Source organism: Stylophora pistillata, chromosome 13, assembly GCF_964205215.1.
Source record: "Stylophora pistillata chromosome 13, jaStyPist1.2, whole genome shotgun sequence".
In the NCBI taxonomy this organism is placed as follows: Eukaryota; Metazoa; Cnidaria; class Anthozoa; order Scleractinia; family Pocilloporidae; genus Stylophora; species Stylophora pistillata.
In genome coordinates, this window is record NC_142531.1 from 16,722,591 (window position 1) to 16,794,679 (window position 72,089).

At 39.0% G+C, this 72,089-nt stretch overlaps 3 protein-coding genes and 2 pseudogenes across 4 annotated transcripts in view; 4 read left to right on the forward strand and 1 right to left on the reverse strand.

Moving 5' to 3' along the window:
• The window catches only part of LOC148717876 (uncharacterized), a 7,209-nt gene extending 1,565 nt beyond the window's left edge, over nt 1-5,644 (forward strand). The window contains exons 2-5 of the mRNA XM_088742429.1: nt 1-16; nt 131-333; nt 1,539-2,395; nt 3,041-5,644. The exon at nt 1-16 is cut by the window's left edge and continues 144 nt beyond it. Coding sequence (XP_088598555.1) covers nt 1-16; nt 131-333; nt 1,539-2,395; nt 3,041-3,280 — 1,316 coding nt within the window. The 3' untranslated portion in view covers nt 3,281-5,644. The remainder of the gene's footprint in view (nt 17-130; nt 334-1,538; nt 2,396-3,040) is intronic.
• Nucleotides 5,645-11,136: 5,492 nt separating this feature from the next.
• LOC148717877 (uncharacterized) lies at nt 11,137-15,665 on the forward strand (annotated as a pseudogene).
• A 16,462-nt stretch (nt 15,666-32,127) lies between these two features.
• Nucleotides 32,128-37,865, forward strand: LOC148717878 (uncharacterized). 2 transcript variants are annotated; one of them, XM_088742308.1, is made up of 2 exons: nt 32,128-36,457; nt 36,749-37,865. In XM_088742308.1, the coding sequence occupies exons 1-2, from the start codon at nt 32,145-32,147 to the stop codon at nt 36,768-36,770; spliced, it is 4,335 nt and encodes a 1,444-aa protein (XP_088598434.1). In that variant the 5' UTR covers nt 32,128-32,144; the 3' UTR covers nt 36,771-37,865. The 2 variants fall into 2 exon arrangements, with proteins under 2 accessions (XP_088598434.1, XP_088598435.1); XM_088742309.1 differs by lacking the exon at nt 36,749-37,865 and having other exon boundaries at nt 32,128-36,461.
• A 9,377-nt stretch (nt 37,866-47,242) lies between these two features.
• Nucleotides 47,243-50,504, forward strand: LOC148717879 (hepatocyte nuclear factor 1-beta-A-like; annotated as a pseudogene).
• A 4,435-nt stretch (nt 50,505-54,939) lies between these two features.
• Nucleotides 54,940-59,286, reverse strand: LOC148717880 (2-Hydroxyacid oxidase 1-like). The gene is made up of 6 exons (XM_088742315.1): nt 58,954-59,286; nt 58,696-58,847; nt 57,510-58,021; nt 56,998-57,159; nt 56,177-56,246; nt 54,940-55,549 (listed from the first exon to the last, which is right to left on the reverse strand). Exons 1-6 carry the CDS (start codon nt 59,094-59,096, stop codon nt 55,485-55,487), a joined length of 1,104 nt encoding a protein of 367 aa, XP_088598441.1. The 5' UTR covers nt 59,097-59,286; the 3' UTR covers nt 54,940-55,484.
• Between the last annotated feature and the right edge of the window lie 12,803 nt (nt 59,287-72,089).

A 72,089-nucleotide genomic window follows, 5' to 3' on the forward strand; every position in this document is an offset into this window, starting at 1 on the left:
CTTCAAAGGAAGAACGGTAACATGATTATAAAATTATTTGCCTGTGTTAATGTGTGTATTCTCTCACTTCTCATTTATTAGAAAAATTCAGAGCCCATTTTCGATTTAACCATTAAATATTTTCCTTCAGGGAAGCATTGGTGGAAGCTTGCAACAGGGCAGAGTGCAGTCAGAGAGGTGTACCATATGATAATGTGGAGGGCCTTGGTCCAAATCTGGTAACTGAGAGCCGTGTTTATAACTGGTTTGCCAATAGACGCAAAGAAGAAACATTTAGACTTAAATTGGCAATTGATGCCTCAAACTACCCAGATGCTCCAGTTACAGCACCAGGTAGGAGTCACTATGGAAAAAAGACGCCAATCCACCTCAATGTGTCATGAAACACCTCATATCAGTTGACATTTTTAAACCAAAATTTGGACCCTAAAATGGATTGACCTCTGTATTATTTTAAATCATAATAACAGTTATTATTTTCTATCTTGTGAATATAATCTCTTGTTTCTATTTAATATATTGCTAAAAATTGATTGCCAATTAAACCAAAAAAAAACATTATTACATTAGGAAAATGAATTTCTAAGGGTAGATCTTGGAAATTGAATACGGACACTAAAAAAACTGTCTTGTTTATAACTAATAATATCAATTTTCATTTCTAAAATTCTACTAAACAATTAGTCAGTTTTTGATAGTAATAATAATTAAAGTAGTATGATTAAAATATTAAAATATATTTTATTTAAAATCCCTAAGAATATTTACAAAATTACGATAAAAAAAACTGAAAAGATCTGAGAAATAAAAGAAAAATAAACCCTGTATTCATTTTGATCTCTGTATTCTTTTCTTCTTGTGTTTATGATGGCTAGTTCCAGATACTTTGGATCAAGAGGTCCAGGTGTTATCTAAGGCTAGATCACTATACACTAGTGTATCCCTCCCTCCCTAGGAGTTATAGAAATGGTCACCACAGGATAAAAAATTGTTAAAAGTTCACCCCTAACAGTGACTAGCATCTAATTTTTTCCTTACAATGTCCCCCCTGAATCACATATTATAGTCATGAGAACAAAAGAATTGATCACCAACTAAAGAAGTTTTTGGATGCAAAACAAATTCTCCTTGTCAGCTCCTTAGAACTTATTATAAGATTTGTTCAAGAATCAATTCTGTTCAACTGAGAACTTTTTATGTAATATTATGTTTTTAACAAGGAGTAAAATTTGTGGTACACTTGACTATTTCTCTTCCAATATAATATGTTGGTTAATTCACCCCTCTAACTTCCACATATTCCCTTGTATACTGTCTATGAGAATTTGGTGTGAGATCAAGATAACAACTTCTACCTGATAAGTTTTAGTACTCAGTTGCTACCTGTTTGCTGGATAATGTATGGATATTGTCGAGAGAAGTTCCATGTAAATCACTTCTGGGAGTTAAGGGTCAATAGTGTGCCAACCATCTTCCCTATTGACTGTTAAAATTATCTCCTTCATCATACATATGTCGGTGTATTTTATATGATACAGGCCAACTGGCATCCCCCACTCCAAACACAGTAGTGTCACCAGTGATCCCGCACCCGAGCATAACCACTTCAGTTCCTGCTGGTCCCAAGGCAACACCACTTCAGGCAGGGCTCTCCAATCCTCCTGGACTGACCAATCCTGTAGTAACAACTCAACATGTGCAGCAGATGCCTCTGCCTCGCAGTCAAATAAGCCAGGTGCAGCAAATGGTTCCTGAGCAACAAGGAGGGGTTCCACTTAGTCAACAACAGGGAATAGCGTTAATGGGAAACTTTGTTCCAGGTGTGTCTCCACAAGGGTTGCCTATCAATCTAGCCATGATGCCACCACCACCAGCTTCACACACTCCTACCTGTCAAGTAGCAGCACAGCCTCAGATGATGCCTGTTAGTAGCATTGCACACCAGCAACATCCAATACAGGTATCAGGGATGAGCCAAATGCCTGTCATTGTGTCTATACCACCAGGAATGGATGGATTGCAGCCTGGAATGCCACATCTGCCAGAAAATATTGCACAAATGGCTGGGGGTGCCTCAATGATGCAAATGCATCCCATTCCCATGACAACACTACCAATGCCACCACCCTTACAGCTAATTACATGTGGAGATATGTCATTACCTTCTCCTCTACAGCCTTTGTCTGTAATGTCGGCTGCAGTGCCAATACCCAGTCAGGCTCCAGTTCAAGTCAGCATTCCACCATCTATTAATACAAGCTTGAACAACAATGATAGAATGCCACAGAGTGACCCAACATCCCCTATATATGAAGTGAAACTTGAAACTGCAGTGAAAGATGTAACTGTGGAAAAAAGCCATTCAACAAACACCTCTCCAGATAAGGGTATTAAAGTGCACCTACATCCAAAAAATTTTTTTCGCTTAACGAAGTAAGCTTATTTTTTTGAGTATTTCTGCGCAAAAATTTTTTTTATTTGCTCAAATCTTCAATTTTCTATGCCCGGTCAAAATACGGAAAATCGGCCGCCATCTTGCCCCACGACCGAGTTTAAAGAGGAATGGCTCTAGTGGGTAATGTGACGTCAAATCGAGAACACAAAAGTCTGCATTTCACACATTTTCACTTGTTTGGGAAGGTCGTAGTCGATAATTGTCCGAAAATATGCCGACTAAGTGTGTTGTAGAAGGATGTAGCAACGTGCGAAATTTGCAAGAGGGTATCGCGCTTCATACATTCTTCATACAACACACCTAGTCGGCATATTTCGGACAATATCGACGACAATCTTCCCAAACAAGTGAAAATGTGTGAGATGCAGACTTTCGTGTTCTCGATTTGACGTCACATTACCCGCTAGAGCCATTCTTTTTTAAACTCGGTCGTGGGGCAAGATGGCGGCCGATTTTCCGTATTTTGACTGGGCATAGAAAATTAAAGATTTGAGCAAATTAAAAAATTTTTGCAAAGAAATACTCCAAAAAATAAGCTTATTTCGTTAAGCGAAAAAAAAATTTTGGGTTTAGGTGCACTTTAAGGCAGAATTGAAGTGTGACAGAGTCAAAGTTGAAAATGGTGACGATGAGACAATCATTGCTGAAAATGTAACAGTTATGACTGAAACAGAGGAGCAAAGCAGTGAAAATTCAAAGCCACCAACTAAAGATACAAGGAAAAATGGAAAATGTTCTGGCCTCGGAGAGACAGCTAGTCAGTCAACATCAAAGTGCAAGTCCATACAACAAAGCACTCACCATTTCAATGGGGAAAGCTCATGATGCACATCTGTCTTCCATGATTAGGCTGGCAGGGAATTAGGGAAGATAACTACAAACCAAAAACAGATTGACCAACAGACATTTAATTTCAAATGTTCAAAAAGAAACAAGTGGTTTCAACAACTTAATGCAAGACAACTTAAACACATTTGGATTTCTGATTTGTTCTGTTATGGAAAAAGTCTGCAGTTATTTTCTTAGCAGCCAAATGTTTAAGTTGTTGTTCTGAAACCCAAGAAGTCTGTGAGGTATGGGAATAATTGCCTTAGATATCACATGTCAATTTGCTAAGTTCCCAGCTTGGGATTAAGCCTGAAATTAAAACTTTTGATGACCTAACAGTTGTATTCTTAAGTAATATCAGTCATGCTTTTTAGCCAAGGTTTGATCCGTTGCTAGAAATTATCTTGGTTTATCCGATTATTTAACGGCAGTAATCAAGTGATATATTATATTTTCCAACTGTATCAAAGCTCATTTTTCAAATCTACATCATAGTTCATTTTCCAAAATTATTTTTGATTATAACTTTATTTTATCTACATAAATATAATTGTAAGTCATTGTGAAGGCTGTGGCTGGCACGCAGTAATTTCCTTTGATTATCCATTGCACTGATTTTGAGGAATTGAATAATAATGCATCATGCCATTGTCATGAATTCAATTTATTTTTTAAATGACTTTATATTATTTACCCATATATTAGGGGGAGTGAACATGAATTGTTCACTTGAACAATCGTAACCATTACAATTTTCTCAAATGTGATTTGGACGTTAGCTGCTTTATTTTTTTTTTACTGTTTAGTCCAGAGAGTTGTAGTAGGAAATGTAATCAGACAGTTGGCTTTAACTGAACACCTGTAGTGGGATAGTTAAAGCAGCTAATCATACAATCCCCACTCAGTTAACCACCAATCACAGATTTGTTCATAATAACCATAGCAACAACCACTTGCCCTTTAAAAGTGGGGAATTTCCAAAATCGAAGAATTTTTTTACTTAAGACATAATTTTTTTTCCAGAAATTGTAATGGTTATGATTGATCGATAAGAGGACTTTCTGTCATCCAGTTTGGTCTGTAATCGTACTTGTGATTGACAAATCAGACTCCTGCTTTGTAGTCATTGGATTTTGCAATCACTTGTATAATTTTAAATCAAATCAACTCCACTTGCAGAGGCGGATCCAGGATTAAGTCAAGGGGGGTTTGAAGAATTGTCCGAGTGCACGCTCCCCCGGGGAGATTTTGAAAAATTAGGTTTTCAAAAACATGATTTCCGGCATTTTGAAAGAGAACTTCGGGGGTGCGACCAAACCACCTGAACCACGCCTGGATCCGCCCCAGACTTGGTCCCACTACCATCCTTAATTAGGCAGGGTGGTCTGATTTTATGATAGAAATTCAAATATGAAGTTGTGTGGGAACTTTAACTTGAAGGTTAAATGTGACTGGCTACAGAGGTGTTCTTTGATTATTCATTGCACTGTTTTTCTATTTATAAAATGCTTATGTACTATATTGTGGTCATAAGTGTCCACAATTTGTAGTTTGCAAATAGTTTATTCAATCATACTTTAAATGGCATGGAAAATTAATAATTTAGTTGAATGAAGGTAAGGTGATATGATTTACTTTTTGAAGAATGGAATATTTCACACACGTCATTTGAATACATGCATCCCATCTATTTTAATTAAGATTTAAATATGTAATTAAATAAGTAATGAATTATTTGAAGTGAAAAGTAGAAAGAAATATTTTTGTAACTGTAGTATTGATTGAAAACAATGGAATAGCCAGTAGTTTTAGGAAATATTAAGAGAATGGCAAATTTTATTTTGAAAAACTGGTTTTATCTTAAACAGTTACAATTCTAAGTGTACATATGATTAGAGATTTATATTATATTTCTTTATTTAATTGTTGTATTTTAGTGTATGGAGACACTGTGCAGATCGTGCATCAGATCTTTCAAAATCCCTTTGCACTGAAAAAGAGCTATGAATACTGGGGATCAATGTTAGTATCTGAACACCTAGGCACCCACCCCTTACCTAACTTGCTATCAGTTGACTGCTGTTATTTGGTTAGGAGAGGGGTGGGTGCACAAATGCTCAGGCACTGACATTAATCCATTACTGGCCTCTGACATTCAAGAATGATATTATTATTATATTGCCTATGATAGGAAATGATGTTCTTAAATTTATATTAAATAGACAATGATTCTTAAGTAAAAGAAATTTTCAATGAAATGATATATGGCTATTTTCATAATGAAATGAAAACTTGTTCTTATTTGAGATGTGATTTTAAAATCATACTTGATCCTATCAATTAAAGAATTTATGCAAGAGAGACTGAGGACAATCTTTAATTTAAGACATGTATTTTCGGTTACACACGAGCAAGTTTTCCTTGACAAATGTCCTTGACAACTTTTACTTGTTCGTGTGTTTGAAGGACAGATTTTTTTTTTTTGACAAAGTTTGCCTTGAGAGTTAAGCTTTTTGTTTGAAAACTGCTATGCGAGTGTTTGAACAAGGAGCCTTATCAAGGAAGAACTTGCCAGGTTTTCCCATACACATGCGCTGATAAGTGCGCAAACTTCAAGGAAAACTTTTTCGTGTGAACCGGCTTAAATGATAAAAAAGAATTTGGTGGTCCATGAATCAAAGCCCTGATTTGCTCATAAACAGATTTAGTTAAAAAAAAAAAAATACGATCTAAATTTCTTAAACAGTTTGCGGCGGGCACCAATCAGACTGCAATATATTGCCAGTACCAATTAAATTACGGTATGTCGCTCGCACCTGTCTGGTAGTCTTATTATTTCACAGTTGCTGGCTGCAATCCGATTGTGGTCTGTTGCTCTCACCAATCACATTGCAATTTGTTGCTAGCACAATGAAAACAATTTTACAGCGTACAAATGTTCAACTTTTCAATAGTTTTTGAAGTGTAATATTCACCGCACTTGTGATTTCTTGCGGATAAAAGAATTCCATGCGAGTTGCTGTCTGTTCTTCCTTTTTCGACACAAAACTATCTTATTTGACACACAGTTTCATTTGGTCTACGTCTCTTGTTGGTGTTAGGCATAGAGAAATGATCCCCTCTCCCTGTACTAACGTATGGCAAATAACTGTAAGCGAAAACTCTTCCCGGCGGCATAGTTAGGATCTGTAATGCGCTGATCAATTCAAAGCTTCCGGCATCCCCTCCCCTCGGGAGATTCACGGGCATTTGATCGTTGTCCTTATTCGAGGGTGGAGAATGCAAACATACATACATACATAGGTTAATTGACCACTCCCCATGGGGGCTTTTCAGGACCAATTCCCACCCAGCAGCCACCCCAAGGGAGGACATCCATCACATAGTAATCTCGTGCGTGGGAAATTAACGTCTCCTACCCCTAACCCTGCAGGAGACGGGACCTCCACTTATTCGTCCCTATCCGAGAAGACTAGAGTATCTAACCATTTCTTGACATACAAAGGTAAACCGAAATTGTCTAGTCTTTCCAGCGTAATACACGTGTTTTAATGGAGGATCCGGAGTTTTAAGGTAAAGAGTCTGCTCTCGTGAGCGAATGGCCGAGAAAGACAGTTTTACATCTTAGAATGATGCTTGCAAGTGAAAAACCCAACAGTAAGACTAACACCTAGTACGTGAGTTTGCATTTGATCAGACAAAGAATCGTTCAATATTTTGTGGGGCATTTGAACACAATTTTGCTCCGGCGGGGGAATCTGAACGAGCCAATCTTCAAAAGATCAAATGCCCGGGTGGTTGCCCGAGGGGGTTGTTGAAGATTTGAATTAATCGACGCATAATCACAGGTGAAGGATCAAAAAGTGCACGTGCCATGCACAGAGTGGAGGTGTAAATGCTCAAAGGCAAAACTCGAGGTTCTTTTAATGATATAATTTGGATATATCAACAAAGATGAAATGGTAAATTAGCCACCGTAATGATTACAAAAGCTGACGTTTCGAGCGTTAGCCCTTCGTCGGAGCGATTCTTTGTCATGATAGCCAGGCTGTCATGAATACTACAAATCGACCAGATTCTCCATAATGTTCTCTATACATTTCCTTTCGTTCTGACCAGGAGAATTCATTTAACAATCAAGAGTTTCTTTAGCTGGTGACCATTCTTTTATTCTAACAACCTTGATATTTGATTAGCCAGCCACTCTCGTCATCAAGGGATTGGTAAGAGTATTGAAGGAAGTGTGGCATGTAATATATTCCTCTTGGTGTTCTCTCGAGAGGCACTCCCTTTTACTTGTTTAACTTGAACACAGGTGCTGTTCCATTTGAATTTTCCCATTTTTGACTGTTTCATTAACTGATTATTTCGATTTCATTGACTGATTGTTTCGTGGGCCTTGTGAATATCTTTGCTAGGATTTATTGCCATCGAATGACGTTCAAAGTCTACTGGTTGCAGATTTCATCACCAACGAAGGAGTGATGTCCTTCAGAGATGCACATCCTAGAACCAAATTAAAAAAGGAGAACTGACACCAGTAATGATTGGTGGTATCCTTTGGGCCGATTTACATGCTATGACTTTGTTTCCTTGTTTTCTCAACTTTTTTACAAGTTGTCTTTGCTTTTGTATTCGAACACTTACTAACAACGGCAACTTCGTCCGCCATTCTGACGAAAGGAAACGTTATTTTCCTTCCCTAGTCAGTGGAAATTTGTCACACAATACGTCATTTTTATCGATTTCGGCTATGATTGTAGCATCGTTTTGAAAAAGTCGAGTTCTAGGTTTGATTTACACGAAACAAATCGTGTTGTAGGCCTCTTGCTAAATTTTCGCATGCGACAAAGCCGTACCGCGTAAATCGGCCTTTACACGAGGTATATCTTATATGGGTGAGAAAAGTTGATCGAGGAGGGTTCCCTGGTTGGAGGGGAGAGACCCCGGGAACGAACTGTCCTCTCTACATAGGAAACATTCATAAGTCAAAACTCAACATGCACGTGCATCCGAATCTTTTCTTGAGCTGACTTTTTTTCCATCTTGTGGTCTTCACGTGAACAAAAGCTGCTTACGTACAGTTTTGAGCTAGAATATAATTAAAGGATCAATGTTTGTTACATTTTCGAAGGCAAGGAAGAACTTAAGCCATATAGAATTCTTATCATTCATATGATCGCTCAGTGTTCATGCTCTCTACTGAATTCAAATTTTCTTGCAATTGTCTGAAGGAGAGGAGACAAAAAGATAAAACTCGCTGGAATTGCCGATGCGAGTTTTAACAGGAGCGTCTTCTATGTGCACGGATCCTACAACGAAAATGTGGTTCAGGTTCATTCCCCTCCCTCTCTACCCTCCCGAAAAGAAGTATCAATCGTTGATTGTCGCTGAGAGTCAAGCTAGATCCTCTCGCTGATTTCATTTGCTTGTTACCATATTTCAGTCACTGGATTAACACCTTCTAAGGTGAGACCAGTGATGTTTTTATTTTAGAGCAAATTACCCATCATCCACTCCTTTCGTTTCTCCTACCGATTAAAGAAGCTGGTATTTTTGTCTCCCATCATGCAAATCACACCTGCAAGAAAATGAAAAGTTCATCAACACAATGGGTCAATTTTCACGCACAGATAACTTACCATTTTTAAAACAGGAGCTTCAGTTATAACATGATCAGCAAATCCAATCTTCCAAAGGGACTGCGGAACGAGTCGAAGCCTGACGTTAGATGTAAAACAGATTCAAATGTCTCATTTTTTGAATGCGCAAATCCATCTTAAGTACAAAAGTGTTACGCGCCAAACCGAAATACAGTCACTTAGTTTTGCTAGTATCTTTTTATTCGATGATGCAAATCACACCCGCTAGAAAATGAAAAATTCATGAAGACAATGAGGCACTTATCACCCATAGATAGCTTACCTTTTGAAGATAGAAACTTCGCTCAGTTGTATTGTGATCGATCCTGCGATGCAAATCCAACCATTCCAAAGCGAGAAACAGTGAAGCCTTACTTTCCCTATTAATTTTTTTTTTTATGTTGACCTGTTCAAATCGATCATTAGTTATAAAATTGTAACATACAAAACCGAAATACCATGCAGTTATTGACTGAGTGGGAGGGTCAGACGGGAAAATATTGGCTCGAGATCATGACGTATAGACCGAGCGTGGCGTCCGGCCCGACTGAACTCAATGAATAAGCATTTTATCATTTGGCCATTGATAGTAGAAAACTAAGACTTACGACGAGATTGATGGGTACACGAGCGCAAAAAAAGAATTTGCATTAAACCTTTTCTTCTATTTTTTCGATTAGCATAGGAAATGGGGGGGGGGGGGGGGGAGGAGAGGGGTGAAGGGAATAACCTGAAACACAAGTGGCTTGGATTCCAGAACACTGTGACAGCGGAAGTTTCGGAAGGCTTCGAAAAGTCCTGACTGCAAATCATTATTTTCAGTTGTTTCATTTTGAAAGCATCAGCTATATAGTCAACATCTTGGTAAGTGCGATCGATAATCTTTTATAGTCATTTGGTTTTGGTCAGCAATAGTTATTAAGTAACTCTAGAGAGGTAAGACTTTCATGGCAAGGCCTAGTATCTCCTTTTTCGATCTTTGTGCTTGCGCTTGTTATGTCTGCTGTGAAAGAATCGCAACCACACGAGTGAAATACATTTGTTCTACAGACTTTTTAAATCTTTGTGGCTTTATACCCCATAATTTATCGTCATTAGCTAAGATTATTGAGTATCGCTCACTTTGAGAGACTGATGATCAAAAAAGCTAAAATCAGACCTGTTTATGATGTGGACTGTCCCTCGCTGATATCATGGGAAATCCGTGCTGCTTTATTTATCCAGTGGCTATAATCCGCATCAGTTATAAACTTGACCTTATTTTATGAGGGTGCAACGAACGAATCAAAGATCTCGGTCGATGCGAATTGAATTTTCGTTCTCTTCTTGTACTCAAGCATTTCATAGCCGAGAAATCTTTAGATGTTAGCAGTTCTACGGTACAGACTTTTCCAAAGGGCGTAATCTGTTTCTTTGTCTGTTAGAGTGCCTGAATCTCGCACAAGAAAATAAGTCGCTCTGTGGCACTGCACTGACGCTCACGAAGAGAGATGTTTTAATTCATTTTTTCTTTCAGAAACTGAAACTTATTGAATACTTGGGATACAACATCATTGATTTCCCGAGATTATGAACCACTTTGATGAAGGGTTAGCGCTCGAAAAGATCAGCTTTAAGATGGCCAATTTACATTATCAACTAAGTTGATCGGCAAAACCAAATTATTTTGTAATGCCCCCCACCGATGCATGCAGGGCCACAGTTTTTATAGAAATTTACCCCCTTGACTAATATTATTTATAGTAAAGGGCGCGACCCCCGACACCTGACCATTACTCAACTTATGAGCACCGTCATGCTTTTTCTTTTTTGCATCACGTGCTAAGATGAAAGAACGCATCACGAGCTAAGATGAAAGAACGAAAAAGCTAGATCAATAATCGCTTGGATAACAGTTCAATTTCAAGGCGTAACAGTGACACAGTCCGTTTTCAAACAATCTGGGGTCAAGGTTATTTTACAAGTTTCACTGAATGTGATCCGTTGATTTCTCCAGTTTTACCAATCCTAGTCCGTTTTCCATTAATTTCTCATTTTAAGTCGATATTGCGAATTGGAACTCTTTCAGCTCGGCACTGAAAAATAATCGACCCAGCCCTTTTTTTTTCCAAGTTCACAATAGCTTCCTGTTCATAGTGACTCATAGTGAATCCAGATTATCTGGACATTGTTTAACTTGTGTTACTAAAAATGTTTCCCAAATAAGGATCAAATAACAGGAAAGGATGGATATGGAAAACCTAGCGGTAGAAGCCATGATAACTTCCGTGAGCATAGCCATCCCTGTTGCCGTGTTCCTGCTAAACTCAGATCGTGTTCAGAAGGCCATTGAGATATTCAGCGAATGCTTGATTTTGTTAAATAACACCAACCAGAACAGCAAAGACCACTTTATTTCACTTTACAGCACCGTCTATAAACTTCTCTTTTGCGCTAATCTTCGTATCTCTGACTACATGAATGCAGAAAGATACGGCAGGAAACTACTTGTCCTATACAACGAGTCTGGTGCCTTAGTAGAAGAAGGAGATATTAGCATGGCTCTAGCAGTGATGGTTGAGAGTCAAAACAGGTTTACAGAAGCCAAACAACTTTACAAAAAAGCAGTAATTATAAAGAGACAAACTGGTGAAAAAATCGGAGAAGCAAACGCCTTGAAAGAATCTTGGAAAGATTCGGAATTATCTTCTATAAACTTGGCGAAAACGAAAGAGCGAAAAAGCATATTGAGATGGCCCTTGCGATAAGAACCAAAATTGGCGACAAAAAAGGAAAAGCATTCTGTTACGGTTACCTGGGAGCGATGCTTCAGTCACTCGGGGAATACAATAAGGCTATCGAGTATCTCGAAAAAGCGCTTGCCATCACAACAGAAATTGGAGACAGAAAAGGTGAGGCATCAAGTTACGGAAACCTAGGTACTGTGTTTCAGTCGCTCGGATAATACGACAAGGCTAAAGAGTATAGCGAAAAAGTGCTTGCTATCACGACTGAAATTGGCGACAGAAGAGGAGAAGCATCAAGTTACGGAAACCTAGGTACTGTGTTTCAGTCGATAGGTAAATACGACAAGGCTATCGAGTATCGCGAAAAAGCGCTTGCCATCACTACTGAAATTGGCGACAGAAAAGGAGAGGCAGCCCACTACGGAAACCTAGGTACTGTGTTTCAGTCGCTCGGGAAATACGAGAAGGCTAAAGAGTATACCGAAAAAGCGCTTGCCATCACGACTGAAATTGGCGACAGAAAAGGAGAGGCATCAAGTTACGGAAACCTAGGTACTGTTTTTCAGTCGATTGGGAAATACGACAAGGCTATCGAGTATCACGAAAAAGCGCTTGCCATCAGAACTGAAATTGGCGACAGAAAAGGTGAGGCATCAAGTTACGGAAACCTAGGTACTGTGTTTCAGTCGCTGGGGAAATACGACAAGGCTAAAGAGTATCTCGAAAAAGCACTTGCCATCACAAATGAAATTGGCGACAGAAAAGGTGAGGCATCAAGTTACGGAAACCTAGGTATTGTGTTCCAGTCGCTCGGGAAATACGACAAGGCTAAAGAGTATGTCGAAAAAGCGCTTGTCATCACAACTGAAATTGGCAACAGAAAAGATGAGGCATCAAGTTACGGAAACCTAGGTACTGTGTTTCAGTCGCTCGGGAAATACGACAAGGCGGAAGAGTATTACGAAAAAGCGCTTGCTATCACAACTGAAATTGGCGACAGAAAAGGAGAGGCAACCAATTACAGAAACCTAGGTACTGTGTTTCAGTTGCTTGGAAAATACGATAAGGCGGAAGAGTATTACGAAAAAGCGGTTCTTATCAGTACTGAAATTGGCGACAGAAAAGGACAGGCAGGCGACTACGGAAACCTAGGTACTGTGCTTCAGTCGCTCGGAAAATACGACAAGGCTAAAGAGCATCTCGAAAAAGCACTTGCCATCACAACTGAAATTGGCGACAGAGAAGGTGAGGCATCAAGTTACGGAAACCTAGGTACTGTGTTTCAGTCACTCGGGAAATACGACAAGGCTAAAGAATATAGCGAAAGAGCGCTTGCCATCAGAACTAAAATTGGCGAAAGAGAAGGTGAGGCATCAAGTTACGGAAACCTAGGTACTGTGTTTCAGTCGCTCGGGAAATACGACAAGGCTGAAGAGTATCACGAAAAAGCGCTCGTCATCCGAACTGAAATTGGCGACAGAAAAGGAGAGGCATCAAGTTACGGAAACCTAGGTACTGTGTTTCAGTCGATTGGGAAATACGAAAAGGCTATCGAGTATCACGAAAAAGCGCTTGCCATCAGAACTAAAATTGGCGACAGAGAAGGTGAGGCAGCAAGTTACGGAGAAGTGGGTATTTTGTCTCAGTTGCTTGGAAAATACGACAAGGCTAAAGAGCATCTCGAAAAAGGACTTGCCATCAAAACTGAAATTTGCGACAGAGAAGGTGAGGCAGCAAGTTACGGAAACCTAGGTACTCTGTTTCAGTCGCTCGGGCAATACGACAAGGCTAAAGAGTATTACGAAAAAGCGCTTGTCATCAGAACTGAAATTGGCGACAGGAAAGGAGAGGCTGCCGACTACGGAAACCTAGGTACTGTGTTTCATTCGCTCGGGAAATACGACATGGCTAAAGAGTATTACGAAAAAGCGCTTGTCATCAAAACTGAAATTGGCGACAAAAAAGGAGAGGCAGCAGCTTACGGAAACATAGGTACTGTGTTTCAGTCGCTCGGGCAATACGACAAGGCTAAAGAGTATATCGAGAAAGCGCTTGTTATCGGAACTGAAATTGGTGATAAGGAAGGGGAGGCAGCAGATCTTACAAACCTTGCAACAATGTATAGAATTCTCGGAGATTATGAAGGTTCGGAAGTATGCTTGGAGAAAGCGTTATCCATATCCAGAAGTACCGAAGATAGAAGAAAAGAGTTCCATATTTTGAAAGATTACGCCGTTTTGTATTTATTTAAAAAAAAAAAATCAAAGACTCCCTTTCATGTCTTCATCTATGTATTGAAAAGTATGAGGAGATGAGGTATTTCTTGGGCGGCACGGATGAGTTCAAAACATCATTTCTGGAAGACTCAGGAATTTTTTCCTACAAGCTGCCAAGTACTTTGCTTTGTGTCACCGGAAATGTTCGTGATGCTCTTTATGTTGAGGAGTTAAGTCGAGCGAGAGGCTTATCGAACTTGATTGCAGAGAAGTACTCGGTTGAAACGCACATCTCTGCTAATCCACAATCTTCGTTTGGCATTGAAAATCTTTTGAGAGGGAAAAGAACTGTACTTGTCTTTACATTTCTTATTTTCACAATGACGTGCGTTTGTGGATCTTGAAAACAAGTGGAGCCATTCATTTTAAACGAAGATCACAAGAAGAGAATCTCGTTCAGGCTGGGTTGTCCAGAGACTTTCCCTTGAGTCAATTTTTGGCTGATAACTTCCGGAGTCTTGGTATTTTGCCTACTGAAGACTGTGAAGATCGGTCTTTAAATATGATTGAGTCGCAACCTCGTACCGCCGAGAAAAAAAGCTTAGCAAGGGTGCGACTGGTGGAGGAGGACGAGGAAGTTAGTTCAAGTCTATCGTTGTGGTACAAAATCTTTATTGCCCCAGTTTATAATTTGCTTGAGGAGCTTGAAGTTATTATTGTTCCGCACAGTACTTTGTACAAAGTTCCCTTTGCCGCCCTGAGTGAAAAAGAGGGGGCCAAATACCTCTCGGAGACGCATAGGATCCGTGTCATTCCTTCTTTGACGACACTCAAGATCACTCAAGACAGTCCAGAGGACTATCACAGCAACACTGGTGCCTTGATAATAGGCAATCCCAAGGTTGATTGGCTGCCGCCATTGCCAGGTGCTAGAAAGGGAGCGGAGATGGTCGGAAGACTGGTGGGCGTTCCGCCCCTGGTAGAAGATCAAGCAACGAAGCAGGCAGTACTTGAAAGGATACGTTCAGTCAGCCTGATACATTTTGCTGCCCATGGCAACGCCGAAAGAGGAGAAATTGCTCTCGCTCCCATTCCTCCTTTCAACAGTCGAGATGTTATCCCACCAAAGGAGGCTTACATGTTAACGATGGCTGATGTCTCACGAGTGAAAGTCAGAGCTAAACTGGTGGTACTTAGCTGCTGTCACAGTGGAAGTGGAAAGATAAGAGCTTAGGGAGTCATAGGAATTGCCCGTGCTTTCTTAGGATCTGGTGCTCGCTCGGTGTTAGTTGCACTTTGGGCCATTCCAGACTCAGCTACAGAGCAGCTGATGAGACAATTCTACGAACATCTCGCTGAAGGAGAAAGTGCCAGTGAGTCTCTTCATCAGGCCATGAAGTGGATGAGAAATAACGGCTTTACCAAAGTGTCTGAGTGGGCTTCGTTTACGCTGATTGGAGATGATGTGAGGCTCGATTTTGACAAACAGAGGCAAGATTCACTCATAAAAGGTAATAGAAGGTGGCTATAGCTTACCAGTCGCTTATGATTAGAGCCAACCATCTGTGACCTTGAATATAAAGGCTAGTTTGATATTTACTTGGTTTTGGAGAGTAACAATTGACGCTCTCTGTTTGGAGTTAAATATAGATTCTTGAAAGTGCCTCATCATCAATCAGATATACATGTAAGCGGAAACCATTCGTTTTCCTATTGCGCCTGTTATGATTGTATTTTGTTTTACAATTTGTTCTTATTTTCATTCGTTGCAGGAAAAAAGACCTTGACTGTTAAATGACGACTGATGACTATAACGAAACAGAGCTAAGAGACTTGTGGATGGATGAATTAAATAGAATAAGTAGAGAACAGACTCTAGATATTTCCTCACCTTCTTGTTCAAGTGAAAGGAAATTTTTGATGTTTTATTACTGTGTATTCGGCATCTTGAAATATTTTTCCAGAGATAAATTAGCATATTTTGCGTTTTCTTTCCCAATGTTCCTCCGAAAAAAGTATTGCTTAGGCACTCGGGCAATGTTTTATTCTCCACAAAACTTACGATTTCAAATGATGTTCTGGTTCATTAGTCTCGTCTGTTAAATTTCTCAAAACGAAAACGAGGCCGTCTCCAGAAGTGTCACTGTGATTTATTTAGCAATTTTCAAGTGGTGAAAGAAAAATGTGTTTACAGCGCCATCAACGTGACAACTCAATTTAACAACTCAAATCTACCGGCATACCCGAGCAGCCTGGGAGTCACACAAAGCGTGAGAAAAAAAAAATTACATTGTACCATGTGCACGGAGCATTGTTGACATGATGCCCTTTTGTACAGTACAATCATTACAATTTTTAAATTGAAATGATGTAAAAGTGTTAAACGAGCGACCTAAGTCTGGAAAGATATTTTCCAAAGCCATTTCCTAGGATTGGTCAACAAAACCTTTTAAGTATGGTATTTTAGGACTGATTTGGATGTAGCATCTTTCTTTACAGAAACCCTATTTTGGTCACCTGCTTGAAATATCAAGAAAAGAGAATCCATGGACCTCAAAATAGGACCAGGAAAAATGTCTATTGTATGATTTTTATGAAGTGGAAAAAGTTATGGCGGCATTATTTTGACTCTTGTTCAATGAGTCACTTGTAGATTGCAATTAAGGAGATGATGTCTGTTCGCATGCTCATATTAACAATTACCTTTAATGTTTGCCTTTTTAATTTTTGCTGCTATGGCCATCAGCGCTTTCTTCTTGTTTCCACGTATTTTCTGATCATTCCGCGGAAAATACACACACTGCCCTTTTGTGGATTTAGCCAATGTAACTTTCTTAGAGGAAAGTAGTTAAGCAACTGTTTCTGTAACCACCCCAACGAGTAAAAATAAATGGTAGCTTGAGATACATCTTAAAATATCTCTTGAACGTTTGACTCCGGTAATCAGCTAGCAGAGTAAAGCAGTAGCGGCAAGGAAACGGGATAAGGGATACATCTGGCGGGACTCGGTACCCTAGATAAAGGGTCTACATGCTGTTCACTGACGCTTTCCGAGCTGAAACTAGAAGTGAAGGGCATGATCGCGATAAGTTTCCTCTCTATCTATGTTACTTGATACTCATTTTCCAACGCCAAATTTGTGATAAAAAAGCGAGGGTTTCTAGTATTCTGGGATTATTTCTTATTCCAGTATCAACCGTTTTCATATGAGAATGACCATACCCTACTATGCGAGCCAAGCAAATTTTCCATCGCGAAAATTATCTAAGGGATTATGATTTTATAAGGTTATGAAATCATGCTGAATAATCCAAACATGATAACTGAACTATAAGTATCGGTGCTTGATAGATCAAGTACCTCATTATTATGAACGTTAACAGCTGACTGACCAAGACTAATACCCGTGTAGAGGAGCAGAAAGTGTATCTTTCCGTACGGCCTTTAGAGAGGGAGGATCACAGGGCGGTCACAGCTCCCACTTTCCGTGCCACGTTCTCCGGCCTCCAGCGCTTTAGTGGCCTTTTACCTTCCCCCTTCCGCCCTTCATTGAACTACTCCCATCTTTCGGTTAATAAAAAAGATCGGAAACCTTGGTTTCACTTGCAAGGTGCGGCAAAACCCACCATTCTTGAACTTTTTCGGGCCTTGCAAATTTCTTGAAAGGGAGGGAGGGTTAGTAATTTTATTTAGACAAATATTATTGCAGGCTAGTTTACATTAACCTGGTTATTACAATTTGACCATTGCTTCTGACATCGATATATCACTATAGAGACCGTCTCAGTCTGCTGTGATATATAATAGCTATTGCATTTTTCTAAAATGTATTGACATTCATAGAAAAATCCAGAATTTACCGGCATCATGCCATTTAGAAATAAAATTAAAGATGCAAACGTAACGTTTATAATTTGGTACTCCTGTCTAATTTGGCCTTGCTTCTATCAATTTAACTAATATTTCATATCGATCGTGTTTAATTTTCGCTTTGAGTCGGAAGTAGCTGTATTCGTGAGCTATAGAGAAGCCGGCTTCAACGAGGGATTCATATCATTATATGGGAATTACAGTTGAACCGTTTGCATTTTTGACCGTTCAGTCTAAATGCTGGTAAAGCATTATTGCACGTCATTGTTCAGCTGGTTATCACGTTTTTAAACTATTCGGATTTCTTCAAGAAGTTGAATTCTTCTATTCTTCTATAAACCTCTGCAGTATGGTTTAAAGAAGACTCTAGCAGTATTATTCAGCTATGTGATTGGATGATTTTAACAAAAGACATTTGCAGAAACGAGCTCTTCTATGGACTGATTCTTCGTTGCAACACCGTAAAATACTAAGGCTGATCAACATAGCCTTGGGCGACATTTGACCTGACTCGCTTTGTTCTCTGGAGAAGTTTGACTGCTGACGATGTGTACAATGTTGCGTTGGCACGGTAAAATCGACGCGTTTTGACACTGCATTCGCTTGCTAATCGCGAAAGTGATCATAAAGCGGTGAAAACTACTGAGAAATAAACGAATGACAATTGAAAAATAAACATAAATGATAACTAAAAGGAAAACTTGAGACGAAAATTCACTAACATTCTATAACACTAACATGCCACACTATCATAACAGCCGCTTAAAAAAACAATTAATCAAACTACAAAAACGCGTGCGAGAAACCTTGTTTTTTTCTTCATTTGACTAAGTGTGGTACTTCGTAAGTGGACACGAGGTGTCCAAAAGAAAGAAGCAACAACAAAAGTTTGCCACATACTAGTATTTGACTAGACATTTCTCAATGATAATACTTTGCCTATAATAAACGCTTTCTATAAAGACACCAAAAATCTGGGCATTTGTCGATCTTAGCAAAATAAGTCGTCCAGTAGACAAGTTTAGACCGAACTGAGAGACAGAACCTAAAATCTTACAGAGTCCGGTTGAAATCTTGGTTTCTCTGCTATCCAGTGCGCGAGACTAACTTGTTAAGTCCCAAATTACCAGGACTGTCACGTAAGTCACGCTCGAACGTTTTATAAATTCAATGTTTCATCATAATTAAGGAATCTGTCAGAAGGATGAGAAGAGAACGATTTAACAGGATATTCGATACCCTTCCCGAGAGAAGTATCAATTATTGATTATTTTGATAATTATTAAAATATTAATAATATAATATTAAAACTATTAAAATAGGGGATAAGTTTCTGAAGAAATTGTGGTGCTGCGTCGGTGAGGGTAAAAAGAAAATTCGGTTTTATCAATTAAGTTGAAATTGTGAATTGGCCACCGTAAAGACTTGAAAAGCTCACGTTTCGAGCGTTAGCCCTTCGTCAGAGTAAATGGAGGAATTGTGGGTTGTGTGTGTGTTTATATGCAGAAAGTGGAGCTACGCTATTGGTGGGAACATTAAAACAGGGGTCAAGCCAGATCCTCTCTCTTTTTTCATCTGCTTGTTACCATATTAAACACGAAAAACGTTTCCTATTGCTTTTATGGCCAATTCTCCCCAATAACACAACAAATTCCATGGAAAGAAAATGTTGTTTATTTGCTTCGTGATTGGTATCGAGTTTCTTAATACACGCTCTGACAACGCATAAACCAATCAAAATTTGCGTTATAAAAATCGAAGTTTAAGTTGAAATTTGTGGCAAGCGACAGCAATGTGTAAAAGTATTTAAAATATACGATTAACTATGCTAAAAGTAAGAACTCCAAGAGGAGTGGTTGATCGCTTTTGAAAGTGACAAGGTGAATCGTTTATCGTGCCTTGTGAGGTTTCGCTGGTTAGTAAGGTAAGGTAAACTTTATTTGATAAGTAGGTTGAGATTGTTTGGCAGCCGAAGGGCTGATGTGGACCTACTAAACACAATCAAAATTTGACAAACACAAAAGATATTAACAAAAGAATAAAAGCTATGCACAGGGAGAAAACAATATATATACATGCAAAAAAACTGAGATTTACAAGGGCCTAATTGAAATAATATAACACAACAAAATAAAATGCTTAAAAGTATATAAAATCATCTTTTTTTGCGGTGATCAGCGTCGTTTCCTTGGTAAAAGAATACTCCGTAATGTCCCTGGTGTGTTTCTTTCATATCTGCTTATAGGAATTAAAATTTTCAGGCACTTTAACTAGTCTATTTAAAAAGTTCCAGATTACAGGGCTTCTGTACTGTAAAGTGTTTCCTCTAGTATCAGATTTAAACCTGATGATATTAAATTGATTAGGAAAGCGAGTTGACCTAGAAGTTGTCTTTTTAGAGAAAAGTTCTCGAACAGATTGACACGAAGTTTCAAAATACACTTTACTGCGAATCTACTGCGAGGATCGTGCATCATACGTAAAATACACTTCGTGCCTTAACGTGAGAACGGACTTTTTGTAAAAGTAAGAGAAGGGTAGCCAATTCGATTTACTGAGACAGATATCATCAGCCAGCAACGGTTGAAAGTTGTTTATAACGCGGAAAGCTCTTGCGTGGATAGAGTTCAGAGAATGCATTGCAGGGGGTGAGCAGTTTCCCCATACTGAAATACTACATGTTACGCTGGGAATAATAGATTTGAAATAAATTTCCTCAAGTGATTGTTTAGGAAGAATTTTCATTCTCTTTAGTGCTCCAACTTTTTGTGTGAAATGCTTCTTCACTGAATTTTAATTCCTAGGCAAGTGGCAGAGTCAACCAGTTTAATTAAGCCTGTCCCAAAGTAAAGGGGAGAAAGAGGACCAACAAAGGCAGATTTTATTAGAATCATTGCCTCAGTTTTGATTGGATGGATGGTTAGTCGATTTTTTACACTCCACATGAGGACTTCCTTCATTGTTACATTTAGAGATGATATTATTTGGTCGACATTTTGGCCAATACAGTAGACTGTGGTGTCATCGGCATACATATAAAGATCCCCTGAATCAGTGTGGTCGGGGAGATCATTAACATATATAGTGTATGACCTAGGACCGAGAAGCGAGCCTTGAGGGACCCCACAGTGCCCAAGGTTAGTGGTAGACCTGTAGTTGTTTACCTCAGTAAATTTTCGTCTATTAGATAAATAGCTCATAAGCCATTCATGGATATTCCTGATATAATACCAATGGCATGTAACTTATATACTTAAATAATATGTCATGGGGAACAGTGTCAAAAGATGTTTGGAAGTCAATAAAGACCGCACCCACTGTCCAACCATTGTCAATTGCCATCTTCTTCTCAGTCATTGAAATGAGCTTTCCTTCAGTTGAGAGTCCTTTCGTAAATCCCCATTGTTTACAGCTTTTTGTGCCACAGCTGTTCAGATGATTGTCAATAAGGTTGCAAATCTGACTTTCAAAGAGTTTGCTGGGAACACTAAGTAGTGAGATTGGTCTATAATTAGAAACATCTGCTTGACTTCCCTTTTTATGAATTGCATGAACTTTGGCTAACTTCCAGGGGTCAGGAAAACTGGACGAAGCCATACTGTAATAAAATACCATTGACAAGCCGTCTAAAGCAGATGATCCCACAACACCTAAACTACGAGACGAAATACAACCAGGTCCGGATGCTTTGTTAGGTTTAAGATTCTTAAGATCACTCTTGAGCTTATTGATGTTAACCTCCAAGTCCTGTATAGAAGGGGTGACTCTGTACACGAACTGACACTTTTCATCGGTTTCAGGGAATTTTTCAGCTAGCTCCTTTCCAATATTTATGAAATAAGAGTTGATAAGATCAGCTTTCTCATTATCATTGGATACTTCGTTGTTGTTTGTGTCTCTGAGGAGGCCAATGTGTTTACTCTTAGATTTACCAGTGGCTTCGTTTACAGTTTTCCAAAATGATTTAGAATCGTTAGTCTGTTCAAATTTATTCATCTAATATTGAGCTTCAGCACTACGCAGCATCTTAGTCACTTTATTTCTAGCAGCTTTGTAATCAGCCCAAGTTTTCTGTGTTGAAGAGGTTCCATCACAGCCTTTCAAAAGTTTATATCTCTTATTCATCTCTTTCCGGATCTATCCATTCATCCAGGGCAGCGAGCACTTTCTAACTTTGGCTTTGCGTAAAGTGACATGACCCTTAACTATGTCATTATACATACAATCCCAGGCCCAAGTAATATCATCTATGTCGTCAAAGGTAGAGCAACTCCACCACGGAGCACTTTCCAGGTCACTAGGATTTTTTATCATATTTTTAAAATTTTGAATATATTTCACAATAGGCTTTGGATTTCTGGTCTTTAACTTGTAAACAACATAGATGAACTTATGGTCAGCAATGCAGTAATTAATCACATCAGAACTTGAAACCTTGGAGATGTTATTGGTCAGAATTAGGTCTATCAAAGTGTTAGAATGTTCCGAAGTTCATGTAGGTGCCTTAAGAATGTTGCGAAAGTCGAAGGATTGAAAGATACGTTTCAATTTATTACCATTACAAGTACGAGAGAGCATGTCAGAGTTAAAGTCACCGGCGATAACAACGTTTCTGCATGTCATCCAAACTTTATCCAAGACTCGGTGGAATTTATCAAAGAATAATGAAGCATCAGGGGTCCGTAAACACAGCCGATGAGTGACCTTTGTGAGTGGGATAGCAAATCAATCTAGATGGTTTCAGTGTCTTCGTCCTCGTATTTGGATAAACGAGTGCAATCTAGAATAGTTTTAAACACGAAGGCGCGCTATATAATGAACTCTTCCCTGGGAAGACCTAGGCTCATTTGTCACTCACCGTTGACGTGTGCGGGTCAAATTCAAATGCTGGTCGCGAACAAAAGGAGCTAATGAGATATCTATTGTTTACTTCCACCAGCATGGTGGCACGAGGTAACGTGCGAACCACCTACTTCGATATCAAATTTACCGCCACAAATAAAGACAGTTTCCATTGGAGAAAGGAAATACAAATCTCAAAGATTCTTGTATTGCAATGAAGACATAAAACAATTTTGAGGAATGCGCCCGCTGTTCACTGCTTTGGAGTAGCTGTAGCTCAAGCTGACTTGACTCTAAGAGTTCTACCTCACACGACGGTTGATTGACAAATGGTCCAGTGGGACTAAGGCTCCTTTTATAGCGCGCCTTCGGGTTTAAAATGAATGGCGACTCCGCCTCCTCCTTTGTGTGTTCTATCATTTTGTTAGAATCTGGTAACCATCAATATTTAACTCGTCATTATGTATATCCGGTGTCAGATGCGTTTCGGATATGGTTAAAATATCGGGGTTGGTGTGTTCAATGAGTATTTTTACCTCAGCGAGGTTCTTTCGAAGGCCACGTACGTTCGAATGACCGATGGATATCCCATGTTTACCTTTGTCTCTCACCATCTGAAGTGTATCGAAAAGAGAAGAATTAGGTTCTGGGTTAGGGTGTATGTCACCACACAACTGTAGATACACAAGGTTGAAAGCTGCATCGGAGTTGATGTAGTAATTGACTCTCGACTTCCTAAATTTGCGTCGTGATTTAGACACTATTCCAAGATGGCGGAGCTCAACTCGATACGACATACACACCAAAGGGTGGGAAAACCAGGGTTCCTGAAGAATTTCCCTTTCCTCTTTAACATAGGATAAACATGACTCGCAATATGCATAATTTCGCTTTAAAAGTGCCAGGATTGATAACAAATCAATCCAGATGTCCCATTCTAATAAAAAAAAGGGAAAAGCTATCAATGCCGATGCGAAGGTAGTTTCTCAAGTCTTTAAGAAAATTATATTGAATGAAAAATTTGAAAGCCAAAAGATGGCCATCGATCGGCTTTGCGATGTTTGTCTTGAGACAAACAAAGATTTAAGTATAGGTTTGTGTGTTTTCGTGAACATTGTGTTATAATGTTATGTAGAAGATGTTAGTGCAGTGCTTAAAAGCGAAATTTCCTTGGAAAATTTGTGCTGGGCATTTTGTTACATATTTCGTTGTCTATCCTGAGCTCCCTCGACGGGGCCGTACAGCTGACGATCATCAAGGCAACCAAAGTGCTGGGGTTCTTTCTCTTTTCTTCTTTTCTCCAAGGAGGAAAGACATAGCTAAACCCTAGATCAAAACTTGACAAATTTATCTCTAATTCTAATTGTTGTTCTTTGAACTTGAAATCTAAACCATGTAAGTGAAAAACACTCCAACTAACTTCTAACTTTTGTTTCTGTTTGTCATCAACTGACGAGGTCGTAGACGAAACTAGTCTTGAAGTTTTCGCAGTAGTGTGTTGAAAGTAGAAGTTAGTTAGAGTGTTTTTCACTTACATGGTTTATATGGCGTTAAGTAATACTTTCTAAGCTTCGGTCAGTATAATTTCACAACGAACTTGAAATCAATTTGCGAGTATTGTGAAAACTTTGCGTTTGAAATATTTTCAAATTGTGCCGGAAAATTATGTTTGCACGCTCTCATCATGACAAATGAGAGCATGCAAATCTCAATTCTTTTATATCTGTCAATATTTTTGTCATTGATCGTGCAAATCATACTCTCTAGAAAATTAAAAAATCACGAACATAATAAGTTGATTATCGCGCACACTTAACTAACTGTTAAAAAAAAAAGCTTCAGTTATAGGGTGATCGATATTGCGATAAAAATCCAACTGTTCTAAAGGGATAAACAGTGAAGCCTGATGTTCTCTGTTCAGAAGTTATAGAAGTGTGACGTTAAAAACCGAAATAGATTCATTTTAAAGTAAACCAGGTGATTAGCACTCTATATCAGTTGATAGCTTAGCTTCAATCACTATTTCGCTTCTGCCGGTCTTTCTATCAGCTGATATTTTTCTCTTCGATGATGCAAATCACAACAGCCAGAAAATGAAAGTTTATGACGACAGTGAGCCGCTTATCGCGCAAAGATAGCTTACCGTTTAAAGAGAGAAACTTCGATCAGTTGTGTTGTGATAGATCTTGTGGTGCAAATCCAACCGTTCCAGCGAGAAACAGTGAAGCCTTACTTTCCCTGTAAAAAAAAAGGCACATTTTAAAATTTATTTTGGCCTGTTCAAATCCATCATTAATTATACAATTGTGACGTACAAAACCGAAATGCTATGCACTTATTGACTGAGTGGTCGGGCCGGACGGGAAAATGTTGGCTCTAGGTCACGACGTACGGACCTCGCTGCGCTCGGTCTGTGCTTCATAAATGGGAGGCAAAAATTTTCGCGTCCGACCCGACCAAACTCAGTGAATAAACATTATGTGATCTTACCATTAACATTCCATTGACTAAAAATCTAGGACGCAATAGTTAGGTACGCGAGCGCAAAAAAATTGTTTTGCATTAAATCTTTTCCTTTATAATTTCGATTTTGAGCACAGAGAGGGGGGAGGGGAGGGGCGGGGCGGGGCGGAGGGAATAACAATACAGCGTGAAAGCGGAAGTTTCGGAAGGCTGGGAAAAGTCCTGACTGCAAATCAGTACTTTCGGTTATTTCATTCAAGCATCAGCCAGATAGTCAACATCTTGGTAAGTGCGATTGATAATCTTTTATAGTCACTCGGTTTTAGTCAGCTGTAGTTATTGAGTAACTCTAAAGAGGTACGACTCTGGTGGGAAAGCCCAGTGAGTGCTTTTCGATCATTGTGTGTGCACTTTGTAGTTATGTCGCGGTGTGAAAGAATCGTCACTACACGAGTGAAATACAATCGTCTTACAGCGACTTTTTTAAACCTCTGTGGCTTTATACCCCATGATTTATCCTCATTAGCTAAGATTATTGAGTATCGCTCACTTTGAGAGGCTCATGATCCAAAAACTAAAATCAGACCTGTTTATGATGTGGACTGTCCCTCGCTGATATCATAGGAAATTCGTGGTGCTTTATATATCTGCATCGGTAATTAGCTTGACCTTGTTTTGGAGGGTTCAACAAACGAATCAAAGATCTCAGTAAATACGAATTGAGTTTCCGTTTTGTACTCAAGCATTTCATAGCCGAGATACCCTTCGCTGAAATCTTTGGATTTTTGCAGTTCTACGGTCCAGACTTTTCCTAAGGGCGTTATCTCTTTCTATGTTTGTTAAAGCGCCTGAATCTCGAAGAAGATAAGTCAGGCTATGGCACTGCACTGACGCTCACGAAGAGAGATGTTTTAAATTCATTTTTTCTTGGAGAAACTGAAACTTGTTGAATTCTGGCTATACAACATCATTGATTTCCCAAGATTATGAATCACTCTGATGAATTGCTAACGCTTCAAACGTCAGCTCTAAGGTGGATAAAACGTGAAGACATTGGTAGCTCATGTGAATTTGGGTTTTGAACTTTATGAAGTCACGTGAAAACTGGGCAGATCACGTTGGTTCACGCCACGCACATGAAAAATCACTTATTAGGTAGAAAATTCGAGCCTCCTTACAGTTATCTAGATCGTATTCGATAGTTGATTAGTTCCTATATCAGTGATTTTGTTAAATACTTTGAAGAATCACAAATTGCCAGCAGCAGTGTTTGTTTCATTCCCGATTTTTTATTTTTTTTTTGAGGGTAGTGGGCAGCTGTACACAGGCTAGTATTTTTGTCTTCGATTATGCAAATCGCACCCGCTAAAAAATGAAAAGCTCACGACTGACAATGAGTTGATTATCCCGCACAGAGTACTAACCGTTTAAAGAAAGAAACTTTAGTTGAATTGTGATCGATCTTGTGATGAAAATCAAACCATTCAAAGGGCTGAACACTGAAGCCTGACGTTCCCAGTTGAAAAAGAATAACATTGATTATTTTGGCGCGTTTAAATCCATCATAAAAGTAATAAAAGTGTGACCTACAAAACCGAAATAAATTCACCGAAATAAAGCTCTCTTGTGTAAACTACTCATTAGCTCTCCATATCTTCCTCCTCCTTCTTTCTCCCGTGGTATTCAATTTCTGTTTTGAATTTTCAAAAATGTGGAGTTTTACCCTCGCCATCTTCTGTGGAATTAGAGATATATTTCTAAGTTATAGTTTCAAAAGTTTTTTGAAATGCCAATCATTACTTCAAGTCTCGTACATATTGAATCACTTGGGGGGAAAATAATCTTTTGATATTTTTCGCGATTGCATTTGATTTTTGATCAGTTCCTAGTTTCAGTTATCTTGTGAAGTACTCTTGATCACAGTTTTTATTTTTCCTTCAAATAATCACAAATTGGCAGTAACATTGTTTGATACTTGTGGGGGGGAGGAGGGGCATCCAAAGAAGTCTTTGGAGAGATTTTACCCCCTATCTCACAATTTATAATTGTAAGGCATTCTGTATCCTCTTAAAGTCAAGCTTGACACAGTTCTGAACCTCCTAGCCCTCCCGTGTGAAAAATATCCCAACACTTCAGATACTTAATAATTAGTCCGTGAGTGCGAGCTGGATACGGGATGGCTTTAAACAATCTCGTATCCAGCAAACGTGAAAGCAATAATTGTTTTATTACATTTCATTGAATCTTAAACGTTTGGATTTTTTTCAGAAAAAGTTTTCAGTTTCCAACACACATTTCAATGCATTTCCATACAAGATAAATCGAAAATGAGTATTAAAGCACTTGAATGAACCAATTCGAACACTAGAAACGCAATATTCAGAACTGGTTATGATGAAAAGAAAAGCTGTGGGGTATAAATGGTGTTACCTCCACATGATTGCAAACGATTACAACGAGTATATATATAATGCGGTGTGGGTCTTTTACTACTGATTACAGACTATTAAAATGAACCCATCATTCCCAAATGCGGTTTATTTGGCTCTGGCCATGTAGTCTTGGAAGTCAAATTTCCCCGAATTCCGAGAAAAATCAGGTAATTTTGACATCAAATACAAAAAAAAAAAAAAGAAAAAAAAAACAGTCGTGTTCATAGGAATCTTTCCATCTTACGTGAGGGAAACAGAAATACTAAATTAAACGGGAAGCAAGCTTTTTACCGTGTACTTCTCATGATGCTCGTTGTACTTGCCATGGCGCCAAACTAAGCTCGCACAGAATTTTGGTCGAAGGCGCGAAGCGTTAGAAATATAAACAAACATCTAACAAGAAGACTTTTTATGGCGATTTTAAGTGAAAATCAGCGGAAAGTGGAAGGAATTATTGAGGGTAGTTATAGTGTTTTTGTATCTGGAAAAGCCGGCAGTGGAAAATCATTCTTTCTGCGATATATTATAGAGAAAATTCGACGGAAAGGACTACATTGTTTTGTAACAGCACCAACTGGCATCGCTGCACAGAACATCGGTGGTATAACCATCCATTCATTCGTATATATTGTCAACGGTAACAGTGTGATGCGACTTTTCATAAAAGTTTTCCAATATTCTGTTGAATACAAAAAGATTTAAAGTTACTTTAGCTTGAAAAATTCAAAATAAAGCCTTATATGCTTGTCATAATAGCAGTCATTCCAGCGGTTTTCTTTCTTTTAAAATTTGAAAGCGAATAGATTAACTTTAAATGATAATAAAAACTTTAAATACTTACATTTTGTTATGGAAATCACTGCAAGTCGAGCGTGAAAGTAGTTCGCGATCCCTTATAAATTTGTTCTTGCTGTTACATTTCTCTTCCGAGCAACGAGCGCTGTTCCTAGCAATTTACAACACGTTTCAAACGGCTGAATTTCAACGGTTTCACTCCCTGTTATTTCTCGCCACTCCGGGGCTCGTCCAGAAAACTCTCGCGCCTTCGGCGCTCGCCTGCGATACAAAGCGTCAGCGGTAAACAATACTAAAAAACAAAATGGCGGAAATTCTAACTTGCGAATAAACAACGAATAAAACCAGGTTAAAAAAATAAGGTTTTGCCATGTTCCCTTGGCCTAACGTTCCCTGTTGATGGAGAAGAACATTTTTTTATTTTTGCATGCTCAAATACATTTTTAGTTATAAAAGTGTGACGCACAAAACCAACTGAAATACTAGTAATAAACTCAATCAATAAGTATTTTTCATTACATCGCTCGCAGCGCCCGTGGGCGAGATAAAACGAATCTTGTTTATCGATTGGCTACCCGAGTGGGCAAGGTGGGCTCATCTTGCCCGCTCGGGATTGCCCGCACTGATCCAGTGTATGAAAAAATTGAATTAGAACTAAGTTGGTAATTCTTGGACTATTTCGGCGACGGAAACGCAAAAAGCGGCACAAGATAGTCAAACAAAGAAAACAGAAGCGACTCTCGTGAGTTTGTTGTGCTGCAAAGACAGTTGGCTTTCTTTCCCTGCTCTTGAAGTAAACAAGTTATATTAATATTCTTAATTCTTACTAATGCGAAATCTTTTTGCAGTATGATAAATATTTTATTAACCGAGCTTGTGAGGTCAAGATGGCTGGATATTAACCTCGTTCTTTTCTCGCATTTTCCTGGACCTTGACTTCGTCTCTGTCCATAAGAATGTAAAAAAAAAAAAAACTCGGCCAGTATCCAGCCATCTTGACCTCACGTTCCGTTAATAACGCATATATCATATGACCACTAATTGTTGAAAATCTGAATCTGACGCGGAAGACGGGCACACCAGCACGAAAGAAAATTCTGTAATAAAAATTTTCTTTTAATTTTTTTTTTATTAGCCTAGAGGAGGGAAGGAGATAAACTAAGACACAAATGATCTGGATCCCCAAAACACTGTGGAAGCGGAAGTTTCGGAAGGTTGGGGAAAGTCCCAACTGTAATGCATTATCTTTGTTGTTTCACTTTCAAAACATCAGCCACAGTTATAGTTCTTTAGTAACTCTAGAGAGGTGAGGTGCTAATGGGAAAGCCCAGTAACTGCTCTTTTGATCTTTGTGTTTGCGCTTGTTATGTCACACTGTGAAAGAATCGCCACCACACGAGTGAAATACATTCCTTCTATGGCGACATTTTAAAACCTTCATGGCCTTATACCCTATCATTTATCCGCATTAGCTAAGCTCATTGAGTATCGTTCACTTTGAGAAACTGATGAACTCAGACCTATTTATGTTGTGGACTGTCCTTCGCTGTTATCGCAGGAAATCAGTGGTGCTTCATTACGTCACTTTCCAGAGGCTGTGATTTGCATCAGTTATTAACTGGACCTTGCCCAAGGAGGGCTCAAACGATTGAAAGATTTCGATACAGACAAATTGAATTTCCGTTTTTTTTAAGTACACAGGCGTTTCATAGCCGAGATACCCTTCGCTAAAATGTTTGTGTCGCGTTGCCGAACCAAGTCCTTGCGGGAAGTATTGATCCGGAGTTCGCCGAGTTCAACCACACACTACAGGCCTGATTTTAAACCGATTTATTCCTTGGTTACCACTGAAGCATGCGGTGAAAACTACAACATTAAAAAATTTACGCGTTACGCAACGGAATAGCTGTGAATAGGGAAAACTGTCCGTCAACGAACGAAATAAGCGGCAGAGGATAAACTATAATTAAGCTTACGTTATAATTCCTGCTGGCTGTGTGAAGGCAAAAAAGATTTCTCCAATATTTCCACTTTTAACTATCTCTATGGATATCTCTTAGAAAATCTCATAGAAATCCTTATAAATCGATATGCAAATTGTGTTCCCTGTGTGGTTCTCAAAGCGAGCTTGGGCCGCCTGTGGTGTATCTTAAAGCTTCCTAAGGTCGTTTCCGTTACAAAGGTCGTGAAAAGATCGGGTTACAGAGTTGCGAAAGATAGCGATGATTAACTAAATTACACACTAAAATCACGTGCGTAACACAAGTTTGTTGCGTTGTTCGTGACAGTTTGACCCGCCCCATACAAACGACTCATTCACGACATAAACATCACAAACGACCGAAAAAGAACAACCTAGCTTTTCCGACAGACCGAAACAGACCAATCACGACCGACTTACGTCACTTGAGTCTTACAGCCAATAACATCACGGCAAAACCAACCGATCATTTCACACGAACTGGAATAAGAACATTCTACTGACAACAATCATTCACTTGACTCTGATGATGACTTCCGCACAGGTTGTCGAAACGTCAGTCACTGCCACCGACAACAGTCCTTCTCAGGACTACACTTACCCGGACGGTCAGACTACACCTTCACATGTTACCCCGGGTTCAAACCATTTACTGCAGTTTGGATATTAGCGTTCTGCGGCACAGATTTTTCCAAAGAGCGTAATCTGTAATTTTTTTTTGCCTGTCTGTCAAAGCATCTGAATCTCGAAAAAGAAGATAAGTCAGTATATGACACTACACGCTCACGAAGAGAGATGTTTTAATTTTCCATGAGAATCTGAGACTACTTAAATACTGGCGATCCAACTTCATCGATTTCCCACTCTAAACGTCAGCTTTACGATGGCCAATTTGCATTAACAACTTAGTTGACAAAACCAAATTATTTTGTTTTACCCCCGTCGAAGCATGTAGGACTACAGTTTGTTTACTTACCGCCTTGATTAATGTTATTGACAGTAATTATTTTGTTTTACCCCTGTCGAAGCATGTAGCACTAAAGTTTGTTTACCTACCGCCTTGATGAATGTTATTTAACGTAATTACACGTGATGTACATTCTCATAGAAAACGCAACAACAAATGCTGTTTCACTTTTACATCACGTGATAAGATAAAAGAACGACAAAGCTAGATCGAATGACAAATGGTAAACACCACAGCGTACACTATTGAGTTTTAGATGCACGCGGGAGGTTGCTAAGCAGGAAGGAAGCGTAAAAGTCGCGCGAGCCGATAGCCGAAAGCGACTCTAGCTTCTTGAGTGCTTAGCATACCTCCCAAGTGCATCCATAACTTAATAGTGTACACTGTGGCGTTTACCATTTGTTTTATAACATCATATTTATACATTGCAGCAAAAGAGTTTTCTTTTATTAAACAATTCCTACGTGACTAGAAAAAACAAGCGCGCGCGGAAAACTAGTCTTTGCATTTGCTCACGTCAGCAGCGTACACCCATGGGCAAATGGTGGACGCTGAATTAACAAATCAGAGCGCGCGCTTTATTTTGGTTATGCTATGAAATCACTTGGATAACAGTTTACTTTCACAGCGTAACAGCCACACAGTCCGTTTTCAAGGTTATCGTGGTCAAGGTTATTTTATAAGTTTTACCGAATTTACTCGCTTGATTTCTTCGGTTTTCCCAATCCAAGTCCATTTTCCATTTATTTCTTATTCTAAGTCGATATTACTAAAAAAAGTTGACCCTACCAGTTTTTTCAAGTTTACATATAGCTTCCTTTTCGTTGTGACTCATAGTAAATCCAGACTATCTACTCATTTGTTGACCTGTGTAACTAAAAATTAAATGTTTCCCTAATTTGAATCAAATAACAGGAAAGGATAGCAATGGAAAACCTAACGATAGAAACCATGATAACTTCCTTGAGCATAGCCATCCCTATTGCCGAATTCCTGCTAAACTCAGATCGTGTTCAGAAGGCTGCTGAAATATTCAGCGAATGCTTGATTTTGCTAAATAACACCAACCAGAACAGCAAAGACCAATTTATTTCACCATGTTACACCACCATCTACAAACTTCTCCTTTGCGCTTATCTTCGTATCGACGACTACATAAATGCAGAAAGATACGGTAGGAAACTTCTTGTCCTATCCAACGAGTCTGGTACCTTAGTAGAAAAAGGAGATATAACCATGGCCCTAGCATGGATAGTTGAGAGTCAAAAGAGGTTTATAGAAGCCAAACAACTTTATGAAAAAACGGTAAATATAAAGAGAGAAACTGGTGATAAGATTGGAGAAGCAAACGCCTGTGAAAGACTCGGATATATTTTTTATGAACTTTGCGAATACGTAAGAGCGAAAAAGTATTTTGAGAGAGCCCTTGCCATAACAACCAAAATTGGCGACAGGAAAGGAGAGGCAGTCGACTACGGAAACCTAGGTACTGTGCTTTATTCGCTCGGGAAATACGACAAGGCTAAAGAGTATTACAAAAAAGCGCTTGCCATCAGAACTGAAATTGGTGACAGGAAAGAAGAGGCAGTCGACTACGGAAACCTAGGTGCTGTGTTTCAGTCGCTCGGGGAATACGACACGGCTAAAGAGTATTACAAAAAAGCGCTTGCCATCAGAACTGAAATTGGCGACAGGGAAGGAGAGGCAGCCGACTACGGAAACCTAGGTACTGTGTTTCAGTCACTCGGGCAATACGACAAGGCTAAAGAGTATTGCGAAAAAGCGCTTGCCATCAGAACTGAAATTGGCGACAGGAAAGGAGAGGCAGTCGACTACGGAAACCTAGGTACTGTGTTTCAGTCGCTCGGGCAATACGACAAGGCTAAAGAATATTACGAAAAAGCGCTTGCCATCAGTACTGAAATTGGTGACAGGAAAGGAGAGGCAGCCGACTACGGAAACCTAGGTAATGTGTTTCAGTCGCTCGGGAAATACGACAAGGCTAAAGAGTATCTGAAAAGAGCGCTTGTCATCCAAACTGAAATTGGCGACAAAAAAGGAGAGGCAGCAGCTTACGGAAACCTAGGTACTGTGTTTCAGTCGCTCGGACAATACGGCAAGGCTAAAGAGTATTACGAAAAGGCGCTTATCATCAGAACTGAAATTGGCGACAGGAAAGGAGAGGCAGCCGACTACGGAAATCTAGGTACTGTGTTTCAGTCGCTCGGGCAATACGACAAGGCTAAAGAGTATTGCGAAAAAGCGCTTGCCATCAGAACTGAAATTGGCGACAGGAAAGGAGAGGCAGTCGACTACGGAAACCTAGGTACTGTGCTTTATTCGCTCGGGCAATACGACAAGGCTAAAGAGTATTACGAAAAAGCGCTCGTCATCAGTACTGAAATTGGTGACAGGAAAGGAGAGGCAGCCGACTACGGAAACCTAGGTAATGTGTTTCAGTCGCTCGGGAAATACGACAAGGCTAAAGAGTATCTGAAAAGAGCGCTTGTCATCAAAACTGAAATTGGCGACAAAAACGGAGAGGCTGCAGCTTACGGAAACCTAGGTACTGTGTTTCAGTCGCTCGGACAATACGGCAAGGCTAAAGAGTATTACGAAAAGGCGCTTGTCATCAGAACTGAAATTGGCGACAGGAAAGGAGAGGCAGCCGACTACGGAAATCTAGGTACTGTGTTTCAGTCGCTCGGACAATACGACAAGGCTAAAGAGTATTACGAAAAAGCGCTTGTCATCAGAACTGAAATTGGCGACAGGAAAGGAGAGGCAGCCGACTACGGAAATCTAGGTACTGTGTTTCAGTCGCTGGGACAATACGACAAGGCTAAAGAGTATTACAAAAAAGCGTTTGTCATCAGAACTGAAATTGGCGACAGGAAAGGAGAGGCAGCCGACTACGGAAACCTAGGTAATGTGTTTCAGTCGCTCGGGGAATACGAGAAGGCTAAAGAATATCAGGAAAAAGCGCTTGTCATCAGAACTGAAATTGGCGACAGGAAAGGAGAGGCAGCCGACTACGGAAACCTAGGTACTGTGTTTCAGTCACTCGGGCAATACGACAAGGCTAAAGAGTATTACGAAAAAGCGCTTGCCATCAGAACTGAAATTGGCGACAGGGAAGGAGAGGGAGCCGACTACGGAAACCTAGGTAATGTGTTTCAGTCACTCGGGCAATACGACAAGGCTAAAGAGTATTGCGAAAAAGCGCTTGCCATCAGAACTGAAATTGGCGACAGGAAAGGAGAGACAGCCGACTACGGAAACCTAGGTAATGTGTTTCAGTTACTCGGGCAATACGACAAGGCTAAAGAGTATTACGAAGAAGCGCTTGTCATCAGTACTGAAATTGGCTACAGGAGAGGAGAGGCAGCCGACTACGGAAACCTAGGTAATGTGTTTCAGTCGCTCGGGGAATACGAGAAGGCTAAAGAATATTACGAAAGAGCGCTTGTCATCAAAACTGAAATTGGCGACAAAAAAGGAGAGGCAGCAGCTTACGGAAACCTAGGTAATGTGTTTCAGTCGCTCGGGAAATACAACATGGCTGAAGAGTATTACGAAAAGGCGCTTGTCATCAGAACTGAAATTGGTGATAAGGAAGGGGAGGCAGCGGATCTTACAAACCTTGGAACAATGTATAGAATTCTCGGAGATTATGAAGTTTCGGAAGTATACTTCGAGAAAGCATTATCCATTTCCAGAAATACTGGAGATAGAAGATCAGAGTTCCATATTTTGAATGGTTACGCCGTTTTGTATTTATTAAAAGACAAAATCAAAGACTCCCTTTCATGTCTTCATATATGTATTGAAAAGTATGAGGAGATGAGGTATTTCTTGGGCGGCACTGATGAGTTCAAAACATCATTTCTGGAAGACTCAGGAATTTTTCCCTACAAGCTGCTAAGTACTTTGCTTTGTGTCACCGGAAATGTTCGTGATGCTCTTTATGTTGAAGAGTTAAGTCGAGCGAGAGGCTTATCGAACTTGATGGCAGAGAAGTACTCGGTTGAAACGCACATCTCTGCTAACACACAATCTTGGTTTGGCATTGAAAATATTTTGAGAGGGGAAAAGAATTGTACTTGTCTTTACATTTCTTATTTTCAAAATGACGTGCATTTGTGGATCTTAAAAACAAGTGGAGCCATTCATTTTAAACGAATATCAAAAGAAGAGAATCTCATTCAGGCTGGGTTGTCCAGAGACTTTCCTTTGAGTCAATTTTTGGCTGATAACTTCCGGAGTCTTGGTATTTTGCCTACTGAAGACTGTGAAGATCGGTCTTTAAATATGATTGAGTCGCAACCTCTTACCGCCGAGAAAAAAAGCTTAGCAAGGGTGCGACTGGTGGAGGAGGACGAGGAAGTTATTTCAAGTCTATCGTTGTGTTACAAAATCTTTATTGCCCCAGTTTATGATTTGCTTGAGGAGCTTGAAGTTATTATTGTTCCGCACAGTACTTTGTACAAAGTTCCCTTTGCCGCCCTGAGTGAAAAAGAGGGGGCCAAGTACCTCTCGGAGACGCATAGGATCCGGCTCATTCCTTCTTTGACGACACTCAAGATCACTCAAGACAGTCCAGAGGACTATCACAGCAACACTGGTGCCTTGATAATAGGCAATCCCAAGGTTGATTGGCTGTTGCCATTGCCAGGTGCTAGAAAGGAAGCGGAGATGGTCGGACGACTTGTGGGTGTTCCGCCCCTGGTAGAAGATCAAGCAACGAAGCAGGCAGTACTTGAAAGGATACGTTCAGTCAGCCTGATACATTTTGCTGCCCACGGCAACGCCGAAAGAGGAGAAATTGCTCTCGCCCCCATTCCTCCTTTCAACAGTCGAGATGTTATCCCACCAAAGGAGGCTTACATGTTAACGATGGCTGATGTCTCACGAGTGAAAGTCAGAGCTAAACTGGTGGTACTTAGCTGCTGTCACAGTGGAAGTGGACAGATAAGAGCTGAGGGAGTTATTGGAATTGCCCGTGCATTCTTAGGATCTGGTGCTCGGTCGGTGTTAGTTGCACTTTGGGCCATTCCAGACTCAGCAACAGAGCAGCTGATGAGACAATTCTATGAACATCTCGTTGAAGGAGAAAGTGCCAGTGAATCTCTTCATCAGGCCATGAAGTGGATGAGAAATAACGGCTTTACCAAAGTGTCGGAGTGGGCTTCGTTTACGCTGATTGGAGATGATGTGAGGCTCGATTTTGACAAACAGAGGTAAGATTCACTCATAAAAGGTAATAGAAGGTGGCTATAGCTTACCAGTCGCTAATGATTAGAGCCAGCCATCTGTGACCTTGAATATAAAGGCTAGTTTGATATTTACTTGGTTTTGGAGAGTAACAATTGACGCTCTCTGTTTGGTGTTAAATATAGATTCTTGAAAGTGCCTCACCATCAATCAGGTATACATGTAAACGGAAACCATACGTTTTCCTACGTTTTGCTATTGTGCTTGTTATGATTGTATTTTGTTTTACAATTTGTTCTTATTTTCATTCGTTGCAGGAAAAAAGACCTTGACAGTTAAATGACGACTGATGAATGTAGGGAGACAGAGCTAAGAGACTTATGGATGTATGAATTAAATAGAATAAGTAGAGAACAGACTTTAAATAATATTTTATTGTGTAATTCAAGAAAAAGAATATTTTAAAATATTTTATTACTGCGTATTCGACATCTTGAAATATTAATCCGGAGATCAATTTTTATATTTTGTGTTTTCTTTTGCAATGTCCCTCCAAAGGATGTATTATTTAGGCACTCAGGCAATGTTTTATTCTCTACAAAAATTACAATGACAAATTATGTTGTGGTTCATTAGTCTCGGCCATTAAATTTCTCAAAACGAATACAAGGCCGTCTCCAGCATTGTCGCCGTGATTTATTTAACAATTTTCAAATGGTGAAACAAAAATGTGTATACAGCGCCAGCAACTTAACAACTCAATTTAACAAGTGAAATCTCCCGGCATACCCGAGTAGTCTGGGAGTCACACAACGCGTGACAGAAAAGAAATTATGGTTCTATTTGCGCGGAGTATTATTGGCATGATGCCCTTTTGTAAAGTACAATCATTACAATTTAAGTATTAAGCGAGCCACCTAAGTGCGGAAGGGTTTTCCTCAGAGCCACTTCTTAGGATTAGTTAACAGAACCTTAAGTATTTGGAGAATGATTTTGATGGAGCGTCTTTACAGAAACCCTTTCTTTTGGTCACCTGCTTGAAAGATCGAGAAAAGAAAATAGATGAACCTCAAAATAGGAACGGGACAAATGTCTGTTGTGTGATTTTTATGAGGTGGAAAAATTATGGCAGCAAGATTTTGAATCTTGTTCAATAAGTCACTTGCAGATTGTAATTGAGGAGATGATGCTTGTTTGCATGTTCATATTAACCATTACCTTTAATCGCTTCCAAGTTAGCTTATTAGACTTTTTTTATGGCCATCAGCAGCTTTTTCTTGTTTCCACATATTTTCGGATCATTCCACGGAAAATATATACACTGCCCTTTTTCGGATGTAGTCAGTGTAACTTTCTTAAAGGAAAGTAGTTCAGCAACTTATTCTGTAACCATTCCAAAGAGTAAAAATAAATGGTAGCGTTAGATAGATCTCAGAAAAACTCTCGAACGTTTATCTTTGGCAGATGTTCCAAGTTTCTCCATTGTTAAAGGCGGCAAGGAAGCGGGATAAGGGATACAATTGGCGGGACTCGGGACCATAAATAAAGGGTCTCCATTATGTCCACTGACGCTTTCCACGCTAAAATAGAAAATCGCGATAAGTTTCGTCCCTACTCATGTTACTTGATACTCGTTTTCTAGCGCCAAATTTGTGATAAAAAAGCGAGTGACTCATATGAGAATGACGATACCGTACTTTGTGAGTCAAAAAAATTTCCATCTCGAAAATTATTTAAAGGATTAAGATTTTTTAAGGTTAGGAAATCATGCTGATTAATCCAAATATGATAGCTGAACTATGAGTATCGGTGCTTGATAGATCAAGTACTTCATAATTATGAAGAACTGATTGACTGAAACTCTTACTCGTTTAGAGGAGCTGAAAGTCTTAGTTTTCTTACGGCCTTTGGAGTGCGGAAAGGACAAGGAGAGTCACTGCTCCCACTTTTCGTGTCACCTTCTCCCGCTTCCTGTGCTTTAGCGGCCCTTTGTCCCCCGACTCCCGCCCTTCATTGTACCACTCCCATCCTCGGGTTAATAAAAAGGATCAGAAACCTTGGTTTACTGGCTACAGCAAAACGTATGATTCTTGAACTTCTCAGGCCCTATAAATTTTTTGGAAGGGAGGGAGGGTAGGTAATTTTATTTATATGAACAATATTACAGGCCAGTTTACACGAGCCTGGTTATTACAGTTTGACCCATCGCTTCTCGCATCGACAGGGAAACTCTTTATTCGCACTATTTCAAGAGGTTACTACAGATTATAAAAGTCAGAATATATAAAAAACGGTAAATTACATCAATAATCAAAAGTAAAATCTGCACAGTCACTAAAGTAGCATAGCTTTCGAGTTGGCCACTGTCACGTATAATTAACTGCTGTATCTTAACATTTGCACAAGACTTACTTTATTTTAATTCTAAATTTACACTAACCAAGGTACTTATACACAATTAGTATTATAAACAAAGAGAATAGAGAAGTAAGTAAATAAGTAAATAAATAAATAAAAATTTAATTAAGTTAAAAGAAGGAGAATTAATTTTTTTGATATTGAATCAAAAGAACAAAGACTAAGAACAAAGAAACTAAAGTAAACTCATCTAAAGTAAAGACATCTCACTATAGAGGCCGTCTAATTCTGCTGTACAATATTACAGCTATTGCAGTTTCAAATACGTATTTACATTTATTGAAGAATCCAGAAATTACCGGCATCATGCCATTTAGCAATGAAATGAAATAGCTAAACGTAGCATTTAGAATTCGGTACCCTCTGTCTAATTTGGCTCTGCTTCTATTAATTTCAACTGATTGCATATCCATCGTCTTTGATTTTTGCTCTGATTCGGAAGTGGCTATAGTCATGTGCTATAGAAAAGCTGGCTTCAACGAATGATTCATATCACTACACAGGAATTGATGTTGAACCGTTTGCATTTTTTGAGCGTTCAATTTAAGTGCTGGTAAAGTATTATTGCACATTCTTGTTCGGCTGGTTATCACATTTTAAAACTATTCTGATTTCTTGAGTAAGTCGAAATCTTCTTTAAAGCTCTGCAGAATGGTTTAGAAGTTGTACATATGATTCAGTATGATTCAGTATGATTCATTGATTTATATGATTCATATGATTCAGTATGATTCAGCCATGTGACTGGATGATTAAAAAAAAAAAAAAACCAGACATTTTCAGAAACGAGGTCTTCTATGGACTGATTTTTCGTCGCAACATCGAAAAATACTGAGGCTGATCAAAATAACCTTGGACGACATACAATTGACCTGACTCGCTTTGTTCCCCGGAGAAGTTCGACAGCTGACACTGTGTGCATTGTTGCGTTGGCACAATAAAAACGACGCGTTTTGACATAACACTTTATTCACTTGCAAATCGCGAAAGTAGTCATAAAAGAGTGAAAACTAACGGAAAATGGATAAATAACAATTAAGAATTAAACATAAGTGAAAACTAAAAAAAGAAATTAGTAGGAAAGTTTCATTAACATTCTGTGCCATACGATGTCGAAGGAGACGCTTACTACGGTGGCCCATGAGTGTCACAGCAAAAAACAAAATCTACACCAAGACACAGCGAACTCACAGCAAGACTACCGCAATTCACGGCAAAACTCAACGAACTCACGACAAGACAACGCCAACTCACGGCAAGACAATGCAACTCACGTCAAGACACCGCCAACCACGTAATCCGCTCGTTTTCTTTTTAAACCATTCTCCTTTTTCACATTACCCAAAATACCTTGCGCTTTGGGGGATAACTTTGGAGCCCGAGTTACAAGCAAAATGGCGGCTCCAACTAAACAAACGGATTTAAAGCTAGCAAATTGTTATAAAGATTCTTCTAAACTCACAAAACCAAAGCTTAAGGAAGTTTGTAGAGCCCTCTCTGTAGATTTTGAGAATAATATCGGGAAGAAAGCTTTCAATTCGCCGTTTTGAGGTTGGTTTTTCTGTAAAAACAAACGATTCTCTTCGTATTCGAAGCCCCTGAAGAATTGATAGCGGATGAGGCCTTCTTTGTCGTCTTCTGGTAACTCCAAGTACTCATCTTCCAGGTCAACTTCCACAGATTCCGCCATAGTTCACAAAAACAAATTATGGCCTGTAATGGAATTGTTATCAGGTTCCATCCGCCGTGACATTTCACTTCTACCATGGCTTCTCGCTTCCGCCGTGGCTTCTCACTTCCTCCGTGAAAAATTTGCGTTGTGTTGCCGTGAGTTGGCGTTGTGTTTCAGTGAGTTCGTTTGGTTTTGCCTTGAGTTAGCGTCGAGTGTTTCCGTGAGTTGCGGTTGTCTTGCCGTGAGTTCGCTTTGTCTGTAAGTTTTGTTTGTGCCGTGACGTTTATGGGCCACCCCAGCTTACAAAAACAATTAGTCAAGCTACAAAAACACGTGCGAGAAACCCTGGCTTTTTTTGTCATGTGACTAAGTGTAGCACTGCGTAAGTGGACAAAAGGTGTGCAAAAGAAAGAAAAGCCAAACAAGAACGAAAATGGTACATCCTAGTTTTAGATTAAACATTTCCTTGGGAAAAGCCGGTCAGCTAGTCGCCCAACGTCTCTAGTTCAGTCCAAGTTTTTTTGTTCTCAAAATGATTCTCCAAAGAGCTCAGCTTTTAAATTGAACTTATGAAGACGGAGTCTTTCGTTTTGACTTTCAACCTGCGTACCATGCCATCGGGCCCAGGCTAGACCCATCCAAGATCCCATGTTCTCTCGGTGCAGCAGGACCAGAGTTAGGCAGGGTGTTATGCTATTTCCCTCGAACTTACAGGGTTGGCAGATACTCCCGCAACCATCGCTTGCATAACGGGTCAGCAAAAAATTAGACTTGGTTCCATTTCCCCTGGTAGTGGTCAGCTTTCTCGAAACACACCCGGAAGTAGACAGATAGACCATCACATTAGAAAGTGTGCAGACGGTAAGTGACTGTAGCTCGTTTGTGTCGTCTGAGTTGGCAGTCAGCGCTTGTCCGTTTAACTATCGTTCAACTTCCTTCAAAAGAGGGAAGGGAAAAGGAGAAAGCCCTGCAGAGTAAAAATAAACGCTTTTTATTAAGACACCAAAAATCTTAACAGTTATCGATTTCAGCAAAATGCGTTGTCCAGTAGATAAGTTTAGGTAGAAATGAGATATAGAACCTAAAATCTTATAGAGTCCGGTTGAAATTTTGGTTTCTCCGCTATCCAGTGCACGAGACTAACTTGTGAAGTCCCAAAAAACCGTAATTTCTGAAATTATATAAATGCTTAGTGCATCCCCTAAAAATTAACCGTCTCGCAAGTCACGCACGAACGATTTATAATTCAATGTTTATCACAATTAAGGAATCTGGCAGAAAGACGTGGAGAGAACGATTTAATAGAATATTCGATAGCCTTCCCAAGAGAAGTATCAATTATTGAAAATTATTAAAATATCAAAATATTAAAATGGGGGGTGAGTTTCTAATTAAATTGTAGTGCTGCGTCGGTGGTGGATTGTAAACGTAAAGAATTAAAAAGCTGACGTTTCAGGCGTTAGCCCTTCGTCAGAGCGAATGGAGGAATTGTGGATTGTGGGAGTGTTTATATACAGAAATTGGAGCTACGCTCTTGGTGGGAAAATTAAAGTCTAGTATTTGTTATTTGAACTTGAAATTACTTTGCGAGTATTGTGAAAGCTTTTTTTTTTGAAATATTTTCAAATTGTGCCGGCATATTATGTTTGCACGCTCTCATTATGACAAATGAGAGCGTGCAAACTATCTCAATTCTTTTATAACGTCAATATTTTTGTCTTTGATCCTGCAATCATACTCTCTAGAAAATGAAAAAAAAAAAAAAAAAGGAACACAATGAGTTGATTATCGCGCACAGTTAACTAACTGTTAAAAAAAATGCTTCAGTTATAGGGTGATCGATCTTGGGACAAAAATCCAACCGTTCTAAAGGGATAAACAGTGAAGCCTGACGTTCTCTTTTTAAAAAGAATATTATTCTTCATTTTTGCATACTCATATCCATCAGAAGTTATAAAAGTGTGACGTAAAAACGTACCTAAATAGATTCATTTTAAAGTAAGCTGCTGATTAGCTCTCCATATCAGTTCACGAAGAATTTATTATCGCACACAGATAGCTCACAGTTTAGAGAAAGAAGCTTCATTTGTACTGTCATCGATTTTATGATGAGAATCCAACTTTCCAAAGCGATGAACACTGAGGCCTGACTTTCCCTTTTAAAAAAGAATAACATTAATAATTTTAGCATGGTCAAATCCACCGTTAGTAGTAACAGTGTGATGTACAAACCGGAATGTATTTACTTGAGTTGGAACGCTTAAATCCTCTGAGTAAACTGCTGTATAGGTCTCCGTATCTTCCTCTCAGAGACGGAATTTCATTCATTCTCCCGCGGTATTCAATTTCCGTTTTGAATTTTGGGAAGTCGTATGAAAACTGGGGAGTTTGACTCTCGCTATCTTCTGTAAGATTAGAGATAAATTTCTAGTTTGTAACGAAATTTTGTGAAATGAGAATCATTAGTTAACGGCTCGTACATAGTAAAACACTTTAAAGAAAGTATATAACCTTTTGATCTTTTCTTCGAATGTATTTGATAATTGAATAGTTTCTAGCATTTTCAGCGATGTTTTTATCACAGTTTTAATTTTTCCTTTCAATAATCACAAAGTGGCAGTAACAGTGTTTGACACCTATGGAGGCATCCAAAGGAGTCATGATCAATGGAGAGATTTTACCCCCCGTCTCACCGATCATGATCATAAACATTCTGGACCGTATGCTCTTTAATTCAAGTTTGACGCAGCTATAACCCCCTACCCTACCCCTACTATTTGAAAAATGTTCCCAACGCCTCAGATGTACACGATAACAAACAAGGCCATTTCTTCTTAGAAAATGGAATTTCCCGAATTCTGAGAAATCAGGTAGTGTTGACATCAAATACAACAAAATCCAGTCATTTTGAAAGGAATTTTTTTATCAAATGTGGGGGCAACAAAAATTCTAAAAATCATGAATTGGAAATAAGCTTGTCAAGCTTGTTTGAGGAAGAAGACAAGGAAAAACCTACGCTATATAGAACTGTTATCATTCGTATGAATCTTCGGTTTTAGTGCTTTCAAATTGCAAGTTTCTTGCAGTTGTCTGAGGAAAAGAGGAAACAAAAAGGTAAAACCCCCGGCAATTGCCGTAGCGAGTTTTCAGGAGAGTGTCTTTCAGGTGCACGTAACCACAACGTAAATGTGGTTCAAGTTCATTTCTCCCAACTCTCTCCCCTACCCAAAATAAGCATCAATCATTGATTATTACTGAGAGTCAAGCTAGATCATCTCACTGATGTCATCTGCTTGTTACCATATTTTAGTCACTGGATTAATGCCTCCAAAGGTGAGACCAGTGATGTGGTTATTAGATCAGTTAGTATTTTTGTCTCCGATGATGCTAATCACACCTGGAAGAAAATGAAACACACAGATAGCTTACCGTTTTAAGACAGGAGCTTCGATGATGCAAACCACACCCGCTAGAAAAGGAAAAAATTCGTGAAGACAATGAGCAGCTTCTCCGATCCCGCATAGATAACTAACCGTTTAAAGAAAGAAACTTCGATCAGTTGTACTGTGATCGATCTTGTGATCGATTTTGTGGTGCAAATCCAAACGTTCCAAAGCGTAAACTTGAAGATTGAAGCTTTACTTTCCCTGTTAAGAAAAATAATTTTTTTCTTGGCTTGTTCAAATCAATCATTAGTTATAAAAGTGTGACATACAAAATGCTATGTACTTTTTGACTGAGTGGGAGGGCCGAACGGGAAAACATTGGCAGCGAGGTCCGTGCTTCATAACTAGGAACCGACTATTTTCGCATCCATCCCAACGTATATGTAGTCCAGGTGTATAGCTTGTCCCCCCCTCTCTCCCCTCCCCAGGAGTATCAATTGTTAATTATGACTGAGAGTCAGGCTAGATCTTCTCTCTGATGTCATCTTCTTGTTACCATATTTTAGTCACACCAAAGCTAAGACAACTGATGTGGTTATTCTTAAAGCAAATTACCGATCCACTCCGTCCGTTTTTCTAATCTTTACATCTGTGAGTGTTTTTGTCTTCGATCATGCAAACCATAACCGCAAAATGAATGAAAAGTTCACGAAGTCAATAAGTCGATCATCAGGCACAGATAGGTTACCAGTTGAAGAAAGAAGCTTCAGTTGTATTGTGATTGATCTTGTGGAGCAAATCCAACCGTTCCAAAGCGATAAACATTAAAATCTAACGTTCCCTTTTAAGAGAGAATAACATTTTTCACTTTGCTCGCTCAAATCCATCATTAGTTATAAAAGTGTAACGTTACAAAACGATTGAAATACTATGTACAAAACTCAGTAAGTATTTTATCATATGACCACTAAGCGTTGAAAATTTCAACCTAAATAAGACGCAAAAGTACACGAGTACAAAAAAAAATTTGCAATAAAACTTTTCCTCTACTTTTGGGATTAGCCTGGAGGGGGAAGGGAGTAACATAAAACGCAAATGAGCTGGATCCTCAAAACCCTCAAAACATTGTGACAGTGGAAATTTCGGAAGGTTGGAAGAAGTCCCGACTGCACTGATTTCATTGTTCTTGTTGTTTCATTTTCGAAGCATCAACTACAAAGTCAACATCTTGGTAAGTGCGATCGAAAATCATTTCTATTCACTCGGTTTTTATCAGCAATAGCTATTTAGTAACTCTATAGAAGTAGACTCTCATCGGAAGGCCCAGTGACTGCGTTTGCGCTTGTTCTGTCACGCTGTGAAAGAATCGCCCCCACAAGCGTGAAATACATTCGTTCTACAGTGACTTATTCGAACCTTTGTCGCTTTATACCCCATATTTTATCCTCATTAGCTAAGATTATTGAGTATCGCCCACTTTAAGAGACTGATGATCAAAAAAGCTTAAATCAGACCTATTTATGATGTGGACTGTCCCTCGCTTTACATATCCAATGGCTATAATCTGCATCACTTATTAACTTGACATTGTTTTAGGAGTGTTCAACGAACGAATCAAAGATCTCGGCAGATACAAATTATTTTTTCGTTTTTCACTTGTACACAAGCATTTCATAGCCGAGATACCCTTAGCTGAAATCTGTGGATATTAGCGGTTTTGTGGTACAGACTTTTCCAAGGAGCGTAATCTGTTTCTTTATTTAAAGCGCCTGAATCTCGCACGAGAAAACAAGTCGGTCTGTGACACTGCACTCACGCTCAAGAGAAGAGATGTTTTAATTTATTTCTTCTTTGAGAAACTGAAACTTATTGAATACTAGCGATATAACACTATTGATTTCCCAAGATTATGAACCACTCTGATGAAGGGCTAACGCTCGAAAAGATCAGCTTTACGGTGGCCAATTTACATTATCAACTCATTTGACCGACAAAACCAAATTATTTTGTAATACCCCCTACCGACGCATGCAGGACCGCATGCAGTTTTTATAGAAACTTTCCCGCTCAAGTTGACCGATGTAATTTGTAGTAATGGGCGCGACCTCCGTCACGTAACCATTGGTCAACTTTCTTTCTTGCATCATGTGATAAAATGAAAGAACGAAAAAGCTAGATCAATAATCGGATGGATAACAGTTCACTTTCAAGGCGTAACAGTGACACAGTCCGTTTTCAAACAATCTGTGGTAAAGGTTATTTTACAAGTTTCACGGATCGTGATCAGCTGATTTCTCCAGTTTTACCAATCCAAGCCCCTTTTCCATTTATTTCTTATTTTGAGTCAGTTTTGTGAATTCTTACACTTTCAGCTCGGTACTGAAAAATAATCGACCCAGCCAGTTTGTTTTTCAAGTTCCTATATAGCTTCCTTTTCATATTGACTCATAATGAATCCAGATTATCAAGACATTAGTTAACCTGTGTTACTAAAAATGATTTTTCCCTGATTTGAATCAAATAATAGGAAAGGATGGCAATCGGAAAACCTAGCGGTATAAGCCATGATAACTTCCGTGAGCATAGCCATCCCTGTTGCCGTGTTCCTGCTAAACTCAGATCGTGTTCAGAAGGCCATTGAGATATTCAGCGAATGCTTGATTTCGTTAAATAACACCAACCAGAACAGCAAAGACCAACTTACTTCACTTTACAGCACCATCTATAAACTTCTCTTTTTAAACTTGGTCAAAAAGAGGTATATGTTTTCTCTCCTTAGTTGTATATTCCTCCATATTTTTTTAGGGGGGGGGGGAGGAGGAAGTGGCTCTAAGTTGTGGGTGTTCATTCAGCATTCTCAGTTTATACGAAGAGACAAAGAGAAGGGGGTAGAAAGAACAAATATATGAGGGGTAAACATGATCCAAAATCAAACATCTTTAGATTTTGAAATTTAGAGATAGGCATCTTTGCTTTCAAGACTTGGAACAAATAATGCGTATCCCCTATGATGAATATGGGACACTTTTAACCCCCTCACTCCCAAGATCATATCAGTAATTCTCCTTACTGTCTGCCATACAATTCTTACAATGTTGGATCAGAGAATGTAGTATTGGATTAACCAACATTCCCCCAACTAATATTTTTGTTAACTCTTGCACTTTACTGCTTGACGTGGTATTGATGTTATAAGGAGAAATTCTGTTTTGGCCACTCGTGGGAGTCGAAGAGTTAAGAGGGCAGACAATGGAAATTTTGACTGTCATTACTGAAGAAAACTCATCTTATTTTTTAAAAATTCTTCAAGATGAAGATAGTCTGAGGCTGAAATTTTTTTTTAATTCCCTAGAATGGACCCATGGCAAGCAGCCAAGTTGATAAAAATGTATATGCAGCAACACAACATTCCACAGCGTGAAGTGGTGGAATCCACCGGTTTGAACCAGAGTCACTTATCACAGCATCTGAATAAGGGTACTCCTATGAAGACAAGCAAAAGAGCAGCTCTCTATACTTGGTTTGAGAACAAGAGGAAAGAAATTATTGAACGTAAGGAAGTAGTTTGCATCGTTATTATAATCTAATGTGCATATCATCAATAAATAGGACAGTGAGGGGAATCTGCTTCGCCCCACCTTCCCCATCTGAGTAGGTTTAGATTTTCAACATTATGGACTGGACATCAAATTCTGTCAAAATGCCGTCCGGGGGGTTATCTGTCCTTGAATTATATCCTTCGCAAGGAATCACAACTGTTACATCATGTTTTGTACCAAAAAAAATCATGGCAGGCTCCAGAAGTGTGAGGCAGTATGTGCCCTATCTAAGTGAATCAAGATGCTTTCTGTGAGGGGGTGAGAGGGGTGTTGAGGGGGGTGAGGGGTTTTCTCTCTCAGCAATAGTAGTATTTAGATGATAAGCTGAGTTATACACATATTTAGATTGGTTCTTACTTATGATCTACTGGAAGACAGATCTACGCCCAGATGATCTCACCATTGTCTTTTTTTTTTTTTTTTTTTTAAATCAAAACAATAAAACGAATTGATTTCATAATGCTGTTTGTCTGCGCGGTAACTTGGATAAAGCATAGAAGATTTCAAAATGTAGTAAGGACATCAGGGACACACTCTACTGTACTTTGTGTGCCTGTTTTTGTTCTTACCACATTTTGACGTCATTGGTGATCTGGAAAGACACACGGCCAGTCACGAAATCTATTTGATTAATAGAAAAAGGTAAAGGGGAACAGAGGTGAAATCTTGATAACAAACTTGCTTGTAGTCTGCTTGTAGTCACGTGTTGTCCTTTTGTGGTGACTCAATGTCCATTTTTATCATTAGAATATAGCACCCCTGGGAAGAGACAAGTTACAGAAAGTGAAGATGTGGAAGGAAGTCCATCAAAGAAACCAAGAAGAAACAGATTTAAATGGGGACCAGCTTCCACTAGTATCCTGTATCAGTCTTATGAAGAACAAAAAGATCCTTCAAAGGAAGAACGGTAACATGATTATAAAATTATTTGCCTGTGTTAATGTGTGTATTCTCTCACTTCTCATTTATAAGAAAAATTCAGAGCCCATTTTTAATGTAACCATTAAATATTTTTCTTCAGGAAAGCATTGGTGGAAGCTTGCAACAGGGCAGAGTACAGTCAGAGAGGTATACCATATGATAATGTGGAAGGCCTTGGTCCAAATCTGGTAACTGAGAGCCGTGTTTAGAACTGGTTTGCCAATAGACGCAAAGAAGAAACATTTAGGCTTAAATTGGCAATTGATGCCTCACACTACCCAGATGCTCCAGTTACAGCACCAGGTAGGAGTCGTTATGGAATAAAAGACGGCAATCCGCCTCAATGTGTCATGAAAGACCTCATATCAGTTGACATTTTTAAACCAAAATTTGGACCCCTAAAATGGATGGACTTCTGTATTATTTTAAATCATAATAAAAATTATTATTTTCTATCTTAAGAATATAATCTCTTGTTTCTATTTAATATATTGCTAAAAATTGATTGACAATTAAAACTAAAAAAACGTTATTACATTAGGAAAATGAATTTCTAAGGGTAGATCTTGGAAATTGAATATGTACACTAAAAAACTGTCTTGTTAATAACTAATAATATCAATTTTCATTTCTAAAATTCTACTAAACAATTAGTCGGTTTTTGATAGTTATAATAATTAAAGTAGTATGATAAAATAATTAAAATATATTTTATTTGAAATGCCTGAGAATATTTACAAAATTATGATAAAAAAAACTTAAAAGATCTGAGAAATAAAAAAAAATTAACTCTGTATTCTTTTTTATCTCTGTTTTCTTTTCTTCTTCTGTTTATGTTGGCTAGTTCCGGACACTTTGGATCAAGAGGTCCAGGTTTCATCTAAGGCTAGATCACTATACACTAGTGTATCCCTCCCTCCCCAGGAGTTATAGAAATGGTCACCACAGGATAACAAATTGTTAGAAGTTCACCCCTAACAGTGACTAGCATCTAATTTTTCCTTACAATGTCCCCTCTGAATCACACATTATAGTCATGAGAACAAAAGAATTGATCACCAACTAAAGAAGTTTTTGGATGCGAAACAAATTCTCCTTGTCAGCTCCTTAGGACTTATTATAAGATTTGTTCAAGAATGAATTCTGTTCAACTGAGAACTTTTTATGTAATATTATGTGGTACACTTGAGTATTTCTCTTCCAATATAATATGTTGGTTAATTCACCCCTCTAGCTTCGACATATTCCCTTGTTTATTATTTAGGAGAATTTGGTGTGAGATCAAGATAACTTCTACCTGATAAGTTTGAGTAATCTTGCTACCTGTTTGCTGGATAATGTATGGATATTGTCGAGAGAAGTTCCATGTAAATCACTTCTGGGAGTTAAGGGTCAATAGCGTGCCAACCATCTTCCCTATATTGACTGTTAAAATAATCTCCCTCATGATACATATGTCGGTGTATTTTATATGATACAGGCCAACTGGCATCCCCCACTCCAAACACAGTGTGTCACCAGTGATCCCGCACCCGAGCATAACAACTTCAGTTCCTGCTGGTCCCAAGGCAACACCACTTCAGGCAGGGCTCTCCAATCCTCCTGGACTGACTAATCCTGTAGTAACAACTCAACATGTGCCAATACCCAGTCAGGCTCCAGTTCAAGTCAGCATTCCACCATCTATTAATACAAGCTTGAATAACAATGATAGAACACCACAGAGTGACCCAAGATCCCCTATATATGAAGTGAAACTTGAAACTGCAGTGAAAGATGTAATTGTGGAAAAAAGCCATTCAACAAACACTACTACAGATAAGGGTATTAAGGCAGAATTGAAGTATGACAGAGTCAAAGTTGAAAATGGTGATGATGAGACAATCATTGCTGAAAATGTAACAGTAATATGACTAAAACGGAGTAGCAAAGCAGTGAAAATTCAAAGCCACCAACTAAAGATACAAGGAAAATTGGAAAATGTTCTGGCCTCGGAGAGACAGCTAGTCAGTCAACATCAAAGTGCAAGTCCATACAACAAAGCACTCACCATTTCAATGGGGAAAGCTCATGATGCACATCTATCTTCCATGATTAGGCTAGCAGGGAATTAAGGAAGATAACTACAAACCAAAAACAGATTTACCAACAGACATTTAATTTTAAATGTTCTAAAAAAGAAACAAGTGGTTTCAACAACTCAATGCAAGACAACTTAAACACATTTGGATTTCTGATTTGTTCTGTTATGGAAAAAGTCTGCAGCTATTTTCTTAGCAGCCAAATGTTTAAGTTGTTGTTCTGAAACCCAAGAAGTCTGTGAGGTATGGGAATAATTGCCTTAGATATCACATGTCAATTTGCTAAGTTCCCAGCTTGGGATTAAGCCTGAAATTAAAACTTTTGATGACCTAACAGTTGTATTGTTAAGTAATATCAGTCATGCTTTTTAGCCAAGGTTTGTTCCGTTGCTAGAAATTATCTTGGTTTATCCGATTATTTAACGGCAGTAATCAAGTGATATATTATATTTTCCAACTGTATCAAAGCTCATTTTTCAAATCTACATCATAGTTCATTTTCCAAAATTATTTTTGATTATAACTTTATTTTATCTACATAAATATAATCGGAAGTTATTGTGAAGGCTGTGGCTGGCACACAGTAGTTTCCTTTGATTATCCATTGCACTGATTTTGAGGAATTGAATAATAATGCATCATGCCATTGTCATGAATTCAATTTATTTTTTAAATGACTCTATATTATTTACCCATATATTAGGGGGAGTGAACATGAATTGTTCACTTGAACAATCGTAATCATTACAATTTCCTCAAATGTGATTTGGACGTTAGCTGCTTTATTTTTTTTTTTTACTATTTAGTCCAGAGAGTTGTAGTAGGAAATGTAATCAGACAGTTGGCTTTAACTGAACACCTGTAGTGGGATAGTTAAAGCAGCTAATCATACAAAGCCCACTCAGTTAACCACCAATCACAGATTTGTTCATAATAACCATAGCAACAACCACTTGCCCTTTAAAAGTGGGGAATTTCCAAAATCGAAGAATTTTTTTACTTAAGACATAATTTTTTTTCCAGAAATTGTAATGGTTATGATTGATCGATAAGAGGACTTTCTGTCATCCAGTTTGGTCTGTAATCGTACTTGTGATTGACAAATCAGACTCCTGCTTTGTAGTCATTGGATTTTTCAATCACTTGTATAATTTTAAATCAAATCAACTCAACTTGCAGAGGCGGATCCAGGATTAAGTCAAGGGAGGTTTGGAGAATTGTCCGAGTGCACGCTACCCCGGGGAGATTTTGAAAAATTAGGTTTTCAAAAACATGATTTCCGGCATTTTGAGAGAGAATTTCGGGGGTGCGACCAAACCACCTGAACCACGCCTGGATCCACCCCAGACTTGGTCCCATTACCATCCTTAATTAGGCAGGGTAGTCTGATTTTATGATAGAAATTCAAATATGGAGTTGTGTGGGAACTTTAACTTGAAAGTTAAATGTGACTGGCCACAGAGGTGTAATCTTTGATTATTCATCGCACTGTTTTTCTATTTATAAAATGCTTATGTACTATATTGTGGTCATAAGTGTCCACAATTTGTAGTTTGCAAATAGTTTATTCAATCATACTTTAAATGGCATGGAAAATTAATAATTTAGTTGAATGAGGGTAAGGTGATATGATTTACTTTTTGAAGAATGGAATATTTCACACGCGTCATTTGAATACATGCATCCCATCTATTTTAAGATTTAAATACGTATTTAAATAAGTAATGAATTATTTGAAGTCATAAATTTAAATAGTGAAAAGTAGAAAGATATATTTTTGTAACTGTAGTATTGATTGAAAACGATGGAATAGCCAATGGTTTTAGGAAATATTAAGAGAATGGCAAATTTTATTTTGAAAAACTGGTTTTATCTTAAACAGTTACAATTCTAAGTGTACATATGATTGGAGATTTATGTTATATTTCTTTATTTAATTGTTGTATTTTAGTGTTAGGAGACTCTGTGCAGATCGTGCATCAGATCTTTCAAAATCCCTTTGCACTGAAAGAGAGCTATGAATACTGGGGGTCAATGTTAGTATCTGAACACCTAGGCACCCACCCCTTACCTAACTTGCTATCAGTTGACTGCTGTTATTTGGTTAGGAGAGGGGTGGGTGCACAAATGCTCAGGCACTGACATTAATCCATTACTGGCCTCTGACATTCAAGAATGATATTATTATTATATTGCCTATGATAGGAAATGATGTTCTTAAATTTATATTAAATAGACAATGATTCTTAAGTAAAAGAAATTTTCAATGAAATGATATATGGCTATTTTCATAATGAAATGAAAACTTGTTCTTATTTGAGATGTGATTTTAAAATCATACTTGATCCTATCAATTAAAGAATTTATGCAAGAGAGACTGAGGACAATCTTTAATTTAAGACATGTATTTTCGGTTACACACGAGCAAGTTTTCCTTGACAAATGTCCTTGACAACTTTTACTTGTTCGTGTGTTTGAAGGAGAGATTTTTTTTTTTTTGACAAAGTTTGCCTTGAGAGTTAAGCTTTTTGTTTGAAAACTGGCATGCGAGTGTTTGAACAAGGAGCCTTATCAAGGAAGAACTTGCCAGGTTTTCCCATACACATGCGCTGATAAGTGCGCAAACTTCAAGGAAAACTTTTTCGTGTGAACCGGCTTAAATGATAAAAAGGAATTTGGTGGTCCATGAATCAAAGCCCTGATTTGCTCATAAACAGATTTAGTTTAAAAAAAATACGATCTAAATTTCGTAAACAGTTTGCGGCGGTCACCAATCAGACTGCAATATATTGCCAGTACCAATTAAATTACGGTATGTCGCTCGCACCTGTCTGGTAGTCTTATTATTTCACAGTTGCTGGCTGCAATCCGATTGTGGTCTGTTGCTCTCACCAATCACATTGCAATTTGTTTCTAGCACAATGAAAACAATTTTACAGCGTACAAATGTTCAACTTTTCAATAGTTTTTGAAGTGTAATATTCACCGCACTTGTGATTTCTTGCGGATAAAAGAATTCCATGCGAGTTGCTGTCTGTTCTTCCTTTTTCGACACAAAACTATCTTATTTGACACACAGTTTCATTTGGTCTACGTCTCTTGTTGGTGTTAGGCATAGAGAAATGATCCCCTCTCCCTGTACTAACGTATGGCAAATAACTGTAAGCGAAAACTCTTCCCGGCGGCATAGTTAGGATCTGTAATGCGCCGATCAATTCGAAGCTTCCGGCATCCCCACCCCTCGGGAGATTCACGGGCATTTGATCGTTGTCCTTATTCGAGGCTGGGAAATGTAAACATACATACATACATAGGTTACGTATATGTGCACGATCCTTCGCAGTAAAGCACTATTTAAGCAATAGTGAAAATCAGACCTGAAAAAAATTCAGGCCTGTACGGGATTCGAACCACTGACCTCTGCGATACTAGTGCAGCGCTCTACCAATTGAGCTAACAAGCCAACTGGGAGCAGGCCATCAAATTAATTCGACATAAATCCGTAGATAATAAATCAAACAACAAATATATACTGGGAGCAGTTCATATATATGTATTTTCATATATATTTGTTGTTTGATTTATCATCTACGGGTTTATGTCGAATTAATTTGATGGCCTGCTCCCAGTTGGCTTGTTAGCTCAATTGGTAGAGCGCTGCACTAGTATCGCAGAGGTCAGTGGTTCGAATCCCGTACAGGCCTGAATTTTTTTCAGGTCTGATTTTCACCATTGCTTAAATAGTGCTTTACTGCGAAGGATCGTGCACATATATGTTTCATAACCGCAGTTCATGTCTATGTATTTTCATATATATTTGTTGTCTGATACATAGGTTAATTGACCACTCCCCATGGGGGCTTTTCAGGACCAATTCCCACCCAGCAGCCACCCCAGGGGAGGACATCCATCACATAGTAATCTCGTGTGTGGGAAATTAACGTCTCCTACCCCTAACCCTGCAGGAGACGGGACCTCCACTTATTCGTCCCTATCCGAGAAGACTAGAGTATCTAACCATTTCTTGACATACAAAGGTAAACAGAAATTGTCAAGTCTTTCCAGCGTAATACACGTGTTTTAATGGAGGATCCGGAGTTTGAAGGTAAAGAGTCTGCTTTCGTGAGCGAATGGCCGAGAAAGACAGTTTTACATCTTAGAATGATGCTTGCAAGTGGAAAACCCAACAGTAGCACTAACACCTAGTACGTGAGTTTGCATTTGATCAGGAAAAGAATCGTTCAATATTTTGTGGGGCATTTGAACACAATTTTGCTCCGACGGGGGAATCTGAACGAGCCAATCTTCAAAAGATCAAATGCCCGGGTGGTTGCCCGAGGGGGGTGTTGAAGATTTGAATTAATCGACGCATAATCACAGGTGAAGGATCAAAAAGTGCACGTGCCATGCACAGAGTGGAGGTGTAAATGCTCCAAGGCAAAACTCGAGGTTCTTTTAATGATATAATTTGGATATATCAACAAAGTTGAAATGGTAAATTAGCCACCGTAATGATTACAAAAGCTGACGTTTCGAGCGTTAGCCCTTCGTCGGAGCGATTCTTTGTCATGATAGCCAGGCTGTCATGAATACTACAAATCGACCAGATTCTCCATAATGTTCTCTATACATTTCCTTTCGTTCTGACCAGGAGAATTCACTTAACAATCAAGAGTTTCTTTAGCTGGTGACCATTCTTTTATTCTAACAACCTTGATATTTGATTAGCCAGCCACTCTCGTCATCAAGGGATTTGGTAAGAGTATTGAAGGAAGTGTGGCATGTAATATATTCCTCTTGGTGTTCTCTCTCTAGAGGCACTCCCTTTTCCTTGTTTAACTTGAACACAGGTGCTGTTCCATTTGAATTTTCCCATTTTTGACTGTTTCATTAACTGATTATTTCGATTTCATTGACTGATTGTTTCGTGGGCCTTGTGAATATCTTTGCTAGGATTTATTGCCATCGAATGACGTTCAAAGTCTACTGGTTGCAGATTTCATCACCAACGAAGGAGTGATGTCCTTCAGAGATGCACATCCTAGAACCAAATTAAAAAAGGAGAACTGACACCAGTAATGATTGGTGGTATCCTTTGGGCCGATTTACATGCTATGACTTTGTTTCCTTGTTTTCTCAACTTTTTTACAAGTTGTCTTTGCTTTTGTATTCGAACACTTACTAACAACGGCAACTTCGTCCGCCATTCTGACGAAAGGAAACGTTATTTTCCTTCCCTAGTCAGTGGAAATTTGTCACACAATACGTCATTTTTATCGATTTCGGCTACGATTGTAGCATCGTTTTGAAAAAGTCGAGTTCTAGGTTTGATTTACACGAAACAAATCGTGTTGTAGGCCTCTTGCTAAATTTTCGCATGCGACAAAGCCGTACCGCGTAAATCGGCCTTTACACGAGGTATATCTTATATGGGTGAGAAAAGTTGATCGAGGAGGGTTCCCTGGTTGGAGGGGAGAGACCCCGGGAACGAACTGTCCTCTCTACATAGGAAACATTCATAAGTCAAAACTCAACATGCACGTGCATCCGAATCTTTTCTTGAGCTGACTTTTTTTCCATCTTGTGGTCTTCACGTGAACAAAAGCTGCTTACGTACAGTTTTGAGCTAGAATATAATTGAAGGATCAAGTTGTTATTTGTGTCAAACCTGATAGAGCCATGGCTGTTTTTAGATCATTCCTGAGCATTCGAAGAACCTTGGCAACTCCTTGCTCGCCCTAGAAAAAAACAGGAAGTCTACATTTCTAACCAACAGAACGTGTCGTGGTATCTCGAGTAACATTGTCTGCAAATCTTTTAGGTTTCCTTTTATACCATAAGTTTTTTTTTTCTGAAGCTGAATTTCCAGGACTGGTTTGCAATAAACAAATGGTAAACACCACAGCTACACTATTGAGTTATGGATGCACGCGGGAGGTTGCTAAGCACGAAAGAAGCATAAGAGTCGCTCGAGGGGATAGCCTCGAGCGACTCTAGCTTCTTGAGTGCTTAGCAAACCTCCCCAAGTGCATCCATAACTCAATAGTGTACGCTGTGGTGTTTACCATTTGTTTTATAACATAACATTGATACATTGTAGCTAAAGAGTTCCCTTTTATTTAACAAATCTTACGTGACCAGAAAAAACAAGCGCGCGCGGAAAAATAGTCTTTGCATTTGCTCACGTCAGCAGCGTACACCCATGGGCAAATGGGGGACGCTAGATTGACCAATCAGAGCGCGCGCTTTACTTTGGTTATGTTATAATTAAGTTTGAACGCATTGATAAAAAGGTAATTTATATTCGGTTGTTCTCATTTGCATAAGCTGAGCGTAAAATTTTATTCTAGAACATCATGAACAGTTGAAGCAGAACTTTACAAAAGTGTTGCTTACAGCCTGGCCACTGCTTATACGCATTGGCAAGTCACGAAACATGAAAAATTTCCAGCCTATGATTTCAGAGATCTCCAAACTATTTCTTGCTACCTGATACGCCAGCCCCCAGAGAACAGGCCTCCCAACAAACACCGCGCGAGCACCCAAAGCAAGGGCCTTTAAAACATCAGTGCCCAGTCTCACACCACCGTCCAGATACACTTCGACTCCACTTCCCCGCACGGCCTCCACTATCTCAGATAAAACTTCAATCTACACAAAACCAAAAAGAAACGATATTTTCACTCCTCAGTCGCACTGATATCCCAATTTTTCGGCATCTTGGAGCCGTAGCTCTAAGTTAATGCCAAGCGGGAAGGGGCATGTCTTCTCTACGTTACAATTATGGTGACAAGGTGGCCAAAGTAATAAAATCGACTTTTTTTCCAGGTCTGGTGTGTTCTCTTATGAATTTATTTTGTTTCAATTTATTTTGCTCTTTGAGTAGAGCATTTGAACAGTTCAGTGACTACCGGTGATTCCCAGACTTTATCTCATTACTGCTCTACTAATTAAACTTTTAACTAAAAGTAATGAAGAAATATTAAGGCATATGAGCTTACGGTTGCTGGAACACCATCTAAATTCCTCGCTCCGTGATTTGATACAAGAATTCCTTGTACCCCATGCTGCACTGCGAGACGAGCATCTTCTGCGGTCAAGATTCCTTTCGCAACTATTGGAAGTGATGTAATGGAACGCAACCAATCCAATATTTCCCACCTCACACTTCCGTCGTTCTGGCTCTCCAGATAAGCACTTAGGTCATCATTAGACTTAAATCCACTCTTCTCGTGCAAATGCAAGAAATTAGCAAACTTTAAATGCGGGGGAAGAGAAAAATTTGCCCTGCTTTTATGCCTTGCGTAATCTGAAACTGGAATATCGACTGTTAATAGAACAGCCTTGAAGCCAGCTTTCTCAGCTCTTTTTAATAGCGCCTCCATCAAAGTACGATCTTTGTAAAACTGCATTTGTATGAACTTGATGGCGTTGGGAGACACCTGTGCGACTTCCTCGATACTGTATGTGGAGTATAAGCTTAACCCCATTGCTGTACCAACAGAACCAACAGCTGAAACACAAACAGACCAATTTTGTCACATGAGCGCTAGAATAGTTAGCATGTTCCAGCTGTAAAACAAGGAGCGAAAATAAACGGCGCGATAGAAATGAATGCCTGAGACAGGCTACAGAATACTTTCAGGCATGCGTGAGTTTTTGAAAGCGTGACTTGTTGCTTGTACACCTCGCTTCAAATTTCGCATTGTATTAGCCCTAAGGAACCTACAGGCGGACGTTTGCCTCGCCTTCCGTGCGAGGCATTATTTTCGCTGCTCTCTTGAGCCAGTGTTCGTTCCCTGCCCCCTCCCCCCTCTCTAGAGATTGGAGGAGGTACGTGTATCACAACACCAACAGAACGGGGTGTCCAAATTACGATCATTCAATCGAAAGCTTGTTGGAAAGAATACCTAAAGGCGACTGAGGGGGGGGAGAGAGAGGGAGGCAAACAAAGCAGGCAAAGCGGCCCGACAAACCAAGCAAAAACACATGGAAATTTCTCTGCTAACCTCCTTGCGAAACTATTTTTGTAGCTTGCCACTTGCCCTTTGCCCGAAACGTCACCTCTCTACCGTTATCGCATTGATGTGCTTGTACATGTTGGTCCTTACACGAAATAGCGATGTAAACAAACCACTCAACATTTGCTACACCATGATTATGACAAAATGCAAGCGCAAGTTTTACCTCTGCTTGTGGCCAATTCGCCATCCGAATGCACCATCCCATGGTAAGAAGTGGGTGACACACATATCGGCATGTTTAGTGTGTGACCCAGTACCGTGACAGAGATGTCTTGATTGGAGACGTCTCGCAGCATTCTTGGACGAAGTTTAAGCCTGTGGTAGAACATAAATAAAAGATAAACGTGTAATTCTTCAAACATTACTGACGCTTTGATGTGCAGCATACTCGAAGAAACAACATACTAGCTCGTGCGGCTACCTAGTAAAAGCCTGTCGGTTTTCGTGGAGAGAAATCTCGTCGCCGGCTCCAGTCGAAATGTAATTGAAGGCTTTCTTGTTCAGATGTCTGGCGGCATATCTCTCAAGATCTGCCATTGTCATGGGTTCACTGAAGTCGACCATCTTTCGGACGGATTTTAAGCTTTTAGTCAAATTTGTGCTATTCTTCGAGACTAAATAGGGGTTAACGTGGTAGAACTATCTTATCTAGGACATATCGTAACCTCATATAGCAAGCCTCATTATGGATTATGATATGTATGGGATGTCTTGTAGGATCGCATCAAATGTCGCGTCAAAGAAACATTGACCAGAAGGAGGTCACGGCTTTGGGTATTGCGTTACGAAAACAATTTACTTGAATTTGAAACGTTAAAATTGGACCTTAAACTTGACGAAAAATGGTGGTAAACTTCGATTTTACGATTTCTGCGAATTATGATGACGTTACAGTAACTGGTCAGAGTTCATCAACTTTACGCTGCTGAACGCTTCGATGTGCTCACCGGGTGAGTTCGATGGAATTATCGGCTTTTTGCATGGATTTCTGTAGGAAAATATCCCCGACTTCTCCTGTTTTGAGAGGTATGATCCTTTTTATGGATTTCTAATACTAAAACTTCGTCTAGCGGTACAGGGGAGTCATTTTGTTAGGAGTTGTGTGCAGTTTGCCGACTTAATTAAGCTGATCGTCATTACATGGTCCGGTTCACTGGCCATGAAAAGCTTACAAGAATGAAAGATTAAGCCGTAATCTTTATTAGGAAGCCCTGCATGAGTTATGGTAATTGATTTCCCTAGAGGGAGACTGAGATAACATTTTCTGAAAAAAATTTGAGTTCAATTCCGCACTTAAATGTGGCGGTCGGTGATAGCGCGGCGGATGTGAATAAATCAGAGGATTGTTTTGACTGTGTTAAATCCCTGATGCGGAGGGACTTACACATGTAAACTTAACTTCCCTGACAAAAGACTTCTGATTTGACTGGAGTTGTAAAAGTTGTAACAGAAGTCAGCTACACTGAGGTAAATGATATTTTCAAGAACTGATTTACTTTCTCGCTTTCGTTTGACAGAAGATTTGAGGCTGACTGAAAGTAGTGTCCAAAGTTCAGACGGAATGAGACACGCGGATATTTAGTTCATGAGTGATCGAGAGAGTGGTGAAAATACGGCTGATTACGCTAAAAATAACACTTACAGCAAACTTTTCCCACAAGCTAAGACCAGTTCATCCTCTAACTCAAAGAAGTGATTAACATGTTACTTTTCCCTGTAATGTCTTGACATTATCTAGCAAACAGGTAATAAGAACACTCCGACTTGACAGGCAGAAGTTGTTCTCCTGATCTAACACCAAATTCTTGTAACTAATTTAAAGGTAAACGTGTAGCAGCTAGAAGGGAGAATAAACAATCAGATCTTGGGAGTTTGAGGGTGAACTCGTTGGTTGTACTTCATTGAAGTTGATAGACAAGTGCTGTATTATTTTCTTGGGTAAAGAGTAGATTGTGACAGTTAAATAGTAAACTTTTGTCACAGTAATTGTCTTATCCAGGCTTGGATGGTTTTAATTTTGCAGATTTTTTTAGATTTTTCGTTATTGGTAGGTTGATTTCTCTTTTGCATTTGTTTTAATATTTTTATTTACATTGAAATTTTGAAATTTTCAAATACAAAAAAACAAAAACGGTCGTGTTCATAGGGACTTTTTTATCTTAGGTGAGGAAAACAAAGATACTAGATTAAACGGAAAGCAAGCTTGCAACTGTTTGTTACATTTTCGAAGGCAAGGAAGAACTAAAGCCATATAGAATTCTTATCTTTCATATGATCGCTCAGTGTTCATGCTCTCTACTGAATTCAAATTTTCTTGCAGTTGTCTGAAGGAGAGGAGACAAAAAGATAAAACTCGCTGGAATTGCCGATGCGAGTTTTAACAGGAGCGTCTTCTGTGTGCACAGATCCTACAACGAAAATGTGGTTCAGGTTCATTCCCCTCCCTCTCTACCCTCCCGAAAAGAAGTATCAATCGTTGATTGTCGCTGAGAGTCAAGCTAGATCCTCTCGCTGATTTCATTTGCTTGTTACCATATTTCAGTCACTGGATTAACGCCTTCTAAGGTGTGACCAGTGATGCTTTTATTTTAGAGCAAATTACCCATCATCCACTCCTTTCGTTTCTCCTACCGATTAGAGAAGCTGGTATTTTTGTCTCCGATCATGAAAATCACACCTGCAAGAAAAGGAAAAGTTCATGAACACAATGGGTCAATTTTCACGCACAGATAACTTACCATTTTTAAAAGAGGAGCTTCAGTTATAACATGATCAGCAAATCCAATCTTCCAAAGGGACTGCGGAACGAGTCGAAGCTTCACGTTAGATGTAAAACAGATTCAAATGTCTCATTTTTTGAATGCGCAAATCCATCTTAAGTATAAAAGTGTTACGCGCCAAACCGAAATACAGTCACTTAGTTTTGCTGGTATCTTTTTATTCGATGATGCAAATCACACCCGCTAGAAAATGAAAAATTCATGAAGACAATGAGGCGCTTATCACCCATAGATAGCTTACCTTTTGAAGATAGAAACTTCGCTCAGTTGTATTGTGATCGATCTTGCGATGCAAATCCAACCATTCCAAAGCGAGAAACAGTGAAGCATTACTTTCCCTATGAGTTTTTTTTTTTATGTTGACCTGTTCAAATCGATCATTAGTTATAAAATTGTAACATACAAAACCGAAATACCATGCAGTTATTGACTGAGTGGGAGGGTCAGACGGGAAAATATTGGCTCGAGATCATGACGTATGGACCGAGCGTGGCGTCCGGCCCGACCGAACTCAATGAATAAGCATTTTATCATTTGGCCATTGATAGTGGAAAACTAAGACTTACGACGAGATTGATGGGTACACGAGCGCAAAAAAAGAATTTGCATTAAACCTTTTCTTCTACTTTTTCGATTAGCATAGGAAATGGGGGCCGGGGGGGGGAGGGGTGAAGGGAATAACCTAAAACACAAGTGGCCTGGATTCCAAAACACTGTGACAGCGGAAGTTTCGGAAGGCTTCGAAAAGTCCTGACTGCAAATCATTATTTTCGGTTGTTTCATTTTGAAAGCATCAGCTATATAGTCAACATCTTGGTAAGTGCGATCGATAATCTTTTATAGTCATTTGGTTTTGGTCAGCAATAGTTATTAAGTAACTCTAGAGAGGTAAGACTTTCATGGCAAGGCCTAGTATCTCCTTTTTCGATCTTTGTGCTTGCGCTTGTTATGTCTGCTGTGGAAGAATCGCAACCACACGAGTGAAATACATTTGTTCTACAGAGACTTTTTAAATCTTTGTGGCTTTATACCCCATAATTTATCGTCATTAGCTAAGAGTATTGAGTATCGCTCACTTTGAGAGACTGATGATCAGAAAAGCTAAAATCAGACCTATTTATAATGTGGACTGTCCCTAGCTGATATCATGGGAAATCCGTGCTGCTTTATTTATCCAGTGGCTATAATCCGCATCAGTTATAAACTTGACCTTATTTTATGAGGGCGCAACGAACGAATCAAAGATCTCGGTCGATGCGAATTGAATTTTCGTTCTCTTCTTGTACTCAAGCATTTCATAGCCGAGAATTCTTTAGATAAAAATAGCTAGTTTAACGTGGAGAAACACTTAGCTAGAAGCTAGTTTACAGGTTTTCCACCAAACAACTGAAACAAATAATTCAAATTGAAAGTAACATTATTAAGAATCCCAACTAGTCGAAGGCAAACCAGTTGGCTATATTACAAGCATGGCCGAGGATTCGAAACTCGGGGCTACCGTGAAACAAATCCGGGCAGTGGTCTGGGCGGGACTTGAACCCGGGAGCGGCGGATCACAAGTCCGACACGATGACCACTCGACCATGCTGCCTTCACGTTGTTAGCAGTTCTACGGTACAGACTTTTCCAAAGGGCGTAATCTGTTTCTTTGTCTGTTAGAGCGCCTGAATCTCGCACAAGAAAGAAGTCGCTCTATGGCACTGCACTTACGCTCACGAAGAGAGATGTTTTAATTCATTTTTTCTTTCAGAAACTGAAACTTATTGAATACTTGCGATACAACATCATTGATTTCCCGAGATTATGAACCACTTTGATGAAGGGTTAACACAAGGCGTAATCTGTTTCTTTGTCTCTTAGAGCGCTTGAATCTCGCACAAGAAAATAAGTCGCTCTGTGGCACTGCACTGACGCTCACGAAGAGAGATGTTTTAATTCATTTTTTCTTTCAGAAACTGAAACTTATCGAATACTTGCGATACAGCATCATTGATTTCCCGAGATTATGAACCACTTTGATGAAGGGTTAACACTCGAAAAGATCAGCTTTAAGATGGCCAATTTACATTATCAACTAAGTTGATCGGCAAAACCAAATTATTTTGTAATACCCCCCACCGACGCATGCAGGGCCACAGTTTTTATAGAAATTTACCCCCTTGACTAATATTATTTATAATAATGGGCGCGACCCCCAACACCTGACCATTACTCAACTTCTGAGCACCGTCATGCTTTTTCTTTTTTGTATCCCGTGTTAAGATGAAAGAACGAAAAAGCTAGATCAATAATCGCTTGGATAACAGTTCAATTTCAAGGCGTAACAGTGACACAGTCCGTTTTCAAACAATCTGGGGTCAAGGTTATTTTACAAGTTTCACTGAATGTGATCCGTTGATTTCTCCAGTTTTACCAATCCTAGTCCGTTTTCCATTAATTTCTCATTTTAAGTCGATATTGCGAATTGGAACTCTTTCAGCTCGGCACTGAAAAATAATCGACCCAGCCCTTTTTTTTTCCAAGTTCACAATAGCTTCCTGTTCATAGTGACTCATAGTGAATCCAGATTATCTGGACATTGTTTAACTTGTGTCACTAAAAATGTTTCCCAAATTAGGATCAAATAACAGGAAAGGATGGATATGGAAAACCTAGCGGTAGAAGCCATGATAACTTCCGTGAGCATAGCCATCCCTGTTGCCGTGTTCCTGCTAAACTCAGATCGTGTTCAGAAGGCCATTGAGATATTCAGCGAATGCTTGATTTTGTTAAATAACACCAACCAGAACAGCAAAGACCACTTTATTTCACTTTACAGCACCGTCTATAAACTTCTCTTTTGCGCTAATCTTCGTATCTCTGACTACATGAATGCAGAAAGATACGGCAGGAAACTACTTGTCCTATACAACGAGTCTGGTGCCTTAGTAGAAGAAGGAGATATTAGCATGGCTCTAGCATTGATAGTTGAGAGTCAAAACAGGTTTACAGAAGCCAAACAACTTTACAAAAAAGCAGTAATTATAAAGAGACAAACTGGTGAAAAAATCGGAGAAGCAAACGCCTTGGAAAGATTCGGAATTATCTTCTATAAACTTGGCGAAAACGAAAGAGCGAAAAAGCATATTGAGATGGCCCTTGCGATAAGAACCAAAATTGGCGACAAAAAAGGAAAAGCATTCTGTTACGGTTACCTGGGAGCGATGCTTCAGTCACTCGGGGAATACAATAAGGCTATCGAGTATCTCGAAAAAGCGCTTGCCATCACAACAGAAATTGGAGACAGAAAAGGTGAGGCATCAAGTTACGGAAACCTAGGTACTGTGTTTCAGTCGCTCGGGAAATACGATCTTAGGATCTGGTGCTCGCTCGGTGTTAGTTGCACTTTGGGCCATTCCAGACTCAGCAACAGAACAGCTGATAAGACAATTCTACGAACATCTCACTGAAGGAGAAAGTGCCAGTGAGTCTCTTCATCAGGCCATGAAGTGGATGAGAAATAACGGCTTTACCAAAGTGTCTGAGTGGGCTTCGTTTACGCTGATTGGAGATGATGTGAGGCTCGATTTTGACAAACAGAGGTAAGATTCACTCATAAAAGGTAATAGAAGGTGGCTATAGCTTACCAGTCGCTTATAATTAGAGCCAACCATCTGTGACCTTGAATATAAAGGCTAGTTTGATATTTACTTGGTTTTGGAGAGTAACAATTGACGCTCTCTGTTTGGAGTTAAATATAGATTCTTGAAAGTGCCTCATCATCAATCAGATATACATGTAAGCGGAAACCATTCGTTTTCCTATTGCGCCTGTTATGATTGTATTTTGTTTTACAATTTGTTCTTATTTTATTTCATTCGTTGCAGGAAAAAAGACCTTGACTGTTAAATGACGACTGATGACTATAACGAAACAGAGCTAAGAGACTTGTGGATGGATGAATTAAATAGAATAAGTAGAGAACAGACTCTAGATATTTCCTCACCTTCTTGTTCAAGTGAAAGGAAATTTTTGATGTTTTATTACTGTGTATTCGGCATCTTGAAATATTTTTCCAGAGATAAATTAGCATATTTTGCGTTTTCTTTCCCAATGTTCCTCCGAAAAAAGTATTGCTTAGGCATTCGGGCAATGTTTTATTCTCCACAAAACTTACGATTTCAAATGATGTTCTGGTTCATTAGTCTCGTCTGTTAAATTTCTCAAAACGAAAACGAGGCCGTCTCCAGAAGTGTCACTGTGATTTATTTAGCAATTTTCAAGTGGTGAAAGAAAAATGTGTTTACAGCGCCATCAACGTGACAACTCAATTTAACAACTCAAATCTACCGGCATACCCGAGCAGCCTGGGAGTCACACAAAGCGTGAGAAAAAAAAAATTACATTGTACCATGTGCACGGAGCATTGTTGACATGATGCCCTTTTGTACAGTACAATCATTACAATTTTTAAATTGAAATGATGTAAAAGTGTTAAACGAGCGACCTAAGTCTGGAAAGTTTTTTTCCAAAGCCATTTCCTAGGATTAGTCAGCAAAACCTTTTAAGTATGGTATTTTAGGACTGATTTGGATGTAGGATCTTTCTTCACAGAAACCCTATTTTGGTCACCTGCTTGGAATATCGAGAAAAGAGAATCCATGGACCTCAAAATAGGACCAGGAAAAATGTCTATTGTATGATTTTTATGAAGTGGAAAAAGCTATGGCGGCATCATTTTGACTCTTGTTCAATGAGTCACTTGTAGATCGCAATTAAGGAGATGATGTCTGTTCGCATGCTCATATTAACAATTACCTTTAATGTTTGCCTTTTTAATTTTTGCTGTTATGGCCATCAGCGCTTTCTTCTTGTTTCCACGTATTTTCTGATCATTCCGCGGAAAATACACACACTGCCCTTTTGTGGATTTGGCCAATGTAACTTTCTTAGAGGAAAGTAGTTAAGCAACTGTTTCTGTAACCACCCCAACGAGTAAAAATAAATGGCAGCTTGAGATACATCTTAAAATATCTCTTGAACGTTTGACCCCGGTAATCAGCTAGCAGAGTAAAGCAGTAGCGGCAAGGAAACGGGATAAGGGATACATCTGGCGGGACTCGGTACCCTAGATAAAGGGTGTACATGTTGTTCACTGACGCTTTCCGAGCTGAAACTAGAAGTAAAGGGCATGATCGCGATAAGTTTCCTCTCTATCTATGTTACTTGATACTCATTTTCCAACGCCAAATTTGTGATAAAAAAGCGAGGGTTTCTAGTATTCTGGGATAATTTCTTACTCCAGTATCAATCGTTTTCATATGAGAATGACAATACCCTACTATGCGAGCCAAGAAAATTTTCCATCGCGAAAATTATCTAAAGGATTATGATTTTATAAGGTTATGAAATCATGCTGAATAATCCAAACATGATAACTGAACTATAAGTATCGGTGCTTGATAGATCAAGTACCTCATTATTATGAACGTTAACAGCTGACTGACCAAGACTAATACCCGTGTAGAGGAGCAGAAAGTGTATCTTTCCGTACGGCCTTTAGAGTGGGAGGATCACAGGGCGGTCACAGCTCCCACTTTCCGTGCCACGTTCTCCGGCCTCCAGCGCTTTAGTGGCCTTTTACCTTCCCCCTCCCGCCCTTCATTGAACTACTCCCATCTTTCGGTTAATAAAAAAGATCGGAAACCTTGGTTTCACTTCCAAGGTGCGGCAAAACCCACCATTCTTGAACTTTTTCGGGCCTTGCAAATTTCTTGAAAGGGAGGGAGGGTTAGTAATTTTATTTAGACAAATATTATTGCAGGCTAGTTTACATTAACCTGGTTATTACAATTTGACCATTGCTTCTGACATCGATATATCACTATAGAGACCGTCTCAGTCTGCTGTGATATATAATAGCTATTGCATTTTTCTAAAATGTATTGACATTCATAGAAAAATCCAGAATTTACCGGCATCATGCCATTTAGAAATAAAATTAAAGATCCAAACGTAACGTTTATAATTTGGTACTCCTGTCTAATTTGGCCTTGCTTCTATCAATTTAACTAATATTTCATATCGATCGTGTTAAATTTTCGCTTTGAGTCGGAAGTAGCTGTATTCGTGAGCTATAGAGAAGCTGGCTTCAACAAGTGATTCATATCATTATATGGGAATTACAGTTGAACAGTTTGCATTAGTCGCTGCTCGACTAATTTTTAGGATTCCCAAGTTTCACCACATCTCGTCCGCCTTATATAATCTTCACTGGCTTCCTGTGGCTTATCGCGTCCATTTTAAGTTGTTACTTTTAATTTATAAAGCTTTAAATAACCAAGGCCCACTATACATAAAAGAATATCTGCAGCCACACAGTGTCAAGGGTCATCAGCTACGTTCCTGCGATCAGGGTCTCCTTAAGGTCCCAAGAACTAACTTTAAGACCTTTGGTGATCGTGCCTTTGCCCGTTCTGGACCTTTTTTGTGGAACGAACTGCCGCTTGAAATTCGAAACAGTCCAAGTGTAACGATTTTTAAGTCAAAGCTTAAGACACATCTATTCAAGCTGGCTTACAGTTTGTTTTGATATTTTGTCGTTTATCATTTTAATATTTGTAGTTAATAATGTTGTAAAGCGCTTTAGAATATTTTATAATTTTAGCGCTTTAGAAATGTAAATTATTATTATTATTATTATTTTTGACCGTCCAGTCTAAATGCTGGAAAAGCATTATTGCACGTCATTGTTCAGCTGGTTATCACGTTTTAAAACTATTCGGATTTCTTCAAGAAGTTGAATTCTTCTATAAACCTCTGCAGTATGGTTTAAAGAAGACTCCAGCAGTATTATTCAGCTATGTGATTGGATGATTTTAGCAAAAGACATTTGCAGAAACGAGCTCTTCTATGGACTGATTCTTCGTTGCAACACCGCAAAAAATACCGAGGCTGATCAATATAGCCTTGGGCGACATTTGACCTGACTCGCTTTGTTCCCTGGAGAAGTTTGACTGCTGACGATGTGTACAATGTTGCGTTGGCACAGTAAAAACGACGCGTTTTGACACTGCATTCGCTTGCTAATCGCGAAAGTGATCATAAAGCGGTGAAAACTACTGAGAAATAAACGAATGAAAATTGAAAAATAAACATAAATGATAACTAAAAGGAAAACTGAAGACGAAAATTCACTAACATTCTATAACACTAACATGCCATAGTATCATAACAACCGCTTACAAAAACAATTAATCAAACTATAGAAACACGGGCGAGAAACCCTGTTTTTTTTTTTATTTGATTAAGTGTGGTACTTCGTAAGTGGACACGAGGTGTCCAAAAGAAGGAAGCAACAACAAAAGTTTGCCACATACTAGTATTTGACTAGACATTTCTCAATGATAATACTTTGCCTATAATAAACGCTTTCTATAAAGACACCAAAATTCTGGACATTTGTCGATCTTAGCAAAATAAGTCGTCCAGTAGACAAGTTTAGACCGAACTGAGAGACAGAACCTAAAATATTACAGAGTCCGGTTGAAATCTTGGTTTCTCTGCTATCCAGTGCGCGAGACTAACTTGCTAAGTGCCAAATTACCAGGACTGTCACGTAAGTCACGCTCGAACGTTTTATTAAGTCAATGTTTCATCATAATTAAGGAATCTGTCAGAAGGACGAGAAGAGAACGATTTAACAGGATATTCGATACCCTTCCCAAGAGAAGTATCAATTATTGATTATTTTGATAATTATTAAAATATGAATAATAAAATACTAAAACTATTAAAATAGGGGATAAGTTTCTAAAGAAATTCTGGTGCTGCGTCGGTGAGGGTAAAAAGAAAATTCGGTTTTATCAACTAAGTTGAAATTGTGAATTGGCCACCGTAAAGACTTGAAAAGCTCACGTTTCGAGCGTTAGCCCTTCGTCAGAGTAAATGGAGGAATTGTGGGTTGTGTGTATGTTTATATGCAGAAAGTGGAGCTACGCTATTGGTGGGAACATTAAAAGAGGGGTCAAGCTAGATCCTCTCTCTTTTTTCATCTGCTTGTTACCATAATAAACACGAAAAACGTTTCCTATTGCTTTTATGGCCAATTCTCCCCAATAACACAACAAATTCCATGGAAGGAAAATGTTGTTTATTTGCTTCGTGATTGGTATCGAGTTTCTTAATACATGCTCTGAGAACGCAAAAACCAATCAAAATTTGCGTTATAAAAATCAAAGTTTAAGTTGAAATTTGTGGCAAGCAGCAGCAATGTGTAAAAGTATTTAAAATATACGATTGCTAAGAGTAAGAACTCCAAGAGGAGTGGTTTATCGCTTTTGAAAGTGACAAGGTGAATCGCTTATCGTGCCTTGTGAGGTTTCGCTGGTTAGTAAGGTAAGGTAAACTTTATTTGATAAGTAGGTTGAGATTGTTTGGCAGCCGAAAGGCTGATGTGGACCTACTATACACAATCAAAATTTGACATACACAAAAGATATTAACAAAAGAATAAAAGCTTTGCACTGAGAGAAAACAATATATATACATGCAAAAAAACTGAGATTTACAAGAGCCTAATTGAAATGATATAACACCAGAAAATAAAATGCTTAAAAGTATATAAAATCATCTTTTTTTGCGGTGATCAGCGTCGCTTCCTTGCTAAAGAATACTCCGCAGTGTCCCTGGTGTGTTTCTTTAATATCTGCTTATAGAAATTAAAATCTTCAGGCACTTTAACTAGTCTATTTAAAAAGTTCCAGATTACAGGGCCTCTGTACTGTAAAGTGTTTCTTCCAGTATCAGATTTAAACCTAATGATAGTAAATTGATTAGGAAAGCGAGTTGACCTAGAAGTTGTCTTTTTAGAGAAAAGTTCTCGGACAGATTGACACGAGGTTTCAAAATACACTTTGTGCATTAACGTAAGAACGGACTTTTTGTAAAAGTAAGAGAAGGGTAGCCAATTTGATTTACTGAGAGAGATATTATTAGCCAGCGATGGTTGAAGGTTGTTTATAATGCGGGAAGCTCTTGCGTGGATAGAGTTCAGAGAAGTCATTTCAGGGAGTGAGCAGTTTCCCCATACTGAAATACTATATGTTACGCTTGGAATAATAGATTTGAAATAAATTTCCTCAAGTGACTGTTTAGGAAGAATTTTCATTCTCTTTAGTGCTCCAACTTTTTATGTGAAATGCTTCTTCACTGAATCAATGTGCACAGACCATGAAAGTCTATTGTCGACTTTAATTCCTAGGCAAGTGGCAGAGTCAACCAGGTTAATTAAGCCAGTGTCCCAAAGTAAAGGGGAGGAAGAGGACCAACAAAGGCAGATTTCTTTAGAATCATTGCCTCAGTTTTGATTGGATGGATCATAGTTAGTAGAGGGGGACCTCTCTACTAACTGTGGATGGATGGTTAGTCGATTTTTTACACTCCACATGAGGACTTCCTTCATTGTTACATTTAGAGATGATATAACATTTTGGCCAATACAGTAGACTGTGGTGTCATCGGCATACATGTAAAGATCCCCTGAATCGGTGTGGTCAAGGAGATCATTAACATATAGAGTGTACAACCTAGGGCCGAGAAGCGAGCCTTGAGGGACCCCATAGTGCACAAGGTCAGTGGTAGACCTGTAGTTGTTTACCTCAGTAAACTGTCGTCTATTTGATAAATAGCTCATAAGCCATTAATGGATGATCCTGATATACCAATGGCATATAACTTATAAGATAATATGTCATGGGGAACAGTGTCAAAAGCTTTTGGGAAGTCAATAAAGACCGCTCCCACTGTCCAACCATTGTCAATTGCCATCTTCCACTTCTCAGTCCTTGAAATGAGTATTCCATCAGTTGAGAGTCCTTTCGTAAATCCCCATTGTTTACAGCTTTTTGTGCCACAGCTGTTCAGATAATTGTCAATTGGGTTGCAAATCTGACTTTCAAGGAGTTTGCTGGGGATACTAAGTAGTGAGATTGGTCTATAATTAGAAACATCCGCTTGACTTCCCTTTTCATGAATTGCATGAACTTTGGCTAACTTCCAGGGGTCAGGAAAACTGGACGAGGCCATACTGTAATAAAATACCAATAACAAGCCGTCTAAAGCAGATGATCCCGCAACAGCTAAACTACGAGACGAAATACAATCAGGTCCAGATGCTTTGTTAGGAGTTTAAGATTCTTAAGATCACTCTTGAGCTTATTGATGTTAACCTCCAAGTCCTGTATAGTAGGGGTGACTCTGTACATGAACTGACACTTTTCATCAGTTTCAGGGAATTTTTCAGCTAGCTCCTTTCCAATGTTTACGAAATAAGAGTTGATAAGATCAGCTTTCTCATTATCATTGGATACTTCGTTGTTGTTTGTGTCTCTGAGGAGGCCAATGCGTTTACTCTTAGATTTACCAGTGGCTTCGTTTACAGTTTTCCAAAATGATTTAGAATCGTTAGTCTCTTCAAATTTATTCATCTAATATTGAGCTTCAGCAGTAAGCAGCATCTTAGTTACTTTATTTCTAGCAGCTTTGTAATTAGCCCAAGTTTTCTATGTTGAAGAGGTTCCATCACAGCCTTTCAAAAGTTTATATCTCTTATTCATCTCTTTCCGGATCTCATTCATCCAGGGCAGCGAGCACTTTCTAATTTTGGCTTTGCGTAAAGTGACATGACCCTTAACTATGTCATTATACATACAATCCCAGGTCCAAGTAATATCATCTATGTCGTCAAAGGTAGAGCAAACCCACCACGGAGCACTTTCCAGGTCATGCTTCAAATCAT

What these genes read in the sequence shown, in the direction of transcription:
- LOC148717880 (XM_088742315.1), bottom strand. Translation starts at nt 59,096, where the DNA reads ATGGTCGACTTCAGTGAACCCATGACAATGGCAGATCTTGAGAGATAT. An exon ending in TAGATGGTGTTCCAGCAACC is followed by an intron (nt 57,160 to 57,509) that starts GTAAGCTCATAT and finishes GGTTTTGTGTAG; the next exon opens with ATTGAAGTTTTATCTGAGAT. An exon ending in AACAGCCATGGCTCTATCAG is followed by an intron (nt 55,550 to 56,176) that starts GTTTGACACAAA and finishes ATTTGGTTCTAG; the next exon opens with GATGTGCATCTCTGAAGGAC.
- LOC148717878 (XM_088742308.1), top strand. Translation starts at nt 32,145, where the DNA reads ATGGAAAACCTAACGATAGAAACCATGATAACTTCCTTGAGCATAGCC. An exon ending in CTCGATTTTGACAAACAGAG is followed by an intron (nt 36,458 to 36,748) that starts GTAAGATTCACT and finishes CATTCGTTGCAG; the next exon opens with GAAAAAAGACCTTGACAGTT.